The following is a 72,089-nucleotide window of genomic DNA, read 5'->3' on the forward strand; positions in this document are numbered from 1 at the left end:
AGAGCTACTTCTTAGTGTCACTGAAGTCAGTAAGTGAGATGATCTGTAGTACGGACTCAGGCAAAGCTTGTTTGATGAATTGTATTATTTTACGTGTTTATTTTGTTTTTGTTTTTGATAACTGTCCAGTTCCTGATAATTTACCAGGCTCTAAATATTTATCAGCCTCTATCTTTGGAAAAGGATCTAGTCCTTTCCAGGTGACTTTTTAAAATTTTGGATTATTAAATAGGAACTGTTGACTTTAGACAGACAGCCAGTTACTTCTCCAGCAAAAATGAGCTTATTCAGAATCAGTAAAGAATTGCAATTTGTGGTCTGCAACCATGGCGAGCCACGTGTAAGTCCCAGAACTGCAAGGTCAGGAGAAACTCTTTCATAAAGTGGAAAAGGAAGTTGGGAGGGCTATTATAAACTAAGAGTCCATCGGAGGAATTGAAAGTTCCAAATGTGGTGGCTTTTCATTGGCTGAGTTGTGACACTCTCTCATTGGCTGAGCTTTTTGTCACTTAAGAAGAGGAAGCCTTTCTCCTTCCTGTTGGCCTCTTTTCTAGATGCAGGGCATGAGCACTCCCCCTTCCGGCCTCATGACTCCATTTTAATGAGGTTTCTGTTTATTAATTTCCACAGAACTAAGTTTGGAGACTATTTCTTCTTTGTCTTGTCTCACTACTTGTTCCTACTCTTAAACATTTCACCTAAGCTTTATGTCTCTAAATATCACTGGTTACTCTTCTATAGCTTTTAACATTGCCTACCCATTCACCCTCTTCCCTCTCAACTAATTAGTCCCCAAATATTGCTTCTGCATTATTTCATTTGGGTTTTCTCCTCTCTTACTGGGTATTTTGGGCCTTTTTTTCTGTTCTAAGTTAATTAAAACAAAACCATTATAAACTCCATGTTAATAAAGTGCAATTGAAACAACTATGAGACATATGGCATTATTACCAGCTGTGTGAGCTTAAGCAATTTACAATAATAAAATGTGGCTAATGACATTTTATATAAAGTCAAGGGGCTGCTTACCCAGAAACTAGCATCAGGTTATCATTTATGATTTATTGACAGTCTTTGGATAGAGTGGCTCTACTGGCTATGAATATGTCTATTTTTAGTTTCACAAGTTCACAGTAATTTATGTTTTTTAAAAGATGAAGGCTAATTAGAACTTCAAGGAATGTTAAAGATCATCTAGCCTAATATCTTTCCCCATATTTATATATAGCAGGGAGGGGGGTTAGTTTAGAGCAGTTACATCATTTACCCAATGTCATTTAACTGGTAAGAGGCTAAGCCTGTATCACACTCAGGTCTCTTACTTCTCAGCTTGTTTCTACACTTATGAGAAACTTAGCCACATGTCCTGTTGAAAGTAAGGTTCTCGATATCTGTCATATTTGCCTGAAATTACCAGTCTAATCAAGCTCTACAATTTTATGTACTGTGATTTCAAACCTTCCTTTAAGGCCACAGTCGGGCCAACCTGCCTGCTCAATTTCAAATAAACCAGCACATCGTGTGAGCCAACCAATTTGCATAAAATACTTTCCTCCTCTTTCTTATCAAGGGAAAATAAAATGGGACTCTTCTAAATATTTGATTAAGATAATTTAATAATATTGCCATTATCACATACATAAATGGTATGGGGCATTTAACTAAGGATAAGAAGCCAGGCCAGTAAGAACACTGTTCAGAAGACAACAGACCAGTGCGAATGGATATAGCCGAAGAATGCTATGTACAATAAAATGGGTCCTTAGGATTTTGCTGTTGTTATTCTTCTCTTTTGTTCATCTGTTTGTTTTTTGGTATAGCACATACAGAGCAATAAGAATAAACAAGGGAAACCCTTCGCTTTGTAACCCCACACGGATAGTATTATACAAATAGGTGATAGGAAGAATACAGAATTACTCCACTTTTTCTTTGTTCCAGTCTTCTCTAATACGGCAAATAATCTTCATTTGGAAAGGTACAGAGTGGTGAGAGGTAGTAAGATGTAATTTAAAAAAAAAAATTGTCTGTGGAGTTAAACAACATGAATTTGGATCCAGACCCTTCTCTCATGTGTTACATGATCTTGTACAACTTCTTTGCTCTGGGTATCACTTGATGATATCAATAGTTACATCCCCAGAGGGTTAGGAGTATTAAATTAAATAATGTCTGGAAGGCACTTTGACACAGTAACAGCTTAATAAATGGTAGGTAACAGGGGACAGAAGTCCAAAGTAGGTAAGAAAATATCTAAGAATTCTAAATTAGACAATCTTTCAAGGCCTAGAAGAATCACATCCCAATATACTAAAATGATTTGTAAAAGTAATAATGATGTTATTGTCAGGAACCTTTCAGAAATCATGGCAAATGGCAGATAAACCAGACTGTTGCCCCCATTTTCAAAAAAAAAGCAGAAAAGGAGGATCCTCAAAATTTAGTAATTCCGAACAGCCAGCTAGATGTTTTAATCCCTAGGGACATTCCAGATACATTAAGGATTATCAAACAGATATTCTATATGCAATTTTAAAAGGAAGTTGTGATTGCTGAAACCAACATTTACCCAAATGCAAGTCATGCTGAAAGCAACAAAATTTCCTCTTTTATTTTTGGAGGGGCTGAAAGACTAAATGCTTGTTGTTTAAGCCATCCAGTCTATGATATTTTTGTTATAACAGCCTGAATGGAGTAAGAACTATGGAACTATGGAAGAGACACCTTTAGAAGTAAGGCTGTCCTAACAGCCAATTTCAAATTTTTCAACGGGTGTTACGTGGAGAAGGAATTAGAATCATTCTGTTTAGTTTAAGCAACCAGAGATAAGAGCACTACGTAGGAGTTATAGGGAGGCAGATTTTGGCTGAAAGACTTCTGTGAGAGCACTAGTCCTGGGATTTGACAGACTAGAATTACATCCCTAGTCCTGCCACTTCCTAGCTAGGCATCCTTGAGCAAAGGACCCAACCTCTCAGAATACCAGTTTTCCATCTGTAATATAGGGAAGCTTACACAGGTAGTGCAAAGTAAAAATCCTATACTAAATTTGAAAAGATCCACACAGTTCTTGGCACATAGTAAATGCTCAATAAATGGAATTATTAGTGGTACTAATAACAATTAGAGTTACCCAATAATGAAATGGATGAAGAACATCTGATAGTGGAGAACATCTCAAAAGTGGAAATGATCAAGCACAATTTTAATCATTTAAAATAATTAAAAGCCTCCTGTGGACAACACATATCAGAGAGAGTAGTCGTGACTCAGTTCCTGTCTTTATGAGCTAGGAATCACGTGAAGCTGAGTGGGGCTGTTGAGGACAGGACATTGTGGACATCACTCAGTCACAGGATTGCCAGGAGTTGTAGCTGACTTGACTGCACATAACAACATAACAATAAAGAATCACATGGGACTAGGAGGGGAGATAAGGCAAATATATTAATAGACCCATAACATAAGGACAAACGCTGTCAAAATTGTATGAGGCTCAGAAATTCAGAGCACGAGTGCTAATCCTTTTAAGGGAAATATAGAAAGCTTCACGAAAGTGGTAGTACATGAAGAATGGGGAAATTTTCGGTGAGTGGGATAAGAGGGGAAGCAGGACATTATAGAAGGAGGGACTATTATGAGGGGAGACCACAGGCAGTAAGGCATAGGGATATATCCAGAAAAGCAGTACTTTGAAGGGTTACAGTGGTAAGACTATAAAGTAAAATGGAACGTTAAGTCTGGATGACTTGGAGGTGCCACAGAATGAGACTTGGGCTTGACTTGGGGCACAGTGGGGAGACAGTAAACATTTTGGGGAAGAAGAGTGACTTGATCAAAGCTGTGCTTTAAAAAAACTGAACTTGCCAGTGACAATAAAATCAACTAGGATCTGAGTGACTCTTAACTCAGGAGAGCAAGTAAGAAAAATAGCATGGTAGGTGAAAAAAAAAGAAAATCTCAAGTAGGGTGGAAGCAATGGGAATGGAGAGGAAATCCTTAACGAGACACACATGAAGAGCAGACTCTGGTGGTGAAGATGTGATGACTGAGGCAGTCTTCTCCTCAGGAGATTATGTTTCAGTTAAAGGTAGGTTTTAGTAGGAACTTTTCAAGATAAGATCAAGGATATTTCTTCACAGTAGAATAGCACACAGTAGACCTTTACTAAATACTTGTTCTGTAGACAAATACATGAATGAACGATTTGGATTAAGTTCTAAAGAGAAAAGTGGAAGATGGTAAGAGAAGAACCGAACGCTTGTGAGAGCTTGAGGAAGGCGAGGCTGGTTGGACAGCAATGGGAGTTAAGAAGTAGTAGAGGGGTGCCTAGGAGCCAAATTAGGAGTCAGTCAACTTGGGCCTGTGGGCAAAATCCAGCCCACAACTTGTTTTTGCGCAGTCCATGAGCTAAGAATAACTTTTACATTTTTAAATAATTGAAAAATATTCAAAGAGTAATATTTCATGACATGTGAAAATGATATAAAACTGAATTCTGTGTCCATAAATAAAACAACTTTTTTGTTGTTTTATTATTGCAGAAGGGACCAGCTTGCACCTTACAGGAGCAGTAACAATGTGCTAAGCACTTTGTAAACATTACCCATATAATTCTCACTACAGCCCTATGTCATATAACTCATTGTTCCCATTTTACTGATGAGCAAACTGAAGCTTATGTTGCAGCCAAGGTCACATAGTTCATTAGTGGCAGAGACAGAAACTATACCCACATTAATCTGCCTTTCCAGATTTCCCATTTTCCCCTAGGATAAAAGCACTGGCTCTACCAGCAGTGAGGCCATGAAATGCTTAAAAGAGGGTTTGGGAGTGTGCTGAATGCTTAGAGGGCAATATTGTAACTGAATCAGAGGAAGGGGATGGTTTAGATGATGCATTTCTAAGGGATGTATATGAATTAATTCATTTAATTCTCATAACTCTTCCACGAATTGGATACTATTATTAAAAATCCTATATTGGATAAGGGGTTGCCTTCTTCAAGTCCACTTCCCAGGTAAAAGGCCCAGCCTGTGAATACTTGAACACTTTGGGTCTTTTGATGGGTGATACCTCTGGGCCTCCAAAGGCTCATCCAACCCTCATGACCTATGATTCCATGTTCAGAAGCACTTAGGGAAGGATTCCTATGCAATCCTTTTACCCTGTGTCCTGCATTCCTGCTCTAAGACTCCTCCTAAATTCCTCTCATTTCCCACCCCCCATAGGCTCTGGAGACTTTCTAGCTAATAGCTCTCTGGTTCCTCCCTGATGGTTTATTCTAAAGGGACCACTGAATCACAACAAATCATCAGCATTTGAAGAAATGCAGCAGATCAGTTTAAAGTCCAAGTGCTGAGGGATGTGAAGGCATGAAGCTCTCCTACAGACAGCAGGGAGGCAGATGACAGACTATGTGGAAGATTTCAGCAGCTGTAGATTTTTGAAACTGGTATCTAGCCTTGTAGCCTGCATGTTTATTCCTGTGTCTGTTGCCTTTGACCCTTAAAGCAGCCACTTTCTCACTTGGAAATTACTCATGGCAGCTGCTGACATAACAGGAAGTGATTAGAAGGTAGTCTGTTTTTACAACTCTCTGAACTTCAGGATTTCTGAAACAAGGTTTGGCAGTGGATTTACTGCCTTGCTTTACTCTCTCTCTTTCTTATAAAACAACTGTGTAGGGGTTAAAGATTCAGCGCAAAGTCCTCCACAAATACTGACTTAGTAATGACCTTTGTTACTTAGTAAAGTGACCAGCCTTTCCTGCAAATTAAATTCAAAGCAAGCTTTTTTTTTTTTTTTGGATAGAAATTGGTGGGGGTGGGGAGAGAAAGAAGGAACTGGGAAGAGAAGGAAGTTAAACCTCTTTCGTTCCCTGTCTTCCTCAGAAAACCAAATATGGCATCTTCCATGAGGAGCTTGTTTTCTGACCACAGCAGATACGTTGATTCTTTTCGGAGGTTTCTCGACAATTCCACGGAACACCAGTGCATGCAGGAATTCATGGACAGGAAGCTGCCAGGCATAATAGCAAGGTAACAGAAAAGGACATTTTTCTCAAAGGGACAAGCCTCGGGCTTGTTCCGTGCAGTGATAGATGGGTCGAGCCCAGCCAGGCAGGCTGGGCACCGGGATAAGAACAAGCTACTTGGTAGTGGCTCCTCTCTGCCCTCCTTGCCCCCCTGCGCCCCTTCTCCTGCGGTGCTTTAGTTAGACGTTTGCTTTAAACATTCAAAGGCTCTGACTTGTGCTGTAGTTCCAGCTGCACGGAGATAAGCGTTAACCATTTGAAGGCACAAATCCATGTTCATTTGGGAGAAGATAAGATACCAATCTTTGAGCTCAGATTTTTTAGCCCTCCTCCAAATTTTAGATTTCAAACAAGTCCCAAACGGAGTTTAGTATTCTTTTCATTAGAATCAAATATAAATAATTGTCAAATACTGTTTGCCCCTGAGGATTGAGCGGGTGCCCCTCAGTTCTCCTAATATCCATTTAAATTCATTTTCCTTATCAATTATTATAGTATCACTCTCAAAAAAAAAATGTCATTTCCTTTTAACTTAATATTAGCAGTGTAGCCCTAAAAAAAAAGCATTTTCCTATTATCAGAGAAACTCACTAGTTCCTACCCTTTTTAAAGACTTCTTTTTTTAGTGATTAATGTGTTCAATTTGTGCCAGAGCTGATAAGCATTATAAGAGTAACAGATTCCACATGCTAAAGATAATCAAATAATCTATCTGGGGGTGGATTACTGTAATTTACTCTGCTTCAGGAAATAATGATGGAAAACTGGGAAGAAATGACTGTGGATCCAATTTGCAACAGCAAAGGAAACTGATATTTTTATCTTTTGCTGTATTTCTCTATTGTAGGCCTGAAATTCTTTCACCAGGACAGTACCTCTACCTGACCAGAGCAGGCATTGTTCGATGTATATGGAATTCTGTTTCCCTTTCTATTTTTCATGGTTCAGTTTTTAAATTTTTTTTTTAAATAGAGTATTATATATTAATAACAAGTAATAGGATAATAATGAAAAATCAAAGTGGACAGCAAATACAGACAACTTCTTATCTAGGAACTAATTATAGTTTACTTCTTTGGGTCTTTTTGCTCATTTCTAAAATTAATGGCAATGAGTTCATTTCTGAGTTCTTCTGCAGTACTAAACATCTGTGTTCATGTCTGTTGCTTATCCAGATCCTTGGTTTCCTTCAGCCATCAGTTTGGTTTGAAGAAGCACCATAGGTGGATGTAACATAATGAATGATGACCCCTGTCTTCAAAGTGTTTACAATCTAATTGGAAATACTGAGTGTAGAATTTATGAAAGACTGAAGAACTTGCAAAGGCATAACTAAGTTTGCATTATAGTGGTAATATATAATTAGGAATAATCTAAGTCAAAGTATCATTTATTAAAAAAGTAATTTTTTTCTGAAGGTGATGTTTGGAAAGAGATTTAGCTGAAGGACCTTTAAAATTGCTGCTTAAAGTTATTAATAATGTTTTAAGTAGGCAACATGCCTGCTTCATTTTTCATTAAAAAAATTTTTTTTAAAAAGTCAAATGGTTTTTAAAAGCTTATAACAATAATAACAAAAATACTGATTCCTTGCCCTAACCACTCGCATCCCCGACTCTCAATCTCCAGAAGCAACCACTGTCAACACTAAAATTTTTTAGTTTTTTCTTACGGAATTTTCTTTCCTAATTCTAAATAACATGTTATTCTTCTCTTTCTTAATTTTACTGTATTAAAAGAGCTAAATAAACATGCACATTTCTTCCCCTATCATATCAATATATTTATGTCAAATTTTTTGTTAAATAATTTGTGTTCATATTTTTCCTATGTACATATTATTCATAACTGAACAACGCATTATACCTCAATTACATTTTCTTTCATGTACAACATTTTGCTTTTCCTAGAGTTAACTACTTTTTTGATTTTAGTTTCTTTTCTTAGTTTTCTATATACTTATCACTACTTATACCCCAAACAGAAGTATTAATCTCTTCTCACTATATTCCAACAGATCAAGTAATCTGTAATTTTTTTTCCCCATGAGAACATCTTTTCTGGAGCTCTCTGTTCTTTTCTTCCAACCTGGGGTGATTGGCTCTTGGCCTTCTATACAACTACTGATGAGGGAATTTATTTCACCTTGTAGAAATTCTCTTCTCTCTCAGTAGTGGATTCTCTGATTCTGGATCTCATGGCATTCTTTTCTTGGTTTCCTCAGTCTTTTGTTTTTTTTTTCCTTTAGCTAATCCTTTAAGAGGTAAACTTTTGGAGACTTTGTGTGTGTTTAAAAATGCCTTCACTCTATGCTCCTCTTTGTTAGATAGTTTGGGTATAAAACTCTATGCTGAAATGATTTTGTATCAGAAATTTAAAGGTAATATTCCATTGCCTTTTATTTAGCTACTAGAATTACTGTAGAGAAATCCAATGCTATTTAAATTTCTCATCTTCAGCTTGTGACCCTTTTGTTGTTGTTGTTTTGTTTTTGTTTTCCTTACTTAGACGCTTTTAGGATCTTCTCTTATAGCTAGTACTCTGAAGTTTTAAGATAATGAGTTGTGGTGTGGGTCTTTTTCACTCAGTTTTGTGTGTACTCCCTGGGCCATTTCAATCGAGATTCAGATCCTTCAGTTGAGGGAAACTTTGGTATTATTTAATCATTCCTCCCCTCGGTTTTTCTCTTTCTGGAGCTTCTATTCCTCAAACACCAGACCTCTTGAATTTATTCTCTAATTTTCTTGTATTTCCAGTTTTCTACAATTTTATCTTTCAGCCCTTTTTAATTTTTTGCTATTATATTTTTAATTTACAAGAATGTTCTTTTCTTATAGCATCCTGTTCATCTTTCACAGATGTGAAATAACATGTTATTCTCTTATCTATACCTTCTCTTATCTATTATAAAATTTTCCTCTGCTCTCTGCATGTTTCACTGAGTTCCCTTTTTCCTTTTTTTATAATTTTATTTATTTATTTATTTATTTATTTATTTATTTTCCCCCAAAGCCCCAGTAGATAGTTGTACATCATAGTTTCACATCCTTCTAGTTGCTGTACGTGGGACGCGGCCTCAGCGTGGCCGGAGAAGCAGTGCGTCAGTGTGTACCCAGGATCCGAACCCGGGCCGCCAGCAGCGGAGAGCGCACACTTAACCGCTAAGCCACGGGGCTGGCCCCCTTTTTTCTGTTTCTTTTGGTCTCTGTCTCTCATGTTAGGGGTGCTCCCCAACTACCTGATGAGTCTTGGTTGTCCATCCAATCAAATAAGGAAGCACTCAAAAGTGGTTCAGAGCCCCTTTGTGTATGTAAGAGAAGAGTTTGTTGAGTGGGTAGCTCATGGTCATAATTGGATGTGGACTCAGCTGTTTGCTGGGAGAGTCTCAGATTTATCAGATTCCCTGTTGCCCCAGGGAGGAATCCTCTAGTACCCTATCTGGAGGTGGAGGTGGGTGGTATGAGTTACAGTAAATAGCTGTAAATAGTAAACTTTGTTGTTGTTACATGTAATACATTTAGATCCTTGCCTCGAAAATAGTAAGTTTTCAATAATTATTAGTTATCATTATAATATATGAAATGGGATAATAATAGTATCTGTTATAGGAGTTGTGAGGATTCAGAGTTAATTCATGTAAATCACATAGCAGTGCCTGAATAATAATAATTGCTAATCTATGTTGAGTGCTTGTCATGTGCAGACACATTTCTAAGAGATTTACATGAATTAAACCACTTAATCCTCACAACTCCTCCATGACTTACACCTATTACAATCCTATAAGGTAGGTGGTATTATTATCCTATTTCATAGTGTAATAAAGATGCAGAGAAGTTAAATTACTTGCTCACGGTAACATATAAGTAAGCTGAGATTTCAATTTGGGTCCCCTGCTCTATAGCCTCATTTGTGCTACCCACAGATATAAGCATTTTAAAGAATTAACCAAGAGCATAGATAAGGATGAGTGTATTAAGATGCATGAATTGGAAGATAAGTAGAACCAAGGAAGGCAACTCATTCATAGGTGTCCTTGACTCTATCCTGTCCAGTTTCCTTAAGAACCTTGCTTCAACCTCTGTCTTCATTGTATTAGTCTATAGAAGCTCTCACTTCAGCCAAAAAACAGGCTCATTTACCACCCTAAAGCGCAAACACCATTCTTTCAGTTCATCTTCCCCCTCTAGCCATCATTCCTTTCCCTTCAAACTCTTTCATCCTATTTCAATGATCTCTAGATCTTCTTCCTCTTTATCAAGTCACCTTTAATCCTACTGCCATCTGACTTCTGCTCTCAACCTTGTTTTAAAACAGCTATTATAAAAAAAAATTCATATTGCCAAATTTGATGGAGATTTTTCCTTTTTTATTTTTTAGTAGTACACTCTGCCACCTTTGACATTACTGATGGCTTTCTCCTTCTGATATTGTCCTGTCATCTAATTGTCCTATCATCTCTCTGAGTTTTACTGTTTTCCTCTCCTCTGTGTATTCCCCATAATCCAGTGACTTTTAAAAGTTGGCATTACATCATCATTCTACTGCTCTTCTAACAATTTGCAATATCCTTGGGTGAGGGAATCTACTTTCCTAGTTTTGACCATTAACTTTATGAAAATAATTCTCCAGAATACATCATTGATCCTGATCTCTCTCCACCCAGCTTAAATCTTGCCTATCCAAATGTCTGTTGAATTCAGATTTCTCAAAAACAAAAAACAGAAAAAAGAAAAAAAAAACCCTGACACAACATAAACTTGCCATCAAACTGTATTCTCCAGCTTCCTTTTGGGCACCACGCTTCATCAAGTCATCCAAGCTGGAAAACAGTCATTGTACACTCCTTTTTTCTGACCCCTTTACATCATCTAAAGCAAGTCCTACTGTTGCTTCCCAGTCCATCAGTTCCACTCTATTTCTAGTACTAGAGCCAGAAAGCAGGCTTTATTATCTCACATTTCAAGTTGAGAGCTAAGTAGTGTCTTATTCATTTTTATATCCTCAATTCCTAGGATAGGCACAAAATAAATGTTCAACAAAATTTGTTTATTGAAAGGAAGTTAGCAAGAAGGAAGGATGGAAGGCAGATATCATGGAGATAGTGTGACTCACCTTAGCTCTTCCCCCATCTACAATGAATGTCTGATTATATCACCAGACTCAAAGGCCTAATTTTTCTTTTTTTTTCACTTTTAATATTTTCTTTTATTTTTAATTGAGATAACATTAGTTTATAACATTATGTAAATTTCAGGTGTATATCATTATATTTCGATTTCTGTGTAGACTACATCATGCTCACCACCCAAAGACTAATTAGCATCCATCACCGTACACATGTGTGCAGTCACCCCTTCCCCACCCCCTTCCTCTCCGGTAACCACCAGTCTAATCTCTGTATCCATGTGTTTGTTTGTTCTTGTTATTGTTTTTATCTTCCACTTATAAGTGAAATCATACGGTATTTGACTGTCTCCATCTGACTTATTTCTCTTAGCATACTACTTTTTCTATTCTTGTTCTCCAAACAATCTCTAAACAAATGGATTTTCCTACCTCTGAGATGTTTATAGTACTGTTTGTAAAAGTCTCCCAGTTCAAGACTGTTAATGAACAGAACCTATATGTCTACAGGTTTCTAAAGGCAACAATATAACCACTGAAATGATTGGGACCTTTCACGTTGGCCTAGTTTTTGTTCACTGTAATTTCAGTCTGTTCTCTTCAACTAAGCCTGATAATGAAATTTTACAAAGCACTCAGCACATTTTTCTTAAACTACATAAATTTTTTTTCAGGATTGGAGACACAAAATCAGAAATTAAGATTCTAAGCGTTGGTGGAGGTGCAGGTATGAATAACACATTTTTAAAATTTGTATTTCACTCCAAACATCATGCTGTTTGATGGCAATATTGTTCATTCTTTAGGAAAGCTATTTTTCTTTGCTTTTGGAAAAGATAACTTATTAAAACTAGTAAGAGCAATACCACTTCAACTAAGATTAATGTTCCCATAGATTTATAGGGTTTAGGACATAAGCTATCATTACTATCTATAATGTGGATAAGATGTGGATTTCTTTTTTATAAATGGAGAAACTTATAGGATATGTTTGGATAACTTTTATCCAAAATGATTTAACTGTTCACAGAAGAGGAAAATTTCATAAGACATTCCTTAAGCTTGCTCCACTTAAAGTGTGGTCCATGGACTGGTTGCTGGTTTGCAAACTGTTAGTGGTCCACCAGGAGATAAGAAGCATGCCCTGGACTGTAAATCAATACACAGCTCCCTTCATTGAGAAAGTATTGCTATGAGGAAAATACGCTTAGTGACATACACTCTTGTGACCCCACTCTTTGAGTTGCATTTGCCTAAACCATCCCCTTCCTCTAATTCAGTTCCAATACTGCCCTCTAAGCATTCAGCACACTCCCCAACCCCCTTTTATAAGCATTTCATGGCCTCACTACTCTTAGAGCCAGTGCTTTTATCCCGGGGAAAATGAGAAGTCTGGAAAGGCAGACTGATGTGGGTGTAGTTTCTGCCTCTGCCACTAATGAACTGTGTGACCTTGGCTGCAACATAAGCTTCAGTTTGCTCATCAGTAAACTGGGAACAATGAATTCTGTCTCATAGGGCTGTAGTGAGAATTATGTGGATAACCTTTATAAAGTGCTTAGCACATTGTTACTGCTCCTGTAGGGTGCAAGCTGGTCCCTTCTGCAAAAATGAAACAACAAATTTCATGTCCAGACTTTGCCTCATATCAAACTTCTGAGTAGTGTTTGCTTTATTTTTAAGTTGCTAGTCATTTGGAGGTCTGAGTTAATATATTAATATATAAAATATGGTCATATATATTATGTATGTATATATTTATATGTATATTTATTTATTGTTTTCTTTTGAAACAATCACTGAGTGATGGCTTAGTATTGGTTACCACTTGGTGACAAGTGGACACTCCATTACCACTTGTTACATAGTGCCAAGTGGTAACTTCTTGAGTCTCTTAAGTGTTCTAGTGCCACATGAATGAGTGAATTGTGGCCCATATTGAAAAAAGATAACCAAGAGCCCTCTAATAGAATGGGATGGCTAGTTTTTGCTGTTATTATTTGTTCATTTTTTTATAAAATACACTGTGATATAATGTAATAAGGACTAACCCTTAAAATCATTTTACTTTATTATCATCTTTCACCAAGAACTTAGAAACCAATAAGAACAAATAATAAAGGATATCGCATGAAGGATCTTATAGAGAGTGTTTAAGCTAAAATACTCTATTATTACTTACTGATATTTTAAGTTCTAAGGACTACAAGAGTGATGAATTGTACAAAGAGTGTCCTATTAATTCAGTTAACCAAGACAGTCATTTCCAGTGTGTTTTGCATGAGTTTCAGGCAAGCAACAGGCAATGAGACTCCCATTTGATAGTGTCACTTGTGCTTGGACAAGAAGCGAAGCCCTACAAGGAAAAGTAATTAAAAACAATCCTTATCATGGCCTAGTTAATTGACCTTTTAATATAAAGTTAATTGAATTTCTAATGTAAATTTATCCAGATGCTTATAAACTATCTAGAGAAAGGCACATTTGGCCCACACATTGATTCCTTACATAAAGGTGCACGTGGGAGCTAATACAGAGAACTTATCAAAACACAGGAAGCAACACTTGGAATTCTTCTGAATGAGCCCTAACATTGTCTTAATAACAGGCTCTGCCTTGGGGTGAATATGGGTGCCCTTTAAGGTCACTCTTCATAAGAAAGTGATCAGAAATATAAGAAGAACTCCAAGAGAAATTCAAGCTATAGATACTTAGCTTTCACTGCTCAAGTAAGCTATGTAAAATCAAGAGCAATACATTTAAAATCCCTAGGTCTGGATTTCCCTGGCATGAAAGAGCAGTGTTTTGGGAGAGAGGGCATCACACTCAGTTAGTTTGAGTGCTCATATACCAACTGGGAGATGCTTACCTGATAACCTCTCATTGCCTAACACTGCACAGAAGAACAATATATTACCATACAGTGAGGAACTTCCTCTCCTTACCTTAGAGCAATGGTCTCCCCATATGGTCCACAATCTACAGTGTGCCTGAGACTTTTTTGCATTATCCTGTGGCTTGAGTATCCTTCTAAATCAGTCACTGAATTCCAGTCCCTGGCAAACAAGGCCACTGGCCCTGTCTGGTACCTCGTGCGCAGCTTCCATCATGCATCTTACAGGGCTCTACTTCAGCCTTAGCTTACAGGCCTCTCTGGTTTCACTTCCCAGATGTTCTCTTCTTTCTTGGTTGCCCAGACACTTACACAACAGATTCTGCACATCTTTGGTGCAAATATTCTCTCTGCATTCATAATGGTGCTACCACTTCTCCCCACCACAATGGGAAAACATACCAAAAGCAAACAAACTAAAAACCTCGCTAAATGAAATTGTTGCTTTTTTATCACTTAATGCTCATGTTCTTTGAGGGCCTATTTGATTTTTCTTTTCAGAAACATGAGCAGGGGGTGGATATGCGTCCTTTCTGTCTTCTGTCTTTTTTCTATAGAGGTTGGTGTTTGTGTGGAGAGAGGTTCCACAGTTTAAGAGAGAATGTAAGGTTTTGGAGAAAGGTGTTTGGCAATTCAGTTTGGAAGCCAAGCAAGTGTTAGGGCTCTGAGCAGTTCAAAAGAAAGGAAATTGATGGCAAACTTTTTTATGTTGTCTTTAAGCATTCTGCCACATCAATAAAATATAATTGGTAAGCAGCACTGTTACCCACAGATTATATGTTTAATGTTAGGAAAATGTATGAAATAAATGTTATGTGAACCCCAAAAATGAGAGAGAGGAAATCAGGAGAAAAACAAATCATGAATGGAAATATAGACCACATAGCTTTTACAGAGCCCAAACTGGGAAGTGTAAAGTCGTGTGTGTATGTGTATGAGTTTGTATGCTTTAAGGAAACACAATGAGCAGCCAAGATTGCTTTATTCAAGGTATTCATATCATGTTCATTTCAGCAATTATTTTTAGATATTGAGAGCAATTGCATTTGTATTCTAAATCTCATAGAACATGCTTTTTTGTCCATCTTCAACAATGATACTCCTAAAATTAAACCACCCAATGGAGCTTCATTATTATTCAACTTTTAATGAGTGTTGTCTTTATGCTAGATGGTACATGGAGAAAAAGAAACCCATATTCTTTTTGGTAAGGGAGAATGCTATTAATTTACAGTGCATACATTGATGCCTGGAAAAACATTCCAGAAGGCAGTAACGGGCAATGTGTTCTCCTTGCTCTGGGCTTTGCTTAAAGGAGAATCATTTTATCTGCTGCATCGTTCTTATGTTCAAATGACAGAAAGTTTTATAAGGGTTAGACAGGACTATAACTCAAATAATCTCATTTTATCCAGCATCCTACTATTTTTATTAACCTATTGTGTACCAACTCAATTGCCATACCATATGTAATATAATAGTGTATATGTTTATAGATAATTTTTTAATCCACTGCAGCAACTCACATATGAAATACAGGTGGTATGAACCCTCTTATAACTTTTTTTGGTAATAATTTTGCTGGCATTTGTTGAGAGCTGTTAGATTGTTTTCTTGTTCTGTAACATACAGACACCAGCATTCCGACAGAGACTAAAAAGCAGACAAGAGTTTAGAGATTATCAACACCCTCATTTTACAAGTAAGAAACTTGAGAACCATAAAGGCAGAACAAAACCTAGGTCTCTTGACTTTAGTCAGTACAACAAATTGTACTAAGCAAATATAAAAGTTAATTATTGACCTGGCAAAAGAGAGATTAGGTACTTAGCAATGACCAGCTATTTGAAAATCTCATTTTATTAGATTATTAATCTTATCTTCTTTCATAAATGACATGTTAAGGTGACACTGAAGTTTAATTTTCTAAGCTGGTTGGATAGAAACAGAACAAACGTAATTAGGGCAAGAACTGGAAGAGCCAGTGTGTCAGGGTTAGAAGCCAGGAGGTAGTAGGAAACAAAAGTTAATGTATTCCAATGGTCTAGAGTAAGATAAAAGTCTATATCAGCAAATTAGGAATGACTGAGGAAATATTGGGAATTGGTGGATTTTTTTTGCCCAGAAAAAAAGAATTTGAGTGAGTTTATAGCCTTCTTCAGATATTTTCTGTTGAACAAACTACAGAATATTTGCCCCTAAAGGGCCAATGGTTGAAAGACATTTCTTGATTCAGTATTAGAATTTACTAATGATCAAATCTGTTCAGAAATGAAAGCACACATCTTGGGAGGTAGTGCTGTCACTCTAGGAGTGCCAGCATAGGCTGGAAAAATATTTTTCATACATGCTATGGAGGGACTCAGGCACTGATTTCTTGGGTGTTTGGGCCATTGGAAGTGCTTTCAGTCCAGAAAATCTATGGTTTTATGAGTAACCTTCTAGAAAGAAGTAGGCATTTCTCCAGAGTGGTGTGGCTAACACCATGTTCACTATATTGAGGAAGTGAATTTAAATGGGACTTCTAGATATACAGACAATTTTTAATCTGTATTCTAATTGCCTATAACTTGAAATGAGTAAGAACTATTTTACTCATGTGCAGCATGCTAGCAGTTACTTCATTATTAGAAGGATATGGACTCTAGTGATTCACTAATCTATAGGATTTAGGACCGTCTACTTCAGGTAACCATAGTTTGGGGCCTCAGGTATAAAGTACTGTTAAAGGCATTCATAACTATATTATTAAAAAAATAAACTATTCTCCATATATAATTTCATCAAAATAGTTTACCCCATTGTACTGTACTTAAAACTTTCAGTGAACATGGAAGTATTTTTAAAGACAAATACATTACTGATTTGAGAGAACTAACACAATGCTACAACATTGGAGCCATTGTCATTAAAACCAGAGTAAACAAGATTGTTTTAGCTAATTCAATAAGGCTTGAAAGAAGAATACAGGGGATAATGAGCGGAGTGAAGACAACACTACCATTATTTGCAGATTAAATGACTGTATACTTAGAAAAGCAAATAAACTCAGTTGTACAGCTTTAGAATTAATAAGAATGCAGTAATGGCCTGATACAAGTAAAATAGGTAAAAGGCAATATGGTAGATCCACATTCTTTTTTTGGTTAACATTGAGTGTTTTTCATTCACAGTTTTGATTATTTACAATGTACTTGAAAGTCCTTGGCATGTGGTTATCTGTAATTTTGCTGAAAGATGAATTTGTATCTTGCTAGTTCTTGTGCTAGTTTGGGATGCAGTCTCTTAATTAGTGAATAGGCTTCCACTTGACATACACTATTGAATAAAACTTTGTGATTTAATATACACATGCATGCAACCCTGATGTAGGGGGTCTGCTGTCATCATTTTCTAAATGGTGAACCTAGTAATATATACCACAAGAGGTTTGGGTGTTATAAAGATTGGGGTCAATGCCCAGAGTCTTCTGTTGTGTTTTCTCTGTTAACAATAACAAATTGTTAGAAATGATGAAAAAATATTTGATTAGTTAGTTAATAATATATTTAACACAAAATATAAGAAAAGTTCAAATTTTTACTGAGAACAGTTCAAGAAGATTTAAAATGCCAGTATGCAATAATGATGAGGTTCAGTAATATGGAAGCTTTCACTTACAAAAGGTAAGGGTATGAAATGAAACAAAATTTTCCTGAAAGTAATGTGGCATTAGGTATGAAGAACAGTTCTGATATTCATCCAATACACTAAAGCCTGGTCATGCTGGTTGTAAAAATACTGACAGGCTCGGTAAATAGCCACTCTCCTGCTGTCTCACCACAGCCCCAGCTGCTGCTTCACCCCCTCTCCTTGAACTCCTGGACATCTCTGTCCCCCACCCTGACCCCTGCCCCACCTCCAAGAGCTCCAGCAGCTGGATTGGTCTTGCCCCCCAGGGGGCCTCTAAGAATGTGCTATAGTTCTTCAGCCTGCATCTTTTCTCAGCACCCGCACCCTTGTCCTTAGGCCTGTTTTTTTTTTGTGTTGTTTTGTTTTTTGTTTTTAGATCAAGGGTTTCATTCTAACCATTAAATCTGGTTCTTGGAATAACCTGAAAAAATTAAGATTTTGCACAAAAATTCATGATTTGTTGTCAGGATCTTCTTAATAGCAAAAAATTTAAAACGAACTATATGTAAAAATATATTTCCACATATAAATACATATTCATACATATTTCCACATATAAATGTATACATTGAGATAAAGAATATATTTTATTTACATTATATTTATAATATATAATTATCTCCATTTTAAAGAATTAGTGTTGCCACTACAAATAACACATTCAAACAAATTTTGATATATTCATGGTTTAACTCTCAAGTGAGAAAATCAAAATAATCTATATACATAATGATCTCACCTGGGTAGACTAAAGAAAATTATTTGCTTCAAAGAATAAAAAGAAGAGCTTAGGAGGAAATAAGCCAAAATGTTACTTTTGTTTTCTCTAGTAGTGAGATATTTATTTTCTACTTTATACCTTTGTCTGTTTCAAGTTTTCTACAGTATTTATCTTATAGCTGGGGACAGGAAAAACACACCCAGTTAAAACCATAATTTTATAGTTAATGAGAGACGATGGTAGAGAGTAGACTCAGTGCCTTCTGACGGCTCCTCCAGCTGTTTGGCCAACGCCCACAGCACTGTTCCCACACACATTTTCATGATAATTCTCCTTTGGCCATTTTTGACTCACTGGTAATAATATTTATACCTGTACAGATACTTTAATAACAATCTCACCTGTGTTGTAGCTTAGCAGAGCTTTTCTTCAGAGCCCATAGATTCTCACATACCTACTCCGGGTACATGTTAGCCATGATGCTGAGGGTGAAGGTGATGTTGATTAAGAGGATGGTGCTTGTCTGCTGTCTCTTCCTTGAGGTAACTGATGTTTTCTGTTGATGATGTCTTGCTTCTTATTCCACAAGGACACCAGGTTCTCAGACACTACTCACACTAAAGTATGAATGACGGATAATTTCCCCCAGCAACATTTGTGTTTTAACCACTATTAATGCGGCAGGTAAATGGCGTGAAGCCCAGATGAGAGTCGTGAAGGTTATTTGAGAGCACGCACATCAGAGCACCGAGAGCACACGAGTGAGCGTGTGCACACTGATATTGATACACTCACACCAACCACATGATTATCTTGGACTATCCTTGCCAGTTCAAGTAGTTTCGTCTTATGAATCCTGTCTTTGGGCATGAAGAGGGTAGGAGAAAGCACTTCATTAAGGGTAACTCAATATAAGTTTTAACCATTACAATATTGTATGTGTAGAATTTACCTATCTTTCTATGAATGTGCTGAAGTAACAGTCAAGTATGTATTTGTTTAAGATTTATAAATTAAAAGTTAAATTAATTAAATTAAAAGTTAAAATTAGTTAAATTAAAAGTTAAAATTAAATTAAGGCAAAATTCAGTGTTTTCTGAGTTGTCTATCAAATATCTCCACACTTCAGTGTTCAGCACCCTTTGGGGCATTTTTCCTAAGTTTGTATTTCATAGAACATTTTGGTAGCATGGCTTTTCTTAGGTCTCCTGCAGTTGCAAAGCACTCAGATCGTATTGTTCCTGGGCCAACAGCCAGAAGACACACGAAAGCAAATGGCAATGCCCTTTTGACTCAGAATTTATATTTATAATCCCTTTCCTAAGACCCGACAGCTTTTTTAATATTCTACTCTCATCTTTCCATACTGACAGAACTGCCTCAATACTGAGGTACCCAGGAAAAAAAGACAGACAAGGAGAAGAGAAGTGATCTTGTCAAGAATCTTCTATCTTTCTCACTGCAGCTCAAAATCATATCGTTCTTGCTCTGGTTGCAAACCATAGCTGAAATTATTTTTCATCACTAAGCACAGAGTTATCGGGGCAATTTTTCTACCTAGAAACATTTTTTTTTGTGCCCAATATTCTAGTAGAGGCAACAGGAAAGATAATAATCTTAATGCAACATGTAATAGAATAAAATTTTTCCTGCTGATAATCTAAAGAATTCACATATATTTTGACATGAGAAATGAAGCAAGAACAGATGGAAATCAAATGGCAGGAGATATCGCCACAGTCTTTAATCCTCCATTTTCTTGACCTGCAGTTTTTCTCATTTGAGGAAGCCCCAGGGTTCTCAAGCTGGGAATTGTGTTTCATTTGATGTCAGAAGGACAAGCCATCACGAATACATGAGGAATGCTTTTCCAAGTCGTCATTTTATTATGGAGCTGCTCATTTAGGAAGGGAAATCTTCATTTCCCTCATTCCCAGTCTCCTTCAAACTTCCCTTAAATGTCTCCTCTTCCATGAAGTGAACTTGACCACCCAATTGAAAATCGAAAAGCCCCCCTCAGTGGCTTCCCCTCCTTCTTTTTTTGCCTTGGTTTTCTCCAGGAACTTATTTCCATCCGTAAAGGCGGGATATTTTTGTCTGTTTTATTCATTGCTGTATTTCCAGTGATTAGAACCTGGCATTTAGTAGGTGTTCAGAACTATTTGTTGAATTAATTTATAATAGCTTCAATTTATTGAATAATTATTATATATCATGAACTTCAGTAAATTATCTCCATATAATGCCTCTAACCTTTACAATGACCCTGTAGCATACACCATATTATCCTTAATTTATAGATATGCAATTTAAAGGGCAGAGATATTAACAAATTTCCATAAGATAATTCTGGTGAATACTAAATTTGAGTTCAGTTTTGTCTCTCTATAGCCCCTAACTTTTCCTTTTCATATTTTTTCCATTTTTAATCAAATGACCTTAAGATTTCAAGCAAAAATGCAACATTCCTCTGCTATCTCATTGAATATATTCTTGAAGTTCAGGGAGTGGAGAAAAGTTGCCCAAAAGATGAGATCCCTCCCTTTTCTTTGTTTTTGAACTTTTTATAAATTCCACTGTCAGAGGTTTCAATTATATGTCCCTCTTTAAATATAGGCATGATGTGTTTAAAATATGGCTTGTATGAAAGCAAGGATACTATAACCACAAAAATATCTGACTGTAAAATTAAGTAAAACACTCAACATAGCCCAGAAAGGAGACATGAGAAGTCATTCTATAGTTGTGGCTGATTTGAGGGACAAGCTGGTAAAAAGGAAAGAGATTTGCAAGGAAGGAGATTTTTTAAATTTAATTTTCATTTAACTTTGCAAATCAAAGTCAGTATATCCTGTTTGATAGAAAATAACACAGGAGTGAACAAAGTAGAAAAAAACTCACAATCCAGCCTAATAGAAAACAATTTTTAGTTAAAATAAAATTTATTAACTTTTGAAGTAATTTATGGCCAGATAACTTCCAAAAATTCACTGATCAACATTTTCCAATAAAAGTTGTTTTCTCCTTTAAACCACCTATGTACTATATGTTATGAAAGAGGAATCACAGACAAACTAAGCTTTGTTGAAGGCCTGTTATTTTGCAGGCATGTTACTAGGCACATCATATATGTTACCACATTTTATTCTCATAACAAGTTTATGGGGCTTCATTTAAAAATGAAGATGCTGAAATTTAGATATTTTGAAGCTCAGATGGTTTAAAATATATATCATAAGGTAATAGATGGTGGAGCTAAGATCTAAGCCCAGGTCTAGTTTTCCCTAAAGCCCGCAGACTTTCCCTCATATCATGAAACCTCAACCATAAATATCATGCCCAATTGCTTAAAATTACAGAAAGCTTGAAAGTCTAAAGTAAGCGGCCCAAAACCTGGAAGAGAGCTAACAGAAGGATACATAGACTAGCACAAGGGTTATCTCCCCCACAAAGTGTTCTCTGCTCTCTGTCCTGGGCTCACTGTCTCTCCTTCTTTCACTACAGCCAATAACTCTGTACCTTCACTCTTTCTGTAAAGGATTCCATCATGATATTGTGATGATTTATCACACTAAATGTGTTACATGTCTCCCTTTACCAATCTGTACATTTTTTCTTCTCTCTATTGTATATTTTGTGTGATATATATTACTCATTTTCATGCTTTTTTCGCTACTATACTCTGAAGATTCACCTATATTGCTAGGTATACATCTAATCTATGGATTCTGGCTGGTACAGAATACAGAGTGCTGTGCATCCACCACAATTTTTGTGTCCTATGGTTTGTCTCCAACCCCCTTTCATCACAAGTAAAGCTGTAGTGAATTTCACGGTACAAAATCTCCTATAAAGCTGTGTGAGAATTTTTCTGGATTATTGATATTTCCAAATCCAGAACTCCTGGGTCATGGATATATTTCATTTGAATTAAGTAACACCAAATTATTCTCCATAATGGCTACACAGCCTACATTCTGACCAGTCTCGAGGAAATTTTCTGTATCTGAATATCGGTGGCAGCACTTGGCATTCTCCAGCTTTCTGACTTTTTGCTAGTCCAATAAGCAGAAAGTGATATCTTATTGCCATTTTAATTTTCATTTCTCTGATTATTAATGTTTGAGCAATTTTTAATGCTCCTATTAACTTTTTAAAAATATATCTCTATAAACCCAATGCTTTGAACATTTCCTGGCATATAATAGATCCTTAGTAAATGCATGATTGAAAGAAAAGCATTATAGCATGCAAAATTCTCAAACTAGTCTCTGACCTAATCAATTAATTTTTAATACTGTCTTTATATTATCCCCGAATCTGAACAACAAGTAACTATTTCAACTAAGTTTTTGAGCAAAATAACTATATTAACCAGTTGTCTGATTTTATGATTAAAGATTGTTTATAAGTTTGATGTAGAAAAATTAAAATAAAGAAATCTACAAAAATTAATTTAAGAAAATAAGTTATTGGTACAGCCACTATGGAAAACAGTATGGAGGTTCCTCAAAAAATTAAAAATAAAACTACCACATGATCCAACAATCCCACTTCTGAGTATTTATCTGGAGGAAATGAAATCACTATCTCAAAGAGATATCTGCACCCTCGTGTTCATTGCAGCATGATTTACGATAGCCAAGACATGGAAACAACGTAAGTGTCTGTGAATGGGTGAGTGGATAAAAATGCACAGACACATACCCATACACACACAGAATATTATTCAGCCATAAAAAAGAAGGAAATCCTGACATTTGCCACTAGATGGATGAACCTTGAGGGTAAGTGCAATAAGTCATTTAGAGAAATAGAAATACTATATGACCTCACTTCTTTGCGGAATCTAAAAAAGCCAAACTCACAGAAACAGTAGATTGGTGATTACCAGGGGGTGAGGGTTTGGGGAAAGGAGGAGATGTTGGTCAAAGAGTACAAACTCCCAGTTATTAGATGAATAAGTTCTTGGGATCTATTGTATAATATAGTGACCATAGTTAATAATACTATATTGTATATTTGAAAGTTGCTAAGAAAGTAGATCTTAAATGTTCTCACCACCACCACCACAACAAAAAAATGGTAATTATGTGAGGTAATGGATATGTTAACTAACTTTATTGTTAACTAACCTTAAACTTACATAATGTTATATGTCAGTTAGATCTCAATAAAACTTGAAAAAAAATGTTACACTATGGTATAAAGAGTGAATGTGAGTTATGTTTTCCCATTTTATAGATGAGGAAATGAAGTCAGGAGATGTTTAAGTATCCTATTCAAGTTATTTGGAAATCTGGTAGTCCTATAAGGAAAAATGAAAAGAACTGGGCCATTTGGATAGGGCTGGTGTGCGTTAATTATAATCATTATGAGATTAATAAAAGATTTGATAGCCCAACAATCATGCCATGAGGTTCTATTTTCTGTCTCTGAATAGTAGCAAACAAGGGTTACCATTTTAAAATAACAACCAGAACAGTTTAAGATAGAAGACACCTAACATGTAAGACTCTCAGTTTCTCACTGTCTGCCTAAAATGTACACAAAATGGGTGTGTGCCAGAGGGAGTCCACAGCAACCCAAAAACCAGGGAGGAAGAATTTATGAAACCCCTCAAACTCCGTCCCTTAACTGTCTTGGGATCTCGGGGGGCAGACACATATGTCCATCAATAATGCAAGTGGAAATGTATGTTCATCCTAAAGACATGGCCTCCAAATAGGTTTTCACACAGTGTGCTGGCTAAGAGCAGGGCTTGGCAGGCCTTTTGCTAGGGATTTCCTTCTGGCCCATCTTCATGTCCTGCCCTTTAAACATACTTTTGTATCACAGCAGACCACCTAGAAAATCTATTTTTCCATGTTATGCCTCCCTTCTTTACTACATACTTTTTTCTTCTAGTCATCCAAGTAGCTATTTTACCAGTAGCTGTCAGTCTGTTGGTCTGTCAGTCTGTCCATACATTCATGCACCCATCTAACCAATTATCTATCTTTTTTTAAGTTATAAAAGTTTCATTTTAGCCTCCTTTACTAGTGCATTCACCCAAAAGAGAAAATCTCCAACTCAGAAGATCATTCCTTTAAGTCACCAGATAAAGATATGTATGATCTAAGTTACGGTCACATCTTCAATGTATTAACATTTACTATAATATAGCTGTACCTTATAAAATCAAATATATATGATTTTATAAAATAAAATACATGCATCCAATATGTGAGAGAACAATTTCTGTACTATAAAGGATACTATAAAGATATTTAATTAGAAACTTAGTGGTAAAGATGGTTCTAACCTTAAAAGGTAATTATTGTGGAGAGTTTAAATGATTACAATAAGGTAAATGCCAAATTGTTGATAATGTGAGTTGTTCCATATTTGGCCATGAATGTGTCAGGATAGTCATTTGCATAAAAGATAATAGCCAGAATCAGTTCAGACTTACATCTATTTTATAGCAGAGAGGATTTTTTTTTTTTTTTGGTTGGATGGTAAAGGAAAGGGTTTTGTAATTTGGAAATGAACATTTCAAAAATAATTAATTCATGGGCCAGCCCAGTGGCTTAGCGGTTAAGTGCACGCGCTCCGCTACTGGCGGCCTGGGTTTGGATCCCGGGTGCGCACCAACACACCCTTTCTCCAGCCATGCTGAGGCCGCGTCCCACATACAGCAACTAGAAGGATGTTCAACTATGACATACAACTATCTACTGGGGCTTTGGGGAAAAAAAAGGAGGAGAATTGGCAATAGATGTTAGCTCAGAGCCGTTCTTCCTCAGCAAAAAGAGGAGGATTAGCACGGATGTTAGCTCAGGGCTGATCTTCCTCACAAAAAAAAAAATAATAATAATAGTTAATTCAAATAAACTCCTGTAGAACATTTTAAATTATAGATAAGCAAAAAGAGGGGAATGAAAAATAACCTGTAATTCCACCACCCTGAGATAACCACTGATTGTAATTTGACGCATATCTTTCTAAACACTGTATATTGAAATGAAGTACTCTGTAACCCATTGATTCATGCTGACACATTTGGATTTTCCTAACTTTGCTCAAGTTCCACATATTGATCAACTGAGAAAATCAGTTGCATCATCATAAAATGCACAGATTCCAAAATCATTAATTTGCTTTGGTAGTCACAAAAGTGGGAGGGGCGGGGAAGGGAAGGAGGGGTGCAGAGGGGAGGAGAGCGGAGGAGAGGGGAAGGGAAGGGAAGGAAAGTATATTGGAGTAGAGTTGTTTAATCATTATAATTTTTCCATTTGCCACAGGAAACTTTGCAGATTTTGTTTCAAAACTTTAGGGGGAAACGCATAATAAGGCTTTAGTTAACCCGAACAACCATTGGCATTTATGCATCAAAAGGCTTAGGATGTCAAAAATTAACTAGTCTACAATTGTCAGAATTATGATCAAGCAATGCCTAATGAGAGATCACATGTGAAAGGAGACAGACTATAAAATGCACATGTATTGCCTTATTCCCCTTAAACGCTATTTTCTGGAACTCAAAGTTAAGATTCCCAGAAGGCTTTGCAATGCACAATAAAAGTAGCTGCTGGCTTCCACATTTCTTTTCTTTACCCCTGAATTTGCTGAGAATTTCCGAATTATTTGACTGATTCATTTCTAGTTTACCTTCCCCCATTGTTTTGGCACGTTAGTTTGGCTTGTGTGCTCTCCAAAAGCATTTATAGGGTGCTTAATGTCTGATAACTGGAACACATTCATAATGTTATGGCTCCTGCTCAGAAGGATCCAGTTGAGAAAGAACAAATGATCTTCTTCCATTTTTTTTGTTTGAATCTCTTTACTGCTGGCTCATGGTAGTTTAAGGTCTGATAACCCCTCACACGCTTTTCAGTGATTGATGATCAAACCTGCTCAGTTGTTCAACTAGCATTTTAGAGTCCTTGATATTTTTTAACAAGCTCACTGGAATAACGCCTTTGCTAGGGAATAAAATAAGTGAAGTAAAGCAATAATACATCAGAGAACACAGAGGGTTTTATTTGTGTTCCCAGCTCCAGTCAATTGATGGGTAGTTCCTGTCTAAAGGATTCTGATGCTGCTTCTAGGAGCTATGGGAAAGACTACCAAGGTAATTAGTCATGTGCGGAAGAGTTGAAGAGGCGTAGGAGTTGGTCAGATGAAATGAGGAGGTGAGGGGAGAGTATTCCTGGTAGAGGAGAAGGCATTGGCAAAAGACAAAAAGTATGGAAGAGTATGGTGTATACGGGGGCAGGGAGGTGGAAAAGCATAGAAACGCAAGAAATTCAGTCTTCCTGGAGCCAAAGGATTCAAAATATGAAATTATGGGAGATGAGAATAAGGAAGCAGGCAGGGTGGTCTATGCTCAATTAAGGAGCTTGGACTTTATCCAGTTGATTAGTTACTAGAAGGTTTTAAGCAGAGAAGTGATGAGCTTAGGGTTTTAAATGGTTGTTGTAGTGATGGCTTTGAAGGAGATAAGGTTCAGCAGAGAGAGGCTGAATTTTGGGGATATTATTGCAGTATTCCAAGAGATAGATAATTTGGGCCTGAACAAGGGTGTTGCTAGTAGGGGCAGAAAAGAGAAAGTAAAGAAACACTTAGCAGGAAAGCTTGCTGATGGCCATGGAAGGAGGATGAAGGAAGGATCAAAGCTTGGGTGACTGGATGGATAGTGAACAGTATAGGTCAAGAAAATATTTATCAAGAAAATATTTATAACTAAATGCTCAATGTTTAGATTAGACTGTAATACCATAGAACATCTGAACAACCTCTCTATTGCTCTGTTGACTCTCTTTTTGTTGGAGAAGAAGTTCATATAAATCTTTTTTGTTGTTGTTGTTGAGGAAGGTTAGCCATGAGCTAACATCTGTTGTCAATCTTCCTCTTTTTGCATTAGGAAAATTTTGTATGTGGGTTGCTGCCACAGCATGGCTTGATGAGTGGTGTAAGTCCACGCCTGGCATGAACCCAGGCCGCTGAAGCAGAGCCTGCTGAACTTACCACTACACCACTGGGCCGGCCCAACATATAAATCATTTTTAAAAATGCATGTCTCCTATTTCTGAGGGATACTAGAAAGCAAACTAGGTAGGATATGAGACCAAGAAATAGATTATTTTTTGAAGGACATCTATCTATCTATCTACCTATCTATCTATCTATCTACCTATCTATATCTATATCTCACAATAAGAAATAATACAGTCCATTATAAATAACAAATGTAGCCCAGAAAATGAGTGCCTTATGAGCATGGTGGCATTATTTATTGTCAAACTCAGGATACTTTTAGGAGTGAGATTTGGAGGGAGTGGGTAAAAGAATTAAAATTATTATAATTTTTTGAAATATTTATTGAACAAATTGTTATTACTGTATTGGTCAATTTACAAGATCATTCTTTTAAAAAACTATTTTCAAAAGTAAATGTGTAATAATAATATTTTGTTAAAAGTAAAAAACTTGGCGGCCCAGTGGCGCAAGCGGTTAAGTGCGCGCGCTCCGCTGCGGTGGCCCAGGGTTCGCCAGTTCGGATCCCGGCCTGCACTGACGCACAGCTTGTCGAGCCATGCTGTGGCGGCATTCCATATAAAGTAGAGGAAGATGGGCATGGATATTAGCTCAGGGCCAGTCTTCCTCAGAAAAAAAGAGGAGGATTGGCATCAGATGTTAGCTCAGGGCTGATCTTCCTCACAAAAAAAAAAAAGTAAAAAACTTGGGATAAGAAACAAAACCACATGGGACCCCAGCACAATGAGCATAAAGTGGAACTGTGCCTGGCAAACAAGAAGTATGGTCATCCACCTTATGAAGTCAGAAATGAATTTTTTTTTTTCGTGAGGAAGATCAGCCCTGAGCTAACATCTGTCGCCAATCCTCCTGTTTTGTTGAGGAAGACTGACCCTGGGCTAACATCCATGCCCATCTTCCTCCACTTTATATGGGACGCCACCACAGTATGGCTTGAAACGCTATGCGTCAGTGCACCCATGATCCAAACCTCAGGCCGCAGCAGTGGAGCATGTGCACTTAACTACTATGCCACGGGGCTGGCCTCCAGAAATGAATTTTATATGCTAACTCTGGAGGAAACAGTTTCATCATCTCCTCTGGTTGTTCATTCATTTCTGCTAGGGATCCAGCAGTGAATGCACAGATAGTTCATGTCCACACGTAGGCTCACACTCTAAAAGTTGTTATGTGAACCCGTGGTTTCCATGTCTCAGTTGCAATTCTAGCATTCTGTCCTCTATCACTGCCCCAAGAGGAGGGATTGGCTGGCTTTGACTGTGGTAGAACATTCTGCTGCTTGGGGAAGTGACAAGATAGGAACATACTCTGGGGATGTGCTAAATCCATTCTGCCATCTGGGTAGATCCAAAATGTTGGTCCATCTTAGGAGAAGAGCTCATCAAGCCCCAGGAGGAAAATTATTGCATTTCAGATTACTGAGTTTCAAAATGTTGGATTTGAGGTTCTCAGAATTTAGGATTTTTTATTTAAAATATATGGCTAAGCTGATAGAGTCAAAAACAAGATTTGGCCATTGGTCCTTTGGGGCAAGCTGGAATCTTTCTATTTCTCACAGCTTTTCTTATCAGCCTTTTGCCTTAGTTATTTTTTCTCTTCTCTTCAAAAATGTTACTGTAGAGAAGAAAAAAAAGAATTCTTATGTCCTTTTAGTATTTGGTATCCTCCTATTTCTTAGTATGAAGTGGTTAGAAGAACAAGCACTTTAGAGTCAGACAGATGTACCTTAAAATTACTCAAATTACCTTCTCTGGTTGGGAAAAATTTCATGGAGTTTGTGATAGGATTGTGGTCAAGATCAAGTGAGATATTCCAGGTAAAGTGCCTAACACAGTGTTTGACAAATAGTAGGTGGCCAATAAATGGCAGCTAGAGTTAGTAAGGAAGGAATAAAATGTTTCATGTTGGTAGGGCCAGCTTTGGAGAAAACTGTCACATAGGCTCCTTCATCCTCCATTTCAGCTTCCTTCCTATTCCTCCCCCCTTCCCCCCATCTCCTACTAGCAGTACTTGGGGCTCTCATTATACCATTAGACTGCCCTTTTTTCCTAGTGTAGCATCTTTTGTTCCTGATTTATCTTCCTTATCTCCTTCCCTCCAGACCTCCCAGTCTTAAGACCTATGCTTTTGTTGTCTGCCATATCTAACCTTGGAAAAGTTTTATTAATGTTGTTCATGCCAAAGCTTTCAAGACCAACATCATTTTCATATGCTAGTCTTGCCAGCAGATGGTTCCATTTTAGTGAAGGTCAACATCATAACCTAAGAGAATAAAGTGCAAAACCTGAGGTGGAGACATCAGCAATAGGAAGAGAAGAGAGATTTTTAAAGAGAGGGACTCAATGATAACAATAAAAATAATAAACAACTAATATTTATTTGGTGCCAAGTCTGTTTTGCACTTTGCTTTATATGCATTGCCTCATTTAACTCTCACAACCAATAAATTAAGTACTATTATTATTGCTATTTTTCTGATGAGGAAAATATAGCTTGGAGAGATAAAGCAAATTGCCACAGGTCATATACACCTAGTAAGTGGAGAAGACAGGTTTCGAACTCAAGTTCATCCAACTTTCTCGTGCAATCACTTATAGGCTAAATTTTCCTCAAGTCAAGTATCTATGTGCTCTTCTTACCATCATTTCTTAGAGCCTAGTGCAGTGACTGGCACATAGTAAACAATCAGTTAATATTTGGTGTATGAGATAATGCATAAATATCTATTCTGCCATAACCTCCTCTCTCTGTCTGGGATCACCTGTTGCTTAGAGGCCCTGTATGCCAAAACTCTCAACTGCCAGTAGTTCCACATATACTGTTTTGCTTCCTGACTTCATGTCTCTGTCTTCTAGTCCTTTCTTCCTGCAATTACTCATTTCCCCAGACGGCTCTTGGCTAACTTCCACTTACCCTGTAACACAGAGCTCACGACTCAATTGAAGCTCCCTCCATTGAAGCTTTCCATCTGTCTGGCCTCTCTGCTATCCTATCCCTCACTGTCTCTTTTCCTCTTCGCATCTCAGCCAAACCCAGCCAGGGTTCTCTCCATGTCTGTCTCTTCCACTAGATCACAGTGTTTTGGAGGGCAGCTGTCTAACATATTTTATATCCTTTTTGGTACCTGACATATTGTGTACCTGACACTTTTTGTATGTTTCTGGCCTAGCCTAGTTTATAAATTCTAAGGTGCATTTTTTCATATTTTGACGTATCTGAAATTGGGATACATCTTTCAGTTGATGAAATCTTAAAATTATAATTGACAGTTTTTTTCTGACTTAGTCATATGAAAAGAAGGGTTGGTTGAATCCTATAATCAATGGCATCTTAGATTTAATGTAAAGAAGTTATATGAGTGAATGAATGAATGAATGAATGGCAACCACAGCCCCCCTCCAATCACATTACTATTCCTTCTTACAACCTAGCTATTCCACATCACAGCACTGTGGCGGGGCAACAGTTGAGCATTATTCATTATTTATGATGGGCTTTCCAAGTAAAAGTAAGACAGATAATAAACTAGCTCAAATTATTCTTCATCACTTCATTCTGGGCAGATGTGACTGTTCCATATGCTTGTGTTCTAGGTGAAATTGATCTTCAAATTCTCTCCAAAGTGCAGGCTCAATATCCAGGGGTTCATATCAACAATGAAGTTGTTGAACCAAGTGCTGAACAAATTGCCAAGTACAAAGGTACCTGTAAACCTTGGTGCTGTATGTCACATCCTATCCCGAAAGGCATATCATCTCAAATGTGTTCCTTCAATCATTTACAACATAGTTACTGCCATATGTTCTTTGAAAGCTTATTGGGAGGATAACCTAATTAATTTGTTTTCTTGGCAGGCATGAATAAACACCTCACAATATGAACAGTGAATAATTAGACTCCTTTTTTTACTGACTTTCCATCCATTCCCTGGTCATCAACTATTATTTTTGATGTTTATTCTTAGAGACAGAGTCATTAATTCATTCAGAAATATTTAAAGGGAATCCCTGCTTATAAAGAGCTTATGTGTGATGGCTTATAGCAGGAGTAGGCAAACTTTTTCCTGAAAAAGGCCAAAAGGTAAATATTTTAGACTTAGAAGGCCACACAAACTAGGTCACAACCAAATCAGTTCTGCCATTGTAGCACAAAGGCAGCTGTAGACAATACATAAACTAATGAGCATGGGTATGTTCCAATAAACTTTTATTTATAAACACTAAAATTTGAATTTTATATCATTTTCACATATTACAAAATATTATTCTTTTGATTTTGTTCAACCATTTAAAAGTGTAATGGCATGAGATCTGAAAGAAGAGGCATGAAGTCAGGAAGTGGAATAGCATATGTTTTTAGCTTGTAGTCCACTTAAAAATAGGTGGTGGGCCAGATATGGCCCATGGGCCGTGGTTTGCTGACTCCTGGGTTACAGAATCTTATCACCTGTTTTACATCAATTTCCATTGATAAAATTCACCAGTTCATTCCCAATTAATACTGAGATAATGTAACCTATGTCTGATCAGTGTTCTCATAATTATTTCTTATTGACTCTTTCATCTCTAATTTCATTTAATACTAGAAAAAAATCAGGATGAACTCTCTGGTCTTCCAGAGCTACATAAAAAAGAAAAATGTGTTTTATATCTGTTATGTATATAACATTGATTGCATTAAAATTCTAAATGGAAATGGGTTCCACATTTGCAATTAAAATTGATGGTGTGCCACCTCTTCTCTGTATTTTAGAGCTTGTAGCCAAGACATCAAACCTCAAGAACATAAAGTTTTCTTGGCATAAGGAGACATCATCTGAATATCAAAATAGAATGATGGAGAAAAAAGAACTTCAAGAGTGGGACTTTATTCATATGATTCAGGTAAGAAATATTTATTGTTATATTCTCTCAGAAAGGAGATTTTTCAGAAATATGTATGAAGAGTGCCTAATATTCTAATTTGACAGAGAAAAATGAAAATCTGATTTCTGATTTTAAAAGTAAGCATTATCTGTTCAATTGAGGATAAAGATGTCGATAATACTAAGATATTCTTTGTAACATTCAAAAAGCCAGTTTTCTCTACTCAAAATACCTCCAGAGTTATTGATATTTTTTCAATGTTGGCTTAATGAATTTTTGTAGGATTGAAAGTTCATAGATAGATTTGAGGACATATGTGGCATATCCTAGCACAGTTCTCCAGTGGCTTTAATTGTCTGGATCGACCAGTGTCCCAGAGTTTTATGAATCCTCTTGCTTTTGCTTTCTGTTGACCTGGCTAGCGAACATGTGACAGAAGGGGCAGATTACATGATTTCTGAGGTCAGTAAAGTTTTACTTATAACAGACAGTTATTCAGTATGAATTTATTTCCATGCTCCAGCACTGATAGTGTATTTCTTGGAAAGGGGGTGATGATTCAGTAGATGGTATGGGGACGTATTTCCAGAGATCACTGACATTTCTGGATAGCAGATGGATGTATAGGCTTTGGATGTTGGCTACCATTAGAAGATGTGTATATTTTAGAAATATCACTTGATTAACAACAAGATGCTTCTTTCTTCCTATAGTCCACAAATACAGTCACCCCAAAGGATTAAACTTAAAAGAAATCAAAGGATGAAATGACTCCCAAGATTGACATATCCAGGCAATCTTATATCTCTGCCCTCTTAGCTGGCAAAATCATTTACCTATAAGGGAGTGCTTAACATTGTCCAGCAAGCCTATGGTGTTTCTCGATTAGACTTGCTTTCCCACCTCCTCAGATAACTATTACATGCCTCCTTCTCTCTCCTTATACCTCCTGTAACCCCTCCCCCACCACTCATTCCCAGCTGATGACCTCACTTCATACTGTATAGCAAAACCAGAAACCGTCAGATGGAAACTCATCTTTCACCCTCCAAATTTACAAACATAGCTACACCTATACCCACCATCTCTTTCTTCCATCTTATTAAAAAAGCCTCCTTTTATCAAAAGCAAATCCCTCCACTTATGCTCTGGATCCCATTCTTTACCTGTTATAAAATGTTGCAGCTTCAGAGATCATTCTTCCATTTCCCTCAAAACTTCCATGTTTGTTTTCTCTTTCTTACAGCAACTCTGCTTCCTCTGCATTACCATTCAACTCCTCTCTCTTCCTCTCTGTCTACTCTGCATTTTTCTGTGCTATGTCTCTATCTCTTCATTGATCTTTATAGTTCTAATACTCTCATGATGTTCTTTTAACTTAATATTCACAGTCAACTGCAGAGAATCTCAGTGTTTATGACATCAAATTTCAGAGCATCTGCTATGGCCCACATTCTCTTTTTTAGCCGGGTCATGTCATAGATGGTTAGCCATCTTATGGATTAGCTGTATCTGGGTACCTATCTATGTATGGTCCTTGTGGTGAACAGCATGGAGTGACATGATACTAAATATGGCCCCTGAGGCAGCAAAGGCCCTGTGCAGGTCCATTTCCTTTCATTCATTCATATGAGAGGGGCATAGCTTAAGTTGCTCTTGCTTTATGCAATAAATTTGGTCATAGACATATACATAGAATATTGAATTCTTGTCCAAGAGAGGTGAAGATGAGATATAAGTAGTAAGTATTTGTAGGGGTAGATTCCAGCAATGCAAGCCCTTAGGGAAAATTTTCCACTGCCTATGTATAATTCCAAGCTCTATCTGTGTTGGGTGGAAAGACTTGTCCCTACACACCACCAAAGATGGTCCAGAGTTATGAAAAATGGGTGGGCTGACCCCTAGCATCTTGTGACCAAGCATGTAATCTCATGCTTTATCCAGTCTATTTTCCTAGAGAATCTGTCAACATTAGAGTCTGTCATATATTCTGTGATTTAAAGAAAGCATCTGTGAGCATATGGTGAAGATAGTGCAAAGGGCTTAATTTTAAAGCAACGTTCCATGAAATGGGGTCTGTTTTTATGGTGCTGGCACCATTTTCTCCCAGAAGAACTACAATTCACAACATATAGAGTAAGCATAGAATCAATGCTCCCATGTGGAGTGGAGACTAAGTGTCTCCAGCTGTAAATGACTGTGTTATTGAAGCCAGAAAGAGTAAATTTAAAACTATTTGGCTCTAGTTGAGCAAATACCGTAGTTTTCCCTTTTCCCAAATATTTTCTCACATTATTGTTCTATCTCTCCTTACAATTTCTTTAATCTTTAAATTTCTTAGTTGTTCTGTTTAGTAAAAATCCACTCAGCTCGAAAATCAGACATTCTAATGAGTATCTAGTCCAAGCAACAAAGACATTGACATAGAAAAGTGACTCATTTTTTTCCTTCATTTCTAGATGCTATATTATGTAAAAGATATTCCAGCTACTCTGAAATTCTTCCATAGTCTCTTAGCTACCAATGCTAAGATTCTCATTATTCTTGTGTCAGGTAAGTTATTTTCATTCAGCCTGAATTTTAAAACAGCAATAGTGCATGTATGCATGGATTCACGTGTGTGTAGGCAGCTGGTATATTTCATCTGCATTATGAAATTCTTGACTTGGCTCCTGATCATAGTCAATTAATTAAGACAGTATTAGGAAAGTCCTTCACAACAGCTCTCAATTTAAGGAATCTAGTGGAATTAGACATCTATTTACTTATTTCTCTTGATAAAATATGTCTTTGTATATAAATTCTTTCTTATATAACTTAGAGCAAATACAATGATAGGAATTTTTTAAATGAGACTAAAAATAGTAAATATATTTATCTCCTTTTTGTCCTTTGAATGTCTCTTTTCCCTCTATGATGTTTCTTAATAAATAAAAGTTTAAATATTTGAGATGCTATCATATTAGATTAATTTGCATTTCTAGAGACATTATCAATATTGTTCATTATAGGTTTTCTCAAATAACTATCAAAAATGATTCACTTTGTTTGTTTTATTTTCCAAAGAAGGCATTTGATCATGTCATATTGCTTCCAGTGCAATAGTAAGTACCACACATAGAAATGAGTAAACATATTAGCAAATGAAACAGTGACATTGTTGAATTCATTCATTCATTACTTCTTTCATTCAGCAACCTTTATGGATTGTCCACGCAGTGCTAGGCAGGTTGACTCTAGATATACAACAGACTCTATCTTCCTAAGCTTATACCAGACCCCATACTCAAAAATTATATGTCACAAAATTCATTTGTTCTTAAATATGAGGCATAGCCTTAAGGATGGAAAACACGGTTGTTGCCTGTAATCTTGGGTTTGAACTCGTGGGAATTTGGCAATAGAGAGCTCCTGTACACAACCTTTTCCCCAAGAGAATATTTTCATATACTATTTTTATCTCTGGTTAGTTAAAAATACTCATTTATGTGGGAGATGTCTGTCTTCCCATTTAGAAAGGCTTATGTAAACTGGATGCTTCTTACTAACCACCCTCTAAATTAGGACACTTGGGTAAAGCACTTTGTACTGCATTTAGGAATACAAAAGTAAACTTAGTTATCAACATTAAGGGCAGTCAATTCTTAATCATCTGTATCAATTATACAGTTTAAGTGTTGCAGACAGAAATAGCAATTCATCCAGAAGGCATATATGTTTGATTTTAGAATATATTTCGTATCAACAGCAGATCCACTCTTATTTGTATTTGGTTATTCTAAAACATTTTCAGAAGTTAAATATTTGAATGTCAGAAGGCAGCTCTATGAGTATATAACTACCAATAAGAAAAAGCCAGCCTAAGATTTAGAAAGTGGCATAAGTAGTTTACAAGCAAGTGAGAACTGATTAAGTGCACTTATGGATACAGTATTCTGCTAGGTATATCATGAATAAGTTAATATAATCCATGGCATCAAGAAATGTGCAAACCAAATTAGGCCCAGTAGAATGTATGATGATACATGAAGCAAGAATGCTGAGGCATTTCCTAGCAGTGTGAATTTGCTCTATGAGTCTTAGTTTATTCAAGTGCTATTTCTGGATAATCATACCTACATTATGTTACATCTATGCATATATGTGGTTCATATGTACTATGTACATATACATTCATGGGGAAAACTCAAAAGAAAAGGAGTAAAGCCTCAAAAATCAGTTAGCTTTTTTTTAAAAAAGGTATTTTAAGTCAAAAATTATTCAATCAATGTAGTTTGATGGTGGAAATTTTTTATTCACTTTTTCAGGATGCAGTTCACAATTCTTCATTACTGCATACAGCATAGGAGACAGGTGTCCCAAAAAGGAAAACATTGTTAATAGATACTGTTCCTAGACATAAGAATACAACAAATAACAGTTGTCAAATTATTAAAAGGACTCGACTTCTTTCTTTTACCATATGTACTTCTTTCTTAGAAGAGATTTATAGAGCTATAGAAGAAATATCATACACATTTCTTCTTAAAAGAAGAACTACTCTGGGGGCCGGCCCTGTGGCTTAGCGGTTAAGTGCATGCACTCCGCTACTGGCAGCCCGGGTTCGGATCTGGGTGCGCACCTACGCACGGCTTGTTGGACATGCTGAGGCGGCATCCCACATATAGCAACTAGAGGGATGTGCAACTGTGACGTACAACTATTTATTGGGGCTTTGGGGAGAAAAGGGGAAAAAAAGGAGGAGGATTGGCAATAGATGTTAGCCCAGGGCCAGTCTTCCTCAGCAAAAAGAGGAGGATTGGCATGGATGTTACCTCAGGGCTGATCTTCCTCACAAAAAAAAAAAAAGAAGAACCACTTAGCAAAAGGAGAAAATAGATTTAGGAATTTTATTTTGGATTTTCCACTTTTCTCCTAAGGCTAAAAGTCATAGCTTTATTGCCTCTATCAGAAGAGTTGTTAAGTAAATAAATTAATTAAATATAAGTAAAAATTTAAAAAAATAAGCCATCTTGTTCAATATAGTTTCCTTTACAGTTAAAGAAAATATTCAACCTGAACAGGGAAATAACATTGTCAAATATGTTGATCTTGTCATCAACTTAATGTAACCTGAATATCTGCAGATTCCCCAGTCTTATGGGTTCATACTTAACTCTTAAAAATCCCAAGTAAATGAAGAGCCCTCATCTCAAATAACTTCGGTGGTCCATCCCCCTCCCCCTGACTCTCAAAGATTCCTGGGGGTCATGCTTACATGTTCCTGATAGTTGTCAGCCATTGTTTGCTCCAAATTTCTGCTCCAAGTTCAACTTTTGATTTATCGCCAGACCTTGCGTGTACTGCATCTACCTTTCCCATCCTGTTCTGCTTTGCCCCAAACATGGATGTAGCCCTACTTTCTTCATTCTCCAAAGTACCAGTCTTTGATTTGGGGAGATATTGAGATCTATGGAGAGGAGGAACAGCAGATACAGAATTCAGCATCAAAGTCCCACAGCGACTCTCTTTCTGTCTTTTCTTTTGCTGGGTTGCAGCCCACCTCCCTTGCTCTAATTCCTCATGAACTTCTCAGACCTCACCCATATTCTCTTAGCTAAGTACTTTTCCTAAGACATCAGCTCCTCAATTCCCTATTCCATCTATCTTACTTGTTACATCGAGCAGTTTAACTCCCTTTTGCTCTACCTCTCTCCCCTAGATAAACTTGTGCACGTATGAAACTGTCTTAAAAACAATACATTTCCCCAAGATAAATTATTTTGCCCCCTCAGTGTATGGAAGTGACTGCAGTTTCCTTTTTAAAAAATAGCAATAATGGCTTTGTTGCATTAATAAAGCCAATACAAATACAGTAGTCCCCCTTTATCTGCGGTTTTGCTTTCCGGTTTTGCTTTAACGGTTTTAGTTACCCGTGGTCAACTGTGCTCCAAAATTATTAAATGGAAAATTCCAGAAATAAACAATTCATAAGTTTTAAATTGCATGCTGTTCTGTAGTATGATGAAACCTCACACCATCCTGCTCTGTCCTGCCCCAGACATGAATCATCCCTTTGTCCAGTGTATCCACGCTGTATACGCTCCCGCCCATAGTCACTTAGTAGCCATCTTGGTTGTCAGATCGACTGTCACAGTATCGTAGTGCTTGGGTTCAAGTAACCCTTATTTTACTTAATAATGGCTCTAAAGTGCAAAAGTAGTGATGCTGGCAATTCAGATATGCCAAAGAGAAGCCATAAAGTGCTTCCTTTAAGTGAAAAGGTAAAAGTTCTCAACTTAATAAGGAAAAAAAAAATTGTATGCTGAGGTTGCTAAGATCTATGGTAACTTTTATTACAATATATTATAATTTTTCTATTTTATTATTAGTTATTGTTGTTAATATCTTACTATACCTAATTTATAAATTAAACTTTGTCATAGGTATATATGTATAGGAAAAAACATAGTCTATATAGGGTTTGGTACTATCTGTGGTTTCAGGCTTCCACTAAGGGTCTTGGAATGCATCCTCCTCAGATAATGGGGGACTACTGTATACAGGTCAGCTTTTATTTTATTTTTTTATTGCAGTAACATTGGTTTATAATATTATGTAAATTTCAGCTGTACCAGGTCAGCTTTTAGAAAAAAGATCAAGCTCAATTTCCAACACTGAAAATAAATTTAATCACAAGAAATTTCCAATCAGATTTGTTTCATATCATTGTCAATCAACAAGTATAGGATTGATCCACATTATTTTATTAGTTATTTTGTCATTTGATGATATCATTTCAAATCCCTATCTGCTAGATCAGGCTGTGGACAGCAAACGCATTTGAGAAAGCACCCCTGGTTATCTGAGGTACCTGATCAACTTCCCTCCTCACTCTTGTAAAAAAAACTGTTGCCCTAAACTGCCTTCTTAGCAGTTCTTGAAACCCCATTCTCCATACCTGCCCAATGAAAATATTCCTTAAACTGAAATAGTGCACTAAAACTTGGAACATCTACACCAAAATGTTTTATACTAGGCTCTATTTTTATCAAGTTTCTTGCAGTCACTTTCTAAATAGAATTAACTTCATAATTACCTAGAAGTGAAGAAGGCCGTTTGTCTATTTCCTTTGTTTCCGGGCACAGTTGTCATCCATAGCTACATTGCAATGCAGACAACTGAGTAATCATTGTAGAAAATTCAGACAAGCCTAAAACTAGTCATTAAATTAAATTTCTAAGAGCACTCATCTGGCCAATACTTCATCTAGGTAGATAACGGTGTGTAGAGATCAATATCTTGCTCTAAAGGGTCATCTTAAATATGCCACGCAGCTAAGGCTCTTGCCTGTCCATCTCAGTCAGACACTGACCTATTACTGAATTGACAAGTTATTTCTCTGAATAGGCTGAATTACTCAGTTATTTGAGCACCATATGGACACTCGTTTTTGAAATGTATTAGATTGTAACATAATGAAATATGGAGTCAGTTTCTAGATTTAATTATATAGAGCACCTAACTTGGCTACATTGCCATGTGTGTTCAGCCATATTCAAAACACAGTGTGTACTCTTAGTCCTACATTGGCTGCATAGGATAGTCGTTGTGTAGATTTGGTTCCTTCAGCTTTTATTGTGCTCCTACAGTCACTCACTGCTAGGCTCTGAAGGTTGCAAAGATGACTATTACTTTTCCTCTGTCTTTGAAAGGCTCCTAATCTAATGGAGGATTCAGAAATGTAAACACTTTCATCAATGTGCTAAATTTCCTATCAGAGGCTTATAAAAAGTTTAAGGAGAGTTCCTTGTGAGCAGGGGGCTGTCCCTCTTACCTCTAGTCCCAGATCTTTGCAAAGCTTTTGGCACTTAGAAGGCACCCAGTAATATGTTTGAATTGAACTGAATAATTGTTTATTATGTCTGCCTTATAATATCCAAACTACAACTAGTTCTGAATGTCCATCCAAAAAAGAGACCATATTTTAGCTAAAACTGACTACATGATGGATGTGGAATCAGAGAATATAGAAAGTTCTGTAGATTTGAAGATGGGTTTAATAAACAGGAAGAAAAGACTCAATAAAGAAGATACCCCTTATTCACACACATGCACACACACACACAGACAAAAGCAATGAAAGGTAGGCAAGTGAAACTAATTAGGAAAAGAAAGAGAAATTGAAATCAGAATTAATGACAGTGTTTACTGGTCAGCCTATTAGAATATGTGTTGCTTGAGGGAAGAGAGGCTTTCCTTGTGTTTCTGAGTATCCATTACAGAAGTAGCCCAGCTCAGTAAATATTCATTTAATTATAACAAGCAGAAGTTCCAGATTATGAAGATAAAATATTTGATTTGGTGGTGAAAAAGAAGTGAAATAAGAACAAAAGAGGTGGATTTTTAAAATGAGGAGTATCCCACAATAAAATGATGTCAGTGGCATGTTTTTCTGCAAATGTAGGAGGCAAGCATTAGTGGAAAGAGTTGCTAATTAAAGTGCAATTTATCTGGTTAAGGGAGATTAGCCAGGAGAACACTGAAGTTTTCTGTCTTTCCTTCTCCTTACCTAAGGAAGGAGGCACATCATAATGTGTTATTTTTAATACAGTGGGAAAAAAAGAATCTGGTTTATATCATGCTGAAAACAAAATTAACACCATATGTTGTGCCCACCGAGAGCCATTATGATAATGCATCAGTCAGAAAGTGCATAATTGCTCAGCTCAGAAATGGCACCGAGTCACAGAACACTGACACGAGCAAATTTTATGCAATTAGTGTTTGGTTCTTTTTTCTCTGCCAGGTTAAAAATAGTAATAATAATGATAATAGAGCCTCTCCTCAACCTCTGAAATATTTATTTTCTTGTTATGTCTTATTTGTGGGCAAATTCTTATTTGTACAAACAATCACTGTCTTTGGAATGAAAGATTTTTTAATATACACTCATGACCCTCTTTTTTTTTTCCCATTGAACTGAGGTTTTATTTTTTTTCTACTTCATTCTAATTCTACCTTCTCCTAGAGCATACCCTACAATGATCTCTCCCTCTTCTGAAATATTAGTGGAACATCAATTATCTAGGCTATTTATTATTTATTATTTCTTGCCTTGGACAGTCTCTTTTGTTAAGTTAAATCAGGGGACTTCAGCCTAGTCCATGGATGAGGGCCAGGGGCCTTTGAACATCCTATAATTATATGCAGAACCGTGTAGGTATGTATTGTTTATGTACTTTCCTGGACAGTCAGTTACTCCTATTAGATCATAAAGGAAGTTTTGGAACCAAAAAGGCACAAGCCTTTAAAATCGTCACTGGAAGTTCATAGAAAATATAGGTTCTCTCTTATATCGCTTTGGCCAAGTCCAACTTAATTTCCTAACTCTTTAGCAGTGTTTACTATGGCCAGTCATGGTTCTAAGTGCCTCACTTTCTTAACTCAGTTAATCCCTACAGCAATTCTATGAGCAGATCCTATTATTATCCCTGTTTCACAGATCATAAAACTGAGGCAAAGGCTCAGAAAGCTACTAACAGGAAAAGCCAGGCTTCACACTCAGGGAGTTGAGCTTTAGAGACCACTCAATTACCGCAGTGTACTGACTGTGTTTGTAACAGCCCAGTATTACATGCATGTATTAGAAGGTCCATAAATAGATGCTGATTTTTTTGTTTAATATTATTATAGATTTCTGAACAGCAAGTTTGCTTTTTCACAGTGTCAAGATTACAACCAGTGGAAATACATTATCAAACTAATTCCATGTAATGTTCATTTATTTTGTAAATACTTATTACCCATCTGCCATGTGCTTAGCGTTGTGCAATGGTTCATTTAAATTACCTCATTTAATACTTGCCGTTGCATTTGAGGTAAGTATGGTTATCCCCATCTTACAGATGAGAAAGCTGACGTTCTAAATAACAAACCTCATCTCATTCATGAAGTGTCAGAAGAATAGTCCAATCTATGTCTCTCTCTCAGACGCTGCATCTCTTAGCTTCTATGCTGGGCTGGGTTTTCAGTTAAATGCAACAGATGTTGCTAAAACATCTTCTAAAGTTGGGGACAAAATTTGTAGGAATCAACCTAGTTACTGGCAGTCCGAGGCAGCATCTTGTAAGTGGATAGACATGAGAGACTACTCCGTCTTTGGTTTGAGTAAATCATCATTGTTGTATTTACTGTGCTCTTTCTTTCCATTTCAGTTTTCACTTTTAGACCCTCCACTGAACTCAAGACTAACATAAACAACTGCCTTTCTCCTGTCATCTCCTGAATGTCCAATAGGTATCTCAGGTTTACATTTCTAAAAAGAGATGCCCAATGATACATTTAAAACTGCTCCTCCCTCATTCTTCCCATTTCCAATAATAGCAATTCTCTCTTTTCAGGTGCTTGGGCCAAAATCATTGAAGTCATCACTGACTCTTTTCTTTCACTCACACCCAATATCCAAATTTTTGGCAAATGACATTGGATCTAGGAATGTAATATATAAAAAAATCCAACTACATCTCATCACCTCCAAGCTCACTGGTCCAACTTACCATGATTTATCACCCAGATTATTGCAGTAACCTTCTTACTGTTCTCCCTGCTTCTGACCTTATGCCCCATAGTCTATTCGCATCTGTGTGGCCAGAGTGACCTTATTACAATTTAAATCAGGTTAAGTCACTCTGATGTTGCATCGTCCAATATGGAAGACACATTTGGCTAATGAAATTGAAATTTAAATGAATTAAAATGAAATAAAACTTAAAATGCATTTTCTCAATCACACTAGCTGCAGTTGAAATGCTCCATAGCCACAAGTGGTTAGTGGCTACTATATTGGACAATGCAGATATAGAACATGTCCTTCAGTCCAGAAAGTTCTATTTAGACAGCACTACAATGGCTTCCCAACTCACCCCACATGATTTGGCACCATATTCACTCCCATCTCCACCGATCCAACCTTATTTCCTTCCACACTACTCTTTGTTCACTCAATTCTAGTCTTGCTGGCTTCCTGGCTAATTCTTAACATGCTAAGCATGTTCCTGTCTCAGGTCCTTTGCAGTTGCTCTTCTCTCATCCTGGAGTAATCTTCCCCATGATATCTACATGGCTTGCTGTCATGTCTCTGCTCAAATGTTACGTTATTAGAGAGACTTTCTGTGACCACCCCTATATAAAACAGCGGCCCATCTAAATCTTTGACCCTCCTTATTCCTTGCTCTGATTTGTTTTTCATTAGCACTTAGTACCATCTGATATATGATTTATTTACTTTTTTATTTACTTTATTTTATTACTTTACTTATTTATTTAACTTTTTCTCTCCCAGCTGCACTCCTTGAATTGAGCTACACAAAGGCAAGGATTTTTTTTTTATTGACTGCTCTACTCCAAGCCCCTAGTGTACTTACTGTCTGGCAGAGTAGGTAAATAAAAGGAAGAATAAATGAAAGCACAAACTTTGTTCTATTGCACAGGAACCAGTGGCTGGGAAAAACTATGGAAAAAGTACGGATCTCGCTTACCCCGGGATGACCTCTGCCAGTATGTCACATCATCGGACCTCACTCAGATGCTGGACAAGCTGGGGATTAAGTATGAATGTTATGACCTTCTGTCCACCATGGATATATCTGACTGTTTTATTGATGGCAGTGAAAATGGAGACCTTCTTTGGGATTTTTTGACAGAAACCTGCAACTTTAATTCAACAGCACCACCCGATCTCAAGGCAGAAATTATGAAAGATCTGCAAGAGCCTGAATTCAGTGTAAAGAAAGAAGGAAAGGTTCTTTTTAATAATAGTCTGAGTTTCATAGTGGTTGAGGCATAAATATCAATCATGAGAGTGTCTTCAAAAATTATATTTTGAACAATGTTGATCATTCACTTATTTCCGTATTAAAATTACAAATACATCTCATAACATAAATAGAGCATTGTCTCTTATATGTAAAATCTAGAAAATTCCAAGACAGTCTTGGATTTCCATGTAGAAACATATGATATCGCTGGTCTTATCCCATCTCTTCTCCACATAAAGAGACTACATGTAGGCTAAATACCACATAAGCTGGAAAAATGAGACAACTAAGTTTCACTGGCTTATTGACAATAAAATCCTTTCCATTTGTTGATTGTACTGGAATTTCGTGGAATACTAATGAAGTATGTGCTATGAATTCTTTAAATACTAGTAAAGTATATACTTACTGATACCTCGAACACTAAGAAAGTATATGTTTACTGATTTTTCCCCTTTTGCAAAGAAGTGTTTGTCTTTGTACGTTCCTCTATTATAGTTTCTATCATATTTCTATTGATTGCTAAAAACTAAGCACTTTTGGGATATTCCAAAATTAACTCTTTCTCATGTGTTGCCATTTCCTCCTATTTTGTTTTCTCTTTTAATTTTATCTATGATTTCTTAATATTTTGTTTTTTGATATACTGAAGTTTTTCTATTTTATTTAGTCAAAATTAAATTGTTTAATTTCTGAGTTTCTGATACATTTTAAAAGGCTCTCTAAAACCAAAGTTTTAAAATATTAACATATTTTATCATAATAATTTTATAGTTTCACTTTAAAAAAATAAATCTTTGATATATTTGAAATATATGTAAGTGTAAAGAGTAAGATTGAGAACAGCTGTTTTCCTTCAGAAAGATAGCCAACTGTATCAACACAATTTACTTGAAAAGAAAAAAACCTCCACTGACTTAAAATACACATTTTATCATTTACTAAATTTCCAAAAAAACTTAAATACATTTCAATGCTCTATCGTCCCTATGTCCCTCTGTCTAAGATCTCCTCTAAGACCAAGAGTCGTCTTTGGACAGGAGGATTTCAGGGGATATTTAAAAACTTATTTGATATTTTTTATTTTATCTTTAATAATAAACATATATCATTCTTATAAAAATAGTATATCTCTTTAGATAAGTAATTTGATAATTAATAAATAAATATATTTTTAAAGTAAGTAAATATTTACAGCTTTTTGTCAGAAACAAAACAAAAGGTGTGTTACTGAAGAACTCATGAACCCTGATTCTCCCAGTGATGAAGCGTTCAACACAGCATGATATTCACTCTTTCACATTATAGAGCTACCACTTAATGCTGCAGTATAATCACTTAAAAGAGTTATTGCTTCTCCTTGATGATCTAGCTAAGGCCCAGGGACTACAGTGGAGTACAGAGACTATTTATGCTAACAAATTACCAAGTTTGTTGTTCATAATAAGTAAAACTGACTTGCATTGCTCTCTTTTCTTGGACAACTTCATCAATGTTTTTTGAATTGTAAGTTCCAACAAATGAAATGACAGTTATCCAATCAGATTCCTGAATATGAACCCTGGACCATTAATCATACTGATATTACTATTGACAAAGGAAATCCATGAGGCACACATGATTGATGGATATGGGCCATGACGACCTTGAACAACTTCACCAAAATGATGGAAATCAAGACTCTAGGGAGAATTATGGCCTTTTCCAAAAAGCACATGCTTAAAGATAGAAAAGAATAGCAGTCCATAGATGGCTATTTGTAAATATGGCCTTCTCCTCCCTATACGGCCCTTAAATTCTCACTCACTTCAATTTAATGTAATGGGAACACTCAAGCCTTTTTTAAAAGAAAATCTTCATGAGTACAAACCAGTCAGTGGTGGAAAGCTATATAGCTGCAAGGGATGAAACTATTGGCTTCTGCCTGCACTGCATGATATTACAAAGGATTTGGGGCAGTCACATATTGACTTTTCAAGTTTGTTTTTGTGGTTCTGAAAAAAGCCCGCAACATGAATCGGAATGTCGTTTTATGCATCATTGTACATATCCCAGTGTTTAACATGGTCCCATGCAAATGGAAGATGCTAAATAACGAGTGTTCAGTGAATTCTTTCTTTCTCAGGTATCTATCTTGTACCTACGTTTTTATATTCTTGTAAACATAGCTCCAGAAACCCAACAAAAGTGCTTGTTGCCCTTAATATTAGTATAACTCTTAACTTAGTTAAAGTGTTTCTGACCCTTTTTTCAATTTGTTGTTAGGGAGTATTGCCAAAATCAAGAGAAAACATTAAGTGGAGCACAGTATTTTAAGGCCTTGATATTTGCTTATTATAAAAATTGGCAACTTTCTTGATTGAAAACTCTGCCAATCTGAGCAAAAAAAAAAAAAGTAAATTTCTGGTGTGCATCCATATAAACAGATGCAAAGGTCATAGAGACTACTAGATCTTAAGTCTGTGAAACTGCACAGACCCAAATGTATATTTACTGTATTTAAAATGTTTGTTTAATAAGAATGGCTTACACAGACTATTTTGTCATATTAAAAGCATATTTGCATGTATTTATATGATCAGAATATTATTTCTAAGAAAATAAGGACTTCTTGCTAAGCCCCACAGGGGAATGAATGTATAAAATAGTCTTGTTAGATGGAGAGGTGTGGCCAGACTTCTTGGGTTCAAATCCTGGTTCTGCTAATTACTTGCTAAGCGATTTCAGGCAACTTATTTTTTGTCTATTCTCACATTTCTTCATCTTCAAAATGAAGATAATCATAGTACTTAACTCAGAGGATGGTCATGAGGATTCCAGGAATTAAGCTACATAAATATGCTCATAAAGTGGCAGACTCATGAGGAATTTCAAAAGTATTAACTACGATTATTATTAATTGCTCATAAAAATTCAATATAAAGTAGAGAGCAGATAAAAAATTAAAATTAAGGAAAATTATGACTAAGGATATAGGAGTCAACCTAGTTCCTGACCTTGACATTTCTAGCCAAAGCCATATGGCTTCTCTGTGTCTATCAGAGCTGAGCTGGTGCTTCGTGAAACCCAAGATGCCATCAGGGCTGGGCCACTCAAGCCTCACCTCAGGGCATCTGCCTGCCTAATGCTGTAGGTGCCTGTGCTCTGTACTATGTGACGTGGCCCTGTCTCATCCCTGTCTAAGGAGATGAAAGGGTTGGCAGCTGACACAAGGATGGCAACTCATAGGCTGGCCAGAAATTAATTGGAGTGGTTTCTCTTGAAAAATATAAAATGGATCCTTTTAGTTCTTCTCCTAGAAATTTGGAATTACAAATCCAGGGAAATCAGGCATTCATTCTATCACTCATTCATGAAATATACATTCAACCAATACTTATTATGTGAGGAATTGTTCCAAGCAAGGAAGACACTGCAATAAAGAAAACAAATTTCCCAATGTCACTGACCTGATTTCTAGTGGGAGGGCAGACAAAAAATAAATATATGCCAGATAGTTACAAGCACTATTAAGAAAATAAAAGTAGATACGAAGAAAAGAGTACTAGAGGGTATAATATTAGTTGGAGTGGTCAGGGAAGGCCTTTTTAAAAGGGTGAGATTTGAACAGAGATTTAAATGAAGTGAAAAAGCAAGCCATGCGAAGAGTTGGGAGAAGAACATTTCAGGAAGAAGGAACTGCAAGTACAAAGACCCTGATGTGGGAATGAGCTTCACATATTTGAAGAACAATCAGGAGGGTAGGTGGCTTTCTACAGGAGCTGAGTTGAAAGGTCACGAGATAGATTCAAGTCCAGAGTAGCCACTGTGGGATATATGTGGGAGTACCTCACTAGGATGCCACAGTTAGAAAGAGAGGAAAGGAGCAGACTTGCAGAGAGAATGAAGGATGCCAGGACTATAAGATCACATGGCCTTTGAATGAGAGATGAGCTTTAGCTGTCTCAAGTAATGTTCCTTGCCATTTCCAATTCCTGTCTATGTCTAACCTGAAGACAAGTACCCTTTTCCCCAAGGTATCCTTACGGGTGTCTGCTTCTGGCTTCTCAGATGTCCTAGTTAGAATAGCATATAAGATCTCATTTGATTCTTACTTAATGAGTTTGAAAGATTGATTATTATTATCCCATTTTGAAAGTAAGAAAGCTGAGATTCTGATAAGTTAAATGACTTAGCCCAGCTCTCAGAGCAAGTTTGTAACAAGTGGTAAGCTAGACCCTAGTCCTTCTGACTTCACACTGTGTGTCTATATCATCCTCTTTCATCTTAGATCATCTTGTCTTAAAGAGTGAGACTTCATAGAACTAAATTGCCTTTGCCCCCAAATGTCCATCTGCAAACGGAAGGGGATCTGATTACAAAAGGGAAGATGAAGCAATTGGAGGGTCAAAGGATAGTATAAAAAAATCACCTCCTTGAATGATGAAATAGCATTCTTTCTAAACACCATGCTTCACTAATGTTTGTTTTAATCTAGTCACAAATACCTGGGTTCTCCCAACCATTTGCCTTGACTTTTGCCTTTATTTATCTACCTCTATTCCTACCAGGTCTCAGGCATCACCAATTTCACGTTTAAATTATCTGTCACCCATATCCTAGCTCCCCCATGATTCATACACTGTGTAATACACATCCATAGTACGCGATCAACTAATGCAGGGTAGTTAAGGCTACAGATAGTGTAACCCATTTCTCAATGTGATATACACCATGAAAAGGCAACCGCAGTAAAAGGGGAGTTGATTTAGGAAGCTCCCTGGGCAATGACAGTCACAATTTCCAAATGTGCCAAAAATTCATTAGGGCTCCATGTCAGATTGCCATAATCTCTGCAGCAATGGATTAATAAATACAGTGATGTGCTGTTCTGGAGGCTGCAATGACACACTGTGGCTATTCTGTATAAGCTGCATCTTCCCATGATCATATTCTTCTCTTGAAGAATTATCCATGTTTCCTGATTTGTCTTAATGATACTTGAAGGACTTTGCAAACAACCTGCCCAGGGTAGAAAATGTTGAAATAAATCACAGGGGCCATCAACTACAGTCCAAGCTTGGTGAGTTCTCCAAAGACATTTGATACAGAAGATGCAGGAAAATGTCACTACCTCTATTTATGTCTTACAGCTAACTAGTTTCATGCTAATTTCATTTCTATACTGTGATTTCTTTTTCTATATGTGTTGATGGATGGGCTTCATGAGTTAATTCTCTAGTTTCTGATGCAGGCAGACTGGACATAAATCCCAGGGTTGTGTAGAAGAGGCAGTTGTTCTATGCTACTTTATTATCAGCACAAGCACACTGCAGCCTTGGCTTATTTGTCAAGATATTGCTACTGTTCTGCACGTTTTCCAAGAGGCTTAATCTACTCCACAATAGCTTTTAATGGGAGGTCCTTTACAGTCTTTGTGCTTTGTTTATTATTATTTTTATTAGGTTTTTAATTTCTCCAGGTCTGATTGGGAGAAGAATTTGGACTTCTTTCTCATTTTATAAAAGATATCCAGAAAATGGGACAAGGAAATTAGCCAAGGCTTACTGCTTCAGAAGAAATCTCAAGGGATGGATTTGTTTGGGCAAAGTTGGCAACCCATGGGTTTCCCATCTGTGTGTCCTAGGAATGTTGGAGGAAACATTGGCTCCCAGGCTTAGCTGCTTCCCTTTGTTTGCTTTGGTCTCTCTAATTTATAGATTTCCAGCTTGAAAAACAGTTGATCATGGAGGAAAATTCTTTGCGAAATAAAACGGACCGTAAAGAATTTCAAGGACTCCACATTAACAATAGTTAATATTTATTGAGGGCTTATGATGTGTTAGGCACCGTTACATTATTTAGTCTAATCTTCATAATAAGCTTATGATTTACTATTTTTATCCCAATTTCACAAAGAAGGAAACTAAGGTTTAAGTTGTTTATATAACTTCACCCACATTCTCACAGCTGGTAGAAGAACCAGAATTCCAACCCACACAGATGAACCCCAGAGACCATGTTCTTAACCACCACATCTTGGCTGCCTCTAACATTGATCCTTGTTGATTCTCTGCTCCTTCATCTCCTAACTCTCCAAACTTCATTATAGGAATAACCTCCTAGATTCTGAATTTTCATTCTGCTTCCTGGGGACTGATCTTACTTGCGGACTCTGGTACAAAGAGAGCACCTCTTTAACTTAATCAACTTTGATCCAACAATATGTTACCTTCACAAGGCAGCTCCTATATGGCTGTGACCTGCCCTCTTGGGCAGGGGAGGACAATCCCAGTGAACTGATCTATTATTTTGATCTTGTGTAAACATATTCTCAGTCACTGAGTATCCATAACAAAAGAGACTGTATAATGGCAAATGATAAGGCCTGTGTAGCTCCAGCTGGCCAGAGAGTTGTAAGGTGACAGTTAGGAGACTGTTTCCTAATAGCAATTCTCCCTTTCTTCTCTGATAACATAATATCTAATTTTAAATTGGGTACATGGCTGCCCAGATGAAGACTACATTTCCCATACTCCCTTTGAGCTACATATAGTCATATGACTAAGTTCTAGCCAATGGGGTGTGAGAAGAAGTAAGACAATTTGTGGATTATGCTGACAAAAGAAGAGGTATGTTCTCCTCTTCTGCTTTTCCTCCTCCTAGATGACTGGAATGTGGATGTGATAGTGGGCTATCACAGACCATGCAGAAAAGAGGAGCAATGCCATAGGCAATGCAGATCAACAGGTAGAAGAAGGTGGATCCCCAGACTTGATAGAGCACAGTTGCCACATCAAGGTGGACTGCCTACCCTCATACTGTTACATGAGAGAGACACAACATTCTACCATTTATGAACAATGTTAGCTTATTTGGAGAAAGATAATGCCCTAACTACCACAAGTAGGTTAATCTGACCCAAGTCTTTCCCATCTTTTTCAGAATCTTTTTTCTAATCTACAAAGCAGGCCAAAAGGAACATTAAGAAAATAAGAAAAAACACTTTGAAAAATACAACACATGTTATATTGGGTCTAGAAGCATAGGAGACTATTTTTGAGGAAAAAACTTTTTTTCCCCAAATAGGGCGAAAATATCAAGATAAAAAGTATAACTATTTCATCAATCACCTGAATTCTAGATGTTTAATCTGCATGATGTCAAATACTCACCTAGCAGATGACTTAGTTATTCATCACAGTATTTAGTTTTGTTTCAACAAGTTACAGAGACATGAATATCAACAAATTCTGTAAATCATAGCCATACACTGCTTTTAAAATTTCAGTAGGTAGAAGAATCACCTGGGAGGCTAATTAGATATGCAGATTTCTTGGCTATACCTTAGATCTGAACCATGTGTGAGGCCCAGGAATCTATCTTTTTCTAAATCAACCAGATGAGTCTCTGGCTTACCAGAGCCTCAAAACCTACAAGGTATAGAAGCTTGTAAGGAATATTGATAATAATAATAGTAATAATTATAGAAATATTAAATCATTCACTGACATATCCACACCAGTATTTCTCTAAAAGCTGCAAATAATAAAATATCTGAAATGAACTGAGCACTTATGTGTCAGGCGCTGTACAAAATTTTGACATGTAATTACATTTAATTTTCAAAATAAAAAGGCATTCTTTACTAATTATTCTCATTTTTCAGATGAAAACTCTGAGTTTTGATAGGTTTTGATGGATTTGTACACAGCCTAAGCTAAGAAGTGGCAGAGCTCAGTTTTTTCTCCAAAGACCAAGAGCCTTACTCTTAGATGCTAAGGCCTCTCATTCATTCTTAGCCCCATCACCGTCAGAGAGAAAAACCATGGTTCAAAGGTTATTCAAGTAAGGACAGTAATGAATGCATAGGTGTTCACAGGTCCACACCTGCCTTTTACAAGATATCATATAGGACTTATGAAAAAAGTGAATTCAGGGATTAGAAGAAAAGGAAGAATATTACAAATATGTTTTCTGAGTTTAAAGACCAAGCTTTTTATAAATCTTAGCTGTTACAAACACACACACACACAAATGCTTTGATAAATGCTTTCAAATGGGTTCCCAAGATTGTGCCTACTCTATTTTCATAATTTAAAATTCACTATCATTTAACTCAAAATCTTTTGGTGAATTGTTTCATTTTTGTGTAGTTTACTTTTGTTGAATTTTTTTTTTTTTGGTGTATACTTGGCTAAGCTGTGGTTAGCATTTTTCAATTTTGTCAGTTTTTATCAATGTGTATATATGTATATAGACCAGACCTGTGTGTGTGTCTGAGTATATGCCACACACACACACTCCATATAAATCTAAGTCATTTATATACGCACTCCCACATTTATATCACAGCTGTCAATCTCTATAGTGAGAGGAATCATGATGTGGATTACAAATTCATGTTAATTTAACATGAATACCTGTGGGTTTTCTTAATTTAAAATAATAAATAAGCAAGACACTAGTATATGTCAAATCTTAACTGGGTCATTAATTACAGGAGGAAGCTAAACAAAGAAATTAACAGGGGGCGGCCCTATAGCTTAGCGGTTAAGTGTGCGCGCTCTGCTACTGGCGGCCTGGGTTCGGATCCCGGGTGCGCACCGACGCACCGCTTCTCCGGCCATGCTGAGGTCGCGTCCCACATACAGCAACTAGAAGGATGTGCAACTATGACATACAACTATCTACTGGTGCTTTGGGGAGGAAAAAAAAAAAGGAGGACGATTGGCAATAGATGTTAGCTCAGAGCCAGTCTTCCTCAGCAAAAAGAGGAGGATTAGCATGGATCTTAGCTCAGGGCTGATCTTCCTCACACTAAAAAAAAAAAAAAAAGAAAAAAAAGAAAGAAATTAACATACAAAATGTTACATTTAACTCAAAGACATCAATATATTGCATGCTTTTGTTTTATAGCAAGAATTTTTAACCAACAGTACTACTCAGAAGAGAAGTCTCCATTTCTAATAAAAATAAATTGCTAAAATCAAATAGATTAATATCTAATTTTATACCTTCATTTATATTACGTGCAAAATTATCTTAAATATTTGTTATAGATGAAGTGGCTTTCTACCAAATTGGGCCTTTTCATAGTAGAAAATGTTAACATAAATTGTAGCATAAATCATTGCCTTGTAGAATACCAGAAGGCGCATATAAAAACCCATATCTTTACTGCACATATTTCCCATTAACCATAATCTATTAGTAATTGAAGTTCACTACAAATTCTTGTAGACTTTATTGCTATCATGCTGCATGACATACCGAACCTGGCTTGCATAACAAGAAGTCCTTGCTGGGAAATATCCTATTAACAATGACAGTGCATTTGTCATTGTGATAATAAACCCAAGAGCTGCCTGTAGACTATAAATTATCAAGGCACCATTTGTGCTGCCCTGGCTTGAAGGTTTGTCAGCGCTTCCATTTTAAACCCCTGATTTTCAGTGAGTTGTAACTCAACTATCAGAATCTGCAGTGAGCTGCAACTTTGCATCCAAGGACTAACCTCAAGACTCTTTTTGGAAAAATTCCTAAGTATGATTTACATTTTCCAATCAAAAAGAACAGAGGTCTGCTGGCTTCTGCACAACAGTATTAAAGGAATCTGTAAGACATAATCATTTCCCACCAAGAAAAATATGTTTAGATCCTGCCCAGATACCTATGGCTATGTAAAATCAGAGTTTCTAACAGTCCTAGTTTTGTGCCTTAAAAAGACATTATTTTATTTTTAGGAGGGTAAAAACTAAACTCAAATGTCAGGCATTCAAGGCAACTACATACGCCAAGTGATTTTCCCTTTCATGAAAGAGCCCCCACTTCTGCCCCTTCAGATCAATAATTTGAAAAATAGAAGAATTTACATGGAGCACTGAGAAAACATTACTGAGAAGGGAGAGGAGCACTGGAGAAGCAAATGTAATATTGTAACAGAAATAGCCACAACTGTGTAAATAGATGTGCCTTTGGCTTGGAGGCGAGCTTTACCAGTCTGTGACATTTCCCAACTGAGGAGCTGGAAGGCAGCAGCACCAGAAAGGGCTTTCTGCATGACAGGTTCCACAAGCTTCGATCTTTCTTACCTCAAAATGCGGTTTTAGATAATTACGGTTACCTGAAAAATCTTCCCAATTCCCCAATTAAAAACATGCATTTCCACGGACACACTCATAGTAACCAAGACTCTCAAGTCTTGAGTTCTGCAGAGAGGGAGTGACTGACAGCAGCTGGGGACAAGGGGAAAGCAAGCAGCAAAGGAGAAGACTTGGGCTGGTTCTCACAGCAGTTACTGATGGCTAAAGGAGACTGACAAGTAAGAAAACAAACATAATACAAGATAAAGTGAGACATAAATGCAAAATTAAGCTGTAGAAACTACTTGAGGGAATGTAAAGCAATTAATTCTTACTAGAGGATTAAAGAAACAGATTTCATGGACAGGACATATTCGGGCAGGATCTGGAAGCAATTCCATTGTCTTTTTTTTGTTTGTTTTCTTTACCGACTCCTCCTCCTCCCATTCACTCCCCAATGCAATGCCCTTTTCTGGGGTCCATCACAACATAAGGGGAATAATAGATTCCTATTTCAGGAATGACCAGTAGGGGATTGGGGTGGACTAATTTATATTTGCCCAACTTCTAACAATGACAAATACAAAATCACAGCCAGAATGTACCAATTGCTTAGAGAGAGAGAGCAACCAAAGCATAGCCAGAAGGAGTAAATCGGCTTTTTCTTTCAGAGAAACTCTAATATCTAGGTCTTTCTAGCCTTCTTCCAACAGGACACTGGGCCTTCAGTTTTACCCAATGATTAAGTGGGAAAAAGCAGAGCAAATGGCAAATGAGTTCTTTTAGTGAATTTATTCCCAAACATCTTTGAAAGAAAATTCACATAGTTCAGGAGATAGCAGTGCAATCCTTCACATAGCAAATTTACTGGGAGGGGCTAGCTGCACAACTCTAAATCTACACCCCAGACACTATGCTAAGCAATATAATATGTATTTCATTGCATTCCTACAAATCACGAAGTAGGTTTTAATACTTCCATTTTACAGAGGGAGAAACTGATACTTGGGTAAGTTGTGGAACCTAAGACAAGTTAAGATTTGCCTAATATCAAACAGCTGCTAAGTGGTACAGTGGGAATTCAGACTCAGGCCTATCTGATTGCATAGGCTGTGCCACACTCTAGCCTTTATACACCCCTATTTTTGTTTTTAAATTAATCTCAAGTAATAAAGTGGAGCATTGAGAGAGCCAGTTCCCACTCTCCAAAATTTAGTTCATATTACTAATTAACTATGCTTCAATTTTTTTCTTTCTTTCTTTTTAGGTCCAAGTAATATGACTGATGCTCTTCAGTTATGTATCATTCTGCTTTACTTTTATTCTCAAGAGCTATTCAAAATACAGTTATTTCACGTTTAACTAAAAACAACAAAAAAAAAGTAAATATTATTTACTCATAAAGATAATTGGTTCTATCAAAATTACGTGATATTATCTTTGACTTATTTAGAACAAAATCCATAATTCAAGATCCACCTTTCATTTGAAAATAGTTCTAGTCGCTAGAACAATGAAGCAGTGAAGCCTCCCTAGATAAAAGTTCTGCCACCTTAACTTCAAATTCCACAATGTGCTCAGACTCATTTCTTCCTCTGTTAGCCTCTTTGCCATTTGGTGATGGATATCTGTTCCCTCACTTGGTTTTTTTTCAAACTCCATCCTAGTGTTCTAATAAATCACAGATTTTTTTCCTAGCAAGTTTTATGTCCTTTTATAATGGCAAACATGACTTGCATAGTACACAGAGTACTAAAATATTCTGAACAAATGGAGTAGGGTCATTTTGATTCCAAATATTTGCCCAGGCAATAGTTCACCATTTGGAACCAAGCTGAAAGCCAATGAAAGCATGACGAGCCATCTGCTCATTCTCTCTTTCTCATTCTCAAGAATTTAAAACAATTATTTCCATTCCTATAGCACCTTTCTTTCAAAGAGTTTGTCAATTGCCATGTCTGTTATTAGATTTATCAACTCAAGCTTTTGACTAAAATAAAAATAGATAATTCAGGAGAAAATAAAAACCTACTATGTGTCTTATCCAACGCTATCCCCAAAAGTTTGTCCTCATAGGGAACCAAAGAACAAGGACATCAAATGTCTTACTCCAGGGATAAAGCATATGACTTCAGTAAGTAATGATTTCCTCTCCTGCCCTGGCCAAGTCCCCATGTCTTCATGAGCTAAAGATGATTTGAACTCAGAATAGGGAGTACGGTTATCAGAAAATTAAGAATGTTAAATATCAGAGAGAATTCTTGTTGTTGGGGTTTAGGGGTGAAACATATATGCCCAACTGTATGTCAGATATGTGAGGTAACACAAAAAATCCATTTTAAATTGGGGATCTGATAATATAGTGTATCTGGGTCTTCCACTCTCAGTCAAGCCCAGGGAGACAGCAAACATCATGGAGAAATCTTTCTGCAATCACGGGCAGCTACTGCAGAGTAAAACTGTCACTTCTAGTGACTAAGTCTGTAAGGGCAAGAGAAGGCAACAGAGGACACCACACCCCAATATGTGTTCCCATAGGCTCAAGAGTGGCATGGGCAGGCATTCCCAAGATCCCTATCCACTCCGCTCACTACCACCCAAATGGGTGCAAGGGCTGAGAGATGGCCACTAGTTCTCAACAGATCTCATACTTATGATAAAGAGATGAAACCATACAGGGCTGCTTGGGTAGGGGAACTGGAAGCCAGTGGGAGCACAGTGGATGATAGCGATCACGGTGCATTGCTGACAGAGACTATGGTACCATGTTTGTTCACATCACTTTAACTACACAGATCAAATGTAAGCACTGGCTTTCTCTCAGAATGAAGTTGAATCCTCTCCTACCCCAAACTTATAGTATTGATACCAGAGAGAAGGATGGATAGAGAAAAAGTTTCTGAATTTGAGCTTTTACTTGAAATGACTAAGTAATCCGCTATCATCTGAATTTGTCTAAAAGTGACTGGATCATAAATTTTCCACGCTTAGGTGGAAATGAGGTTGAAAAGTGACAGAAAGGAAGTCCAATTTGTGAAAAAATAAATAAAAATTTTGCTTTTGTGATTTTCAAAATATGTATCTATCACTCATGTAAGGACTCAAAATCTGTATGAGTCAGTTTCTTTCTCCTCCCATCCTTGAAATCTATATTACCCACACCAGGGTATGACATATTGTCCTTGGCATGACAGTGCAAGGAGCATTCCCATAACAGTAAGACAGGCTAGATTTCACATCTGGTACTTTACATTGTAATAACCCCTTCTTCCGACTTCATGCAAATTTCTCTCAATCTGTAGAGATCTCGCCATCTTGAGCCAAACTCTGCTTTCCACCCAATTTCCATACATTATCTCTTAGGTATAGTGCATCACAGCCCAGGTAAGACTATCTCTTAAATACAACCCAGTACATATGTGCCTGTGCACCTTGCCCCATGAGAATAAATTTGTCTCTCCATAATTAGACAAAGCTATAAGTCAGTAGTTAAAGAAAGTCAGAGTTTCAACAAAAGAAAGCCACACAAAAAGTCCTGATCTCCAGGCTATTCTTCATTCTCCATACTTGAAACCCCATGAAATCCTCTTCTGATCACATCTAACTGTATGCAAGTCCTAAAACTCTTCCTCTGTGACTTATAAAATTCCTGCTCCATTGTAATTAGATACATTATCTTCTAGACCTTGACTCTCTCTTGTGGATACCTCTTCCCCCATGGCCCTTTCAAATGATAGCTGTTAGCTCTTCTGCAGTCTCACACACTGGGTATGCAAGAGAGATGAGTGTCCCCTTACCCCTTCATTGCTCCTTCTTTCCTATTTACTCTTCTTTCTCCATGAAAACACTCTGCTTTGAATCTCAAATGACCAGGCTATTCCACAAACAGGCCTCCTTGCTGTATTTATCAACTCATGCTCAGGCCACTTCTTTTTCATTGAGACATTATTGACATATAACATTATATTTAGTTTCAGGCACACAGCATAATGATTCGATATTCGTATAAATTGCAAAATGATCACCACAATAAGTCTAGTTAACATCCATCACCATACATAGTTACAGAATTTTTTTTCTTGTGATGAGAACTTTTAAGATCCATTTGCCTAGCAACTTTCAAATATACAATACAGTATTATTAACTACAGTCAGAATGCTGTACATGACATTCCCATGACATTTATTCTATAACTGGAAGTTTGTACCTTTTGACCACCTTCATTCATTTCGCCCTCCCCCCATCCCATGCCTCTGGCAACCACCAATCTGATCTCTGTATCTACAAGCTCATTTTTTTCCCCCTTATTTCACTTAGCATAACGCCCACAAGGTCCATCCATGTTGTTGAAAATGGCAGATTTTCTTCTTTTCATGGCTGAATAATATTCCATTGTATATATATCTGACATTTTCTTTACCCATTCATCCATTGATGGATACTTAGGTTGTTTCCATATCTTGGCTATTGTAAATAATGCTGCAATGAACATGGGGGTACAGATATATTTTCAAGTTATTGTTCCAATTTTCTTCAGATAAATACCCAGAAACAGAATTGTGGGATCATATGATAGTTCTATTTTTAATTTTTTGAGGAATCTTCATACTGTTTTCCATAGTGGCTGCACCAATTTACATTCTCACCAACAGTGCACAAGGGTTCCCTTTTCTCCACATCCTTGCCAACATTTGTTATCTCTCGTCTTTTTGACAATAAGCATTCTAACAGGTGTGAGGTGATACCTCCTTTTGGTTTTGATTTGCATTTCCCTGATGCTTAGTGATGTTGAGCACCTCTTCATGTACCTATTGGCCATCTGTATGTCTTCTTTGGAAAAATGTCTATTCAGATCCTCTGCCCATTTTTCAATCGCATTTTTGCTTTTTCACTGTTGACCTGTATAAGTTCTTTATATATTTTGGATATTAATCTTTTATCAGATATATGACTTGCAAATATTTTCTCCCATTCAGTATGTTGCCTTTTCATTTCACTGATGGTCTCTTTTACTGTGCAGAAGAGGCCACTAGGTAATTTTTGAAGACTTTGATCCTGATTCACTGTTACTTTCTTTTATACCACACCTGCTTCTTGGTGATTTCAATGTCCTTCTAATATAATATGATCTTTCCAATACCCTGGCTTCTCAGGCCCTGAGTTCCTCTCTTCCTATGATCCTCTCCTCTATGTTCCTCAGTCATTTGCTCCCATGACTATACTATATACTTTGTCATTACCTGAACTACATCCCTTCCCTATTCTCTATTTCCAGCATCACACTCTAACTACCACCTGCTATCTTTCCAGCCCACTCCTTCTGGTATCCCTTCTCCAACCTCCTTTTGACCCCATCAGGACCTAAAATCTATCAATGACATCAATGTTTCACTTTTCCTGACCCATTTTGGATTCACTCCCCTTCTTATCCAGCCTTTATTTTGTAATCAATAATTATAATCCCTCCTTTGCATATATGAATGACTTTTTTGACCCTCTCTAGCTTCATCATAGGCAAAAACACAGACCTAGTTAAATCCAATTCTCTGTCTACTCCATGCCTGCAACTATGCCACCGAACATGACTAAAGAAAAGCACTACCCCATGATAAATGGCTTCACTCTAAATTCATGACCATTAATCTCAAGTGAGCTCTTAATGCTAACTGGAAATTATATCTCCACATCCATTTCTCTCCGACTTTACCAGTGAACTATTTCATCATTGAAATCTCCAATACCTCTTCCTCCATCCTTCTTTCTTAGTTGATGATTTGGTTCCTCCTCCTCAGCTTCATATTTTCCTGAGAAAATAAAAGCAACCAGAAGAGAACTTCTGCAAACTCCCTCCACATCTATTCCCCTACCTGCATCTGTGTCCGTATACTCTGCCTTCTCTCCTGATACATGGATACACTGTCCATGCTCTTAGCTCTTAGCTAAGAGGCCAATGCCTCTACTTGTGTCCTAGGTGCCAACTCTTCCAGTCTGCTCAAAGACATTGCAGCAGCAATTACCCCCTCTTTTTCTTGAACCATGATTTTCTTTTCTCTGTTAGATCTTTCATATTAGCATAATAACTTACTGTTTATTCTCCTACCTAAAAAATTTCTACTAAACTAATTCTACTTCCTTCTCTAGCTACCATTATTTTTGTGTCTTTCCCTTTACAGAAACTCTCCTGGAAAGTGTTTTTTACACTCACTCTCATTCATTTTCATGTCATTTCATTTTCCTGTAAGCCCATTCTGTGTTTTATCCATACTACTCCACTGATACTGCTCTTTTCAGCAACACCAGTGTCCTCCAGATGACTACATCCAAAGGTAAGCCCTTAGTCCTCACCTTATTCCATCTATTAGCAGCATTTGACACATCCCATCTTGAAATGCATTCTTCACTTGACTTTCAGGATACCCCCTCCCTCATGTTTTGCCCCACACCTCATTTGCCACTACTTCTAAGGCTTTTGCGATGGTTAATTTTGTGTGTCAACTTGGTTGGCCTAAGGAGATGCATAGATAGATGGTAAAATATTATTTCTAGGTGTGTTTTTGGAAAAGATTAGCATTTGAATTGGTAGGCTGAGTAAAGAAGATCTCCTTCACCAATGCCGATGGGCATCATCCAATCCATGGAGGGCCTGAATAGAACAAAAAGGTACAAGAAGGGCGAATTTGCTCTCTGCTTGAGCAAGGACATCCATCTTCTCTTGCCTTGGTTCTTGGGCCTTCAGACTCAGACTGAGACTTACACCATTGGCTCCCCTGGTTCTCAGGCCTCTGGGTTTGGACTAGAACTATACAACTGGCTTTCCTGGGCCTCTAGCTTGTAGATGGCATATCGTGGGACGTCTCAGCCTCCATAATTGCATGAACCAATCACTCACAATAAATCTCTCTATATATCTCTATATAAATCCTATTGGTTCTGTTTCTCTGGATAAACCTGACTAATACAGCTTCTTTTCAAGTTCCTCCTCATCTTCCTGACCTATTAATTTTGGAGTTCCAAGCATTCAATCTTTGGCCTTTTATTTTCCTTTCTATGTTTATTCTCATTCCCTTGGGGCTTTAATTTATTTAAGTATTCTTGTATACTAACAACTCCAAGACTTCTTTCTGAATTATAGATTCATAGAAGCAACTGTCCATGTGACATCTCTTCTTAAATGTCTAATAGGCTTATCAAATTTAATATGTTTAAATATTAAGCTCCTAATCTCCCCAACCCCAAAGCAAACTTCCTCCATCTCACCTTTGCTCCATTTCAATTAATAAGAATGCCATTCTTCCAGAAACTCTGGCCAGAAAGCTTGTACTCCTCCCTGAGTCCTCTCTCTTTCCCATACCCCACCCCAATATGACACTGTCAGCCCTGTCCAACTCTATGCCCAAATGCTCTTTACTCAGAAGACCCAGGACTCTCTCTTTCATCTCCTTCAGGTCTTTAAATACCACTCTAATGGAAGCCTTCCCTGACCTTCCTATCTGGTATTGTAACCCTCTGTTTCCAACACTTACCATTCACTTCCCTGCATTGTTTTTCTCTATAATATATATCACCATTTTAATATATACATTACTTATATATTTTGCTTGTGGTCTGTCTCCTCTGTCACTCACCCCTACATTATAAACTTTGTGAAGATAAGGTATTTTTTATTTGCTCACTTCTCTATTTCCAGTATCTAAAATAGCATGGGACATAGTAGCATGGGACATTCACTAATAGTTATGGAATGACTGAATAAAATAGCTTATCCTTAATGTTTTATTGGATACACTGTGGCCTTCTGAAATACATTTTAGGAATACCCCTTTCAAGTAACTAACTTGAAGTTTGCACCCCCTACCACCCATCTTGAGTATCACAAGGTCTCTTGCCTGCTACCTTAGTGCAGAATACCATTCCTTCCTTGCTGAACACAAAGCAATTTTCAGAGGGGAGCCCAGTGCTGTATTCTTGTGTGAAAGAAGTCTGTGGTTTTGACGTGGTAAGGCCCTGGGTGTGATGGTTGCCCAGTTTTAGGTTGATAAGTACTACCCTCCTTCCTTCCTGAAATGCAGCATTTAGGAGCCAACAACATCTTATTTTTAATATGCATTATTTTCTACAACACATCCATTCCTCACAGCATACTCTTTCTTTCTACAAACTATATTCGTGAGTTTATGCTCATCTCTACCCCCTGCCCCTACCCCACAACCACCTTTTCTAAAGCCAGCCTCTATCAGTCAGGGACCAACCAGGAAAACAGGAACCACTCTGAGTATTGAAAACAAACACAGGGAATTGGTTCCAAAGTTATACAGAGTAAAGGGAGGATGCTGCAAAGCCACCCAGCACAGAGGGAAGCAACTCAGAGATGAGCAAGAGCAGGAGGCCCCTACAATCCCAGGTTTGAGGGGACAAGAGAGGAGTATTGTCACTGGAGCCCTGGGGAGGGGGTCACCCGGTGTAAGCTGGAGCCAAGGTAGGTCACTGCAGGGTTTGCTGGAGACACAGGAAAAGCAGCTGCCGTTGGAAATCCTGCCATTGACAGAGAAGTGGCAGTATCTCCCTCTTCCCACTGACCTCCAATCTTCCCTCAGTGCCTTCCTTGGCCAAACCCAACCATAAGCACATGCCAGTGGACGTAGCACAGGACCTTGGAAAACCACCTGCAGGTTTTCCCCTTCACTGCCTCCCCACCCTTTGTGATACAGAGCAGAGCAGGGGGACAGCAGAAAAATAAATCTGAGGGAAAACAGCTCCACAAACAGGCACACAAGATGGGATTTTGCTCATTTCTAGCTGTCAGAAGTTAATTGCCCCAGAAGATCTGAAGGTGCATATGGGGACTTTTAGGACATATAGTACAGCCAAGCTTACTCTTAACAGGTTGGGGTGAGGTGGGGGGCTTCTGTCAGAGGGGGAGCTGGCAGGAACTTAGGACAGTAAGGAGGAGGAGGAGTGAGAGGAGAAGAGCCTCCAGTGCTCTCAAGCTGCTTCAGGTCCCACAGGGGCCATCTCCTCTGCATCTCAGGGGCACATCAGGCGAGAGTTCTGCTCTGGACCTGTTTCCCATCCCCTCCCAGGGTTCATAGCTGTTTGCAAACTTCCTTTCCATGACTGGAGCTTTGATTTTCAAGAATCCATAAATTCTCAAAAGGGCTATTAAGCATAGTTCTAAAAGATCATATTATAAAGACGATAATTACAGTAGGTCCCAAATTGGTAGTAGATATGGGAAACTCTCTTTACAAGAAGTTAGATAACAGAAAGGAACTGCAAACTGAGCAGAACCACATGATTTCCTGGAGGCAACCGCTCACTTTTTAAAAATTTAAATGCAAACAATAGAATGTATGTCTATACCATTCCTTCTAGTAACCGATTATTACACAGCTACTTTCCATTCAGTTAAAACTTAGTGTTTATGAAACAAAGCTTTGATGTTTGATCACAGACCACATCTCCCACACAGGAGTTGGCATTAAGAGGGGGCAAGAAGATGAACATTGGGTGAGAGAAACCTGAGCCAATTCATATCCCAGCTTCTCCTTTACCACCTGGATATCCTTGGGGAAGCTGCTTAATCAAAGTCTATTTCTTCATCAGTAATGATGATTATAACTTATTTACTGAATGTTTCCTACTTGTCAAGTACCTAAGTACTTTATCTGTATTAACTAATTTAATCCCCAGAACTCTATTATTGGCTTCATTTTACAGAAGCAGAGAGAAGTTAAATAACTGCACAAGCTCACATGGCTAAAAAGCAGCAGAACTAAGGTGGTTTTGCATCTTGTACATCACAAAAGGTGTCCTATCTAAGACCCACCACCTCCATTATAGTCATGGTAGACTTGTACATTGAACAGGTTAATTTTCCGGCAGATGGCAGTAAAGTGTTTTATTCTAACAAAATCTGTGTATTGACAGATAGGAGTAAAGCATTTTGAGAAAAGTACACTTTTTTCAAATCTGCACAAATTTGCCATATGGGCAACCATCAGAGGCATTGGGTAGAACCAGGATACAGATCTAAGCAATCAGGCTCCAAGGAGATGCTAGAAGTGTGTTAGAAGGATATGTGACTTAAAGTTTATTGTGAAAACAAAATAAGGTACCATATGTAAAGCATAAACGTTTGTTGGCAACTTTCTCAGTCTGGCATCCATTAAGCTGGGCCAACAATCGTGTGAATGCACATCAGTGGTCACATAATTAGGTATGTTGGTACAGTTACAAGAGGTGGAAGGTGAAAGAGTGATATAAATCAAGGAAAACTCTTCTCACCAGTGGTAACCCAACCCTCACTACAGTGCCTAAAGATGAGGTATCATTGCCACATATTTTTCAGGAAAGAAGAGACTATCTCTGTACTTAATCCAGACTGTGGGTGCCCCAGTTTCTAGATATTTTACCAGAACCCCAGGACTTCCTTTCACAGCCAGGGCCCCCCATTTTTTATAGAAGAACAACGATTTCCTACCCTTCTTTCAGATCTTGTCAGTCTCAAAAAAGGCCCAATATTCACTCACTTGGATAATAAACTTGATGGTTTCCACAGATGTCCTTTGAAATAATTCTCCCCTCATTCCATTTTTTTTTCCAACTACTTTTGGAGGAACTTAGGTAAAAAATCCAGAACTAGCCTTTGTCCTTGTCCTGTTCACATACTTGTTGGTTCATTTTTTTTTAATTTATTAGATTTTTCACATACTTTTGACCTCTTGACCTTTTTCCAAGCGTCCAATCACAGCATTTTTCACTTGCACTGGCTCTGGCAAAAGTATTACCTGACACATAAGGAGCCCCTCAGGAAACCTATATGAGGAAACCTCTCTCATCAAGTGGCTGAGCTTCCAGGGTGGAATCTCCAGTTCTTCTTGACAGATACCTCTTCCTTTTGAACATTTTTTGCAGAACTTGTTTACTCCAACCATGAAAATACACACTAGTTTATTTATTTAGCTGGAGAAACAATATGTGCTGACGAAGGAAAGTGGTGATGAAAGGAGGTTCATTGCCTTCACTACAGAAAAGACCTCGCAGGATGGCTTGCTAACATATCATAATACAGTCACACGTCACTTAATGACAGAGACACGTTCTGAGAAATGCGTCATTAGGTGATTTCATCATTTTGCAAACATCCGAGAGTGTACCTACACCAACCTAGATGGTATAGGCTACTACACACCTAGGCTCTGTGGTACTAATCTTAAGGGACCACCGCCCTATATATGGTCTATTATTGACCAAAACATCATTATGTGGGGCATGACTGTAATCACGAAAAATGATAATTACTATAATAACTATGATGTATTGATCACCAATAATAGAGAAATTTTTCCAGGTAATTAACTTTCTTTTTTCTGCCTTCCGTAAAGACATAGCTATTAGTGTGGCTCTCTGAATTCCTAGGAGGGAGGCAGGAGTAGCTGAAGTGGGACAACGTTGGTGACATTGATACCTGCCTGGTGAGAGTAAGGGCCTCTTACCTTGCAAACTACACAGACCACTTTATATTGAACAGCTCTTCTGAGAAGAGCAGGTGTAGAGATGAATGACTTGGGCAGAATTTACCAAGAACTGGGGTAGAAAAAAAGTACTAAACAGTTTAAATACAACATTTTAGTTTTTGTTTTGTTTTGTTTTGTTTTTTGGTAAGGAAGATTGGCCCTGAGCTGACATCTATTGCCAATCTTCCTCTTTTTGCTTGAGGAAGATTGTCCCTGAGCTAACATCTGTGCCAATCTTCCTCTATTTTGCATGTGGGATGCCGCCACAGCATAGCTTGATGAGTGGTGTATAGGTCTCCACCCAGAATCCAAACCTGCAAACCTCAGGCTGCCGAAGTAGAGCATGTGAACTTAACCACTATGCCACTGGGCCAGCCCCCAAATACAACATTTTAAACAAAAGACCCATGGGGAAACAGTGGGGGGTTGTAAATCCCTGATACTGATTAGTTTCTGAGACCCTTCAAATCCTAAATAAAAGTTATAATCTAAACATCAGTCCCCTACTCTTTTCTCTGTATGCTGCATAATTTTTCTCTTGTCTCCCTCATCCTAGGGTTAAGTTTTAAAAAAGAATTTATAGATAAAAAAGAACTAAGCACGAAAAAAAAATTTATATACATAGCAGCATTAATTTACTCAAAAAATATTTACTAAGCACAGACGTGTGCTAGGAACTAGGCTAGGAGCTGAGCATTCATCAGAGAACCAGCGGGACAAGATCTTAGCTTCAATAGTGTATAGCCTGGTGAGAATTACCGACAAAAGGAGAAAAATAACAGGGTGTTAAATGGGGCTCTCCCCATCTTGGGAGCTTTCATTGAGGCCCTAAAGCTGAGAACAGTAGGTGTAATGTACTCCAAATTCTAAATCAAAGTTTTAGATCTTCTGTGCTGGCTGTGTAAGAAGATTGGATAAAGTTGGTTATGCCATCTATTGCCAACACTCACCTCCTGGCTATAAAGAGCAAGAAACAAGAGAGGCCTGGGAGTAAAGAGCAATGCACAGGGTGTTGTAAGCAAGCAGCCTAGGGTGCGGGGGAGTAGACTGTTTTATCTTCAGAAAGTTTAATCGTCAGAAAGCAGAAGTCTGGGAGACCTAGGGCCTGATATCTTACCATTCATGGCTGAAAGCCTCCAGCTGACCTTATATAACCTTTGGTAGCAGGTTTCATTGGAACGTCTTTGCCATGGTGTGAATGTGCTCCCTGAAATTCATATGTTGAAACCTAATCCCTAATGCGATGGTATTTGGAAGCAGGGCCTTTGAGAGGTGATTAGGTCATAAGAGTGGAGCCTTTATGAATGTGATTAATGCCTTTCTAGAAGAGGCCCCAGAGAGATCCCTCTCCCCTTCCACCGTGTGAAGACACAGTGAGAAGATGGCTATCAATAAGAAAGAGGGTTCTCACTAGACACCAAATCTGCCAGCACCATGATCTGGGACTTCCCAGTTTCCAAACTGTGAGAAATAAATGCTTATTGTTTATAAGCAACCCAGTTGTAATATTTCTGTTATAGCAGCCCCAATGGACTGAGATAGTCTTGCATACTGTGGGAGTGGCAGTGCAAAGCTGAATTCTTTTCCCTGATCCAGATATAGTCTCTGCAAAAGGGTTCTGTACCTGGGTCATCTCAAAAGGGGATTGCTCAAAGGAGTGAGGTGACCTCAACACGGTTGTTTGGGGGAGCAGGCCACAAGAAGCCAGGACTTGAAGGAGGTGTAATCAACCAGCATCTAAGGCATTAACTGTCAGAAAACTGCAGTTTAGGAGTTCCCAACTTGAGAAAGAAACAGCAGTCAGGCCTGCCACATGCAGAAGGCCCTGATGCCAGGTTACAATTGCTCAAGTGAAGTAAATCCATTTATGCCCAGTTCTGCCCTTGCTCTGATCCTCAAGAAGACACAGGGAGCCACACAGTTGGGTGGGGGCGGGAGGGGAATGCATACTAAGGGAAACAGTAAAGAAGCTGATCATGCCGGCTTGGTCCAAAACAGTCTTTCTGGTCTGAGGCAGGCCCAAGTTGGGGAAGCTAAAAAGCTTTAAACAGTGCAAGTCAAAGAAATTAAAGTGTAGATGTTTCACGGGATTGGAATTTTAATACCTCATAGGACAGAAGAAGCTGTGGGATTATCCATTGTGGAAGATAATGAGTCAAGAGATCAAGGTTAACAGAAAGGTGTTTTCTGCTATTATACACCAAATCTGGCTCATTCAATAGTCGGGTTTCGAGAGAACAAATAACCTTGTAGATTGTGATTAGTGCTGTGAATGAGCTAAGCAAGTCAGGAGAGGCTCCTCTCAGGCAAGTGTCCTTGAACCTGAAACCTGAGTGATGAGAAGGAGCCAAACAAACAGAGATCTGGAAAAGCATTCCCACCAGAGGAAACAAGAGGAGGGAAGGCCACAAGGCAGAAGCTTTTCACGATCTACGAATGGACCAAAGGGCAGCATCAGAAGAATCAGAGGGAGAGATGCCTCTGAAGGGGTTGGCAGTGGAGGCAGAGTCTTAATTCTTCAGTGCCTTTTAGATTGTGGCCTTGAGTTTAACAATAGTTATAAAGGCAATAAGAAGCCATTAAAGAATTTGAAGGTGATCAGATTTGTGTTTACAAGAACAAAGAAGAAAGAAAACAACTCTGGCTTCTATGAGGACAATATACTGCTGATGAGTAAAGGCGGGCATAGGGGCATCTGTTGGAAGCATTTTACTAGCCTAGATAAGACACGACAGTAGCTTGGCCTAGGTATTGGAAGTAGAGTTGGGGAGATATGAGTGGGTTTCAGATATAAATTGTAGGTAGAACTTGGGCCACATATTGAGGGAGCAATTAAGAATCTATAGTGGATGCTATAGGGACCCTGTAGTTACCTTCTCTATTGGCAGATATACCCATTCCCCACATGCCATGAGTGTTAGATGCTAATTGCTCACAGCTGCCACCTTCTCTGGAGAATTTTCCCTAGTAAAACAGCTGCAATACTTGGAAAATTATGTCCTCCAACCTCCCACTCCTGGGGAGCCAGAAACCTGACATGTGGTTATAAGAGGCCAGCCTCCTCACCTCAAGATGAGCCCAATTTAGTGCACAATTTGCACTCGAGAGCTTCCCCATAGGACCATGCTGAAGCTAGTCTCACCCAGCTCCTTTCCTCAGCCCTCTCCTGTTGCCCTCTCTTTCTCCTGACAGCACTCACTAAATAAATCACTTAAACATCACTAAATCAATATCAATACAATAAATCACTTGAGAATCTCTGGCTGAAGCTCTGCTTCTAGGAAACTCAACCTGAGAGAAAATTTAACTTTGAACATGTTACTTTTGACATGACTATGAGGCTAATAAGTAGGCAGGCTGATATATGACTCAGCCTCAGAGAGATGGAGTACTTGGGCATCAGTAGCATATGAATGGTATTAACTACCAGAGGAATGGATAAAATCTCCAAGCAGGTGTGTAATTAGATAAGAGGGTCTACGACTGAGCCCTGAGATCTCCAACGTGTAGAGGTAAAAGGTAAAGATTCTCTAAAAGAGATAGTATGGTATCTTGCAATCTGAAGAAACCCTATCTTTATGCCTAGGTTTTGGAGTTATAATACAGTTCTACTACATGATATTATGAAAACTATTAGATTCCCTAGTGACCACTGACTGTGTCCTTTAATATACAACATAAAGAAAATTCAAGAAATGTGATTTTGTGTTAAAGAATCTTCAATCACTGATACCTGCAAACTGATGCTTTTAGAGTCTTGGTAATGCTAGGTAAGGTTATTTCATGTTAACTGCACAATTAACTCATGTCATCAATGAAGCTTTTTTCATTTGAATTAAGTCCCCAGTCCCTATAAAATTAGAATTTTTCTCATTTGCTGAAGTCTTCCAATTACTTTTGAAGTTGAATTAGTAGTGCACTAAACTTTTATTTCCAGAGAAATGAGTTCAAGTAGAGGTCATCCATGCAAATGAGTTGAGTGATCTCAAAATAACATTTAAGTGTGTCAGAAAGTTCTAACTATATTGGTTTATTTTTAAAGGCAAATGAAAGAAAAGAATATGGATTTTGTGTATTTACTTAAAGAGAGATTTCAGCACCCGTCAAGTAACTTATCAGGGAGCAAAGTTTATGGCAGGCCTGTGAATCCCAAGACGCAGAAACAACAAACCAAAGGTGTAAGGCCAGTAACAAGGATGCTGAGTTAAAGATACCATGGGCAGTCAATCTGTAAATTATTAAAGCTTATACCAAGTTATAAGGTAATGAACTCTTCTGATGATGAAGCTCAAAGGTCTCAATTCTCGTTTAATCTTCCCTGCAATGCTTTGAGTTAGGTGGTATTTTCTTCAACATAATAATGGTGCAAACGATCAAAACAAACTAAGTAACTTGTTTGAGAAAGCAAAGCTAGTAAGTGGTGGATTAGGATCTAAGGTCTCTCTGATTCCAAGGCCCATACTCTTTCCTCTATGCTAGATCAATCATGAAGACCAAGCTTATTATCCTTACATGTCCCAAGCCTCTTCAGTGTTGCAACAGAAGAGACCTCCGAAAGACAACATTCAGGGGAGAAGTGACAGCTGTATGCCTAGTCCTTGACTCTCTCCCCATGACTGTACCTCCTCAGTGGGTCCTCACTCATTGATCCTTGTGCTTCTTTTTGCCCCTATAATGTAAAGATCATCCTTTATCTTTAAGCACAGTTTACATAGATTTTTCAAAGGAACTTACAAAAAGTTGGGGGGGTTGATATCAAATGAAGAGATAAATAGCCGCAGTTCCAAAATTCAGGTGTAAAATCCTAAAATAAGAGGATATTTTGGCAGGACTATGTTTGAAGCTTGGATGCTACTGATGGGTGGACATCAGTATTCAACTTTTCTATGTCTATTTGTACCCTGTTTATGCATAAGGGTTGAAACGGATTTGGGCAAAAGGGAGTGGAATTCAGATTACCAGAGCTCTATGTCTACCGATATAACAGATTGTCTGAGTATAGAAATTATGTTTAAAGATGAGATTGCAAAAAAGGAAAACAGGACCTTTGAGAGAAGGGAGGTTGGACATCTGCATGAGACTCAGCACCAAGGCTTAAATTGTTGGAGGCTATTACTGAGTCTGGAAAAGTATGTTAGTTGATACTAGAACCTCATCACCAACATCTGGTCTGGTAAGAATGGAAGTAGAGCTGCAACCCTTGGGAGCTTGGGCTATCTTACTGAAGATTTAAGCTATGAATAACACAGATGATGCATCATTATTCTGCCTTATTCAAATACAATTTCTCTTTTTCACTACAAAAGGGCAACGGTGAAGACCCCCAGACCTAAGGTGCAGGGGCAAACAAACAGCATTTCCCAATACCAGAACATTTCCAAAACTAGGTGCAGTAGCAATTTTCCCAAGGAACTATAATGGAGCCCATTATTTACGAAGTCCAGCTGCTAGTAGCATGGGAACATCTCTATCAAAATCAGTCTCAAAGGGGTCTGATTTTCTGCTTAACCAGTAGTTCTTTAAAATGTATGAGACTGATTCACTGTGTTAGTCAACCTACTGCCATATCCCCACTCCTACTCAGGGGTTTACAGAAATATTTGATCTAGGGAGGTTCTAGGCAGACTGCTTACTGCAGATAAACAGGAGAGTATTTTACAGCTAACCAGACTTCGATGTTAATATTAAAACAATCACACCTGTACTCAGAAAATGGAATATTTTAATAGCTGTTACTATCAAAGTCCAGTAAAAGTGTCGTTGCCCAAGCTTATCACAAACTGGGACAATCTTGCCTAAGTTCATTCTCTTCTATCTTCCTGCCTAACTTTTCATTATTATCATCTCATGACATCCACTACCTTTTATGAATCCACTCAGGTCCTAGTTTACTTAAAGGCTTTGTCCCACTCCCCTATGCAACTAAGGGAATTTCTCTTTTAAGTTGGTTCACTATAGTTTCACAATATACTAGTGTAGAGGGCTGAATGGTGGTCCCCACAAAGATATATTCATGCCTTAATCTCCGGAAACTGTGAATGTGACATTACTTGGAAAAAGGGTCTTTGCAGATATAATTAGGTTAAGAATCTCATTCTGTGGGTGCACCTTAAACCCAATGACAAGTGTCCTTAATACAGGCAAAACAGGAGAAGACAAAGAGAAGAAGGCCATATGAAGACAGAGATTGAAGTTATGCGGCCACAAGCCAAGGAACACATGGAGCCAGCAGAAGCTGGAAGAGGCAAGGAAGGATTCTCTGCTAGAGTCTTAAGAGAGCACAGCCCTGTCAACAACTTGATATGAGACTTCCGGCCTCCAGAACTGTGAGACAATAAATTTTTATTGTTGTA

The 72,089-nt window shown here is 37.6% G+C and overlaps 1 protein-coding gene across 2 annotated transcripts; it reads left to right on the top strand.

Moving 5' to 3' along the window:
- The first annotated feature begins 5,338 nt into the window (after nt 1–5,338).
- Nucleotides 5,339–44,576, top strand: HNMT (histamine N-methyltransferase). 2 transcript variants are annotated; one of them, XM_058548612.1, is made up of 7 exons: nt 5,339–5,455; nt 5,895–6,041; nt 11,839–11,891; nt 31,086–31,193; nt 32,245–32,375; nt 34,817–34,910; nt 43,829–44,576. In XM_058548612.1, exons 2-7 carry the CDS (start codon nt 5,905–5,907, stop codon nt 44,182–44,184), a joined length of 879 nt encoding a protein of 292 aa, XP_058404595.1. In that variant the 5' UTR covers nt 5,339–5,455; nt 5,895–5,904; the 3' UTR covers nt 44,185–44,576. The 2 variants fall into 2 exon arrangements, with proteins under 2 accessions (XP_058404595.1, XP_058404596.1); XM_058548613.1 differs by lacking the exon at nt 5,339–5,455 and adding an exon at nt 5,462–5,578.
- Nucleotides 44,577–72,089: the final 27,513 nt, after the last annotated feature.

Source organism: Diceros bicornis, chromosome 10 (assembly GCF_020826845.1).
Source record: "Diceros bicornis minor isolate mBicDic1 chromosome 10, mDicBic1.mat.cur, whole genome shotgun sequence".
NCBI lineage: Eukaryota > Metazoa > Chordata > Mammalia > Perissodactyla > Rhinocerotidae > Diceros > Diceros bicornis.

Coding starts and splice junctions, on each gene's coding strand:
- HNMT (XM_058548612.1), top strand. CDS start 5,905: ATGGCATCTTCCATGAGGAGCTTGTTTTCTGACCACAGCAGATACGTT. Junction 31,194..32,244: donor ACAAATTGCCAAGTACAAAG/GTACCTGTAAAC, acceptor TCTGTATTTTAG/AGCTTGTAGCCAAGACATCA. Junction 34,911..43,828: donor TCTCATTATTCTTGTGTCAG/GTAAGTTATTTT, acceptor TCTATTGCACAG/GAACCAGTGGCTGGGAAAAA.